Here is a 72,089-nt window from a genome sequence, read left to right on the forward strand (position 1 = left end):
GAAGGATAGGTGTGAACTCTTCTCTAAACATTTGGTAGAATTCACCTGTGAAGCCATCTGGTCCTGGACTTTTGTTTTATGGGGGAGCTTTTTTTTTTTTTATGGTACGTGGGCCTCTCACTGTTGTGGCCTCTCCTGTTGTGGAGCACAGGCTCCAGACGTGCAGGCCCAGCGGCCATGGATCACGGGCCCAGCTGCTCCGCGGCATGTGGGACCTTCCCGGACCGGGGCATGAACCCGTGTCCCCTGCATTGGCAGGTGGACTCTCAACCACTGTGCCACCAGGGAAGCCCAAAGGGGGGAGCTTTTTAATTACTGTTTCAGTTCTTATACAAGTGATCAGCCTGCTCAGATTTTCTGTTTCTTTATCATTCAGTCTTGGAAGGCTGTATGACTCTAAGAATTTGTCCATTTCTTCTAGGTTGTCCAATTTGTTGGCATGTAGGTGTTCATAATATTCTTTTAAAGAGCCTCTGTATTTCTGTGGTATCTATTGTTATTTTGCCTCTTTTGTTTCTGATTTTATTTATCAGAGTTTTCTCTCTTCTTAGTGAGTTTAGCTAAAGTTTTGTCAATTTTGTTTATCTTTTCAAAGAACCAACTCTTAGTTTCACTGATCTTTTCTATGGTTTGCTTGTTCATTTGTTTGTTTTTAGTCTCTATTTCATTTATTTCCACTCTGATCTTTATTGTTTTCTTTCTTCTACTGACTTTGAGCTTTGTGTGTTCTTCTTTGTATAGTTCCTTTAGGTGTAAAGTTAGATTGTTTATTTGAGTTTTTTGTTCATTTGTTTCTTGAGCTAAGCCTGTATTGCTACAAACTTCCCTCTTAGTACCATTTTTGCTTCAACCCATAGATTTTAATATTTGGCATTTTCATTTTCATTTGTTTTCAGGTAATTTTTGATTCCTCCTTAGATTTCTTCATTGACCCAATAGTTGTTGAGTACCATGTTGTTCAGTCGTTACATATTTGTGATTTTTTTTAAGCTTTCTTCTTGTAGTTGATTTCTAGTTCCATACCATTGTGATTGGGAAAGATGCTTGATATGATTTCAAACTTCTTAAACTTATTGAGACTTGCTTTCTGACTGAACATATAGTCTATCTTTGAGAAAGTCCTATGTGTCCTTGAGAAGAATGTGTATTCTGCTACATTAGGATGGAATGTTCTGTACAAATCTATAAATCCATCTGGTCTAATGTTTCATTTAAAACTGCTGTTTCCTTGTTGACTTTCTGTCTGGATGATCTGGCCACTGAAGTAGGGTGTTAACATTCTCTACTATTATTGTGCTGCTGTCAGTTTTTCCCTTTAGGTCTGTTAATAATTATTTTATATATTTTGGTGCTCCAACCTTTTTGGTGCTCCTACTTTTTTACTTTCTTGCTTTCTTTTTCTTACTTTTTTTTTTCCCATGTGCAGGATTTGTCATTTGCAAATACTTTTTTAACATCAGTTATGCTTAAACTATTCTCTTATCCAGAATTTGCACTGGCCTTCCCATATTTACTACTTTACTTACTTCTTCTTTTGCCCTTTCTCAAATTAGTCTTTGCTCTTTCAGTTGCTCCAGAACCTATTTTCTGACTAGGTAAATATACCCTCAGAGTTCAAACAACAGAATCTTGTAAAATAGTGGTAAATAAAGAGGAGCAGTAAATAAAATTTCTTGTCAACCCCACTGTCTCAGGCTCATATTTAGTTTGCCTGGAATTATTTTCATGGCTCCATCATTTTCAGTGTTAGAATAACAAGCTTCTTTAGTGTGTTTTGATTTTATTTGTCCCTCTAGTTTGTGTTCATGGTTCTTTCTCTCCCACCTTTAGTTGAGTGTTTAATTAATTGCTTTGCTTCTATTCTGTCATGTAGGACTAACGATTTGCTTCAAAGTAGGAATTTGGCACCACCTATTTTTTCCAAATAGATTAGTATTCATTATTGTTAACTCAGACTATAATAATTTGAGTAAGTAGTGATCTGAGAAGTGTTTCTTAATTTTAAAATATTTGGAAAGGGTTTAGTTTTGTTTTAAATTATACTATTTATTTCTGGTTTATTATCCTGCAGTCAGAGAATGTGGTTCATTTTTCAAGGCTTTTTGTGTATGCATATGAAAACGATTATATGACCAACTTTTGGAAATATTCCATTAACACCTGAGAAGTATTATAGTCTATTTTATTTACTGTATTATTATCAATTCATCCTCATAACTTACATTATTCAGATTCTGTACACACTTATTTTGGAGTAGGGGGCAGGAAGGAGGCTCTGGGAAGACTGAGAGATTAAATTATTGCTCCTGTCAATTTTTCCTCTCATTTGTAAAATTTCTTTCCATGTATCTTTCTCCATTGTTATTCAGCAATATAAATTTAATCTGGTTAATGATTTTGTTGTATAAAATATTGTTATCCCTGTTTCCTTTTTAGTTATATTTGTTGATAAACCTTGGCTATTGTTATTTTGTAGGTTAGTCAACTGAGTATCTAGAACACCTTTATCTAAGAGTCTTTAAATCAGTTTTATTTACTGATAAAATGAATGTGTTCAATCTTTTAAAATCTTGTTTGTGAATGCTTTTTATGCTTCCTTATTGTATCTTGGGTGTTTTGTTTTTACTGTATAATATATATTACCCCAAGGAGTAAGAGTTCCTCTCTGCTCTCCATGCCAAAAATTTTACTTGCTATGAAGAGTCCTGTCCCAAAATAGAGTGCCATGACCAGACAAGTAAATCTGCCCAGTTTTGAGGTTCAGTATCTTGTCCATTTGGCTCTCACCTTAAGTTATTGTAATGGGTCAAACTGTGTACCCCCAAAAGATATTTTGAAGTCCTATCCCTAAGTACCTGTGAATATGACCTCACATGGAAATAGGGTCTTTGTAGATGTAATCAAGTTGAGGTCATTAGGGTGGTCCCAAATCCAGTACAAGTGGTGTCTGTATAAGAAGGGTAAAGATACAGGGAGAAGACGGCCATGTGACAATGGAGGCAGAAATTGGAGCAATGCATCTACAAGCCAAGGAATGCCAAAGGTTGCTGGCAAACACCGGAAGCTAAAAGAGGCAAGGAAGGATTCGCCCATATGGGTTTCAGAGGTAGCATGGCGTGGCCAATAGCTTGATTTCAGACTTCTAACCTCAAGAACTGTGGGACAACACATTTCTGTTCTTTTAAGCCACTCAGTTTGTGATTCTTTGCTTCAGCAGCCTTACAGAACTAATACACTTATGTTCTACAATTTAGACTTTATCAGTAATAAAGGTAATTTTGGTGCCCTGCCCCTCACCCTCTGTTGTCTTATTTTTCAGTTGGTTCAGAACTTAGGTAGCCCCTGAAAATCTCAACATTTTGGTGCGATGGCTGGAAAATTTGGAAAACAAAACAAAAAAACCAGGAAAGGTGTTTAGTAGACCAAACTTCAAATTCAACAGAATCCTCCTGAATGGAGCCAAAGAGAGCAGAGGGAAAGAAAACCCTACAGGCTTGCCCTACATTGTAGAAAACAATGCAGCAGAAAGAAATGCCACATGTGGCCTGCAATATTCAAATGCAGAAGAAAGAGAGTATCTTGAGGCAGAAGTATATTTTTCCTCATCGGGACCCAGGGATAGAAGCTTCAGAAACATCAGCAGCAGCTGCAGTTCAGGAATTTGCTGAAAGGGACTGTCAGGCTGAAACAGACATGGGAACCGAGGAAGCAAATCTACATTTTCCAAGAAGAGTGTCTCAAATATCTCTCGCTGACAGAGGAACCGGTATGCAGGGTAGCTTTTCCCCAAGATCTGGTAAATACACAGATCAAAATCAACCTCTTTCTGGGAAATTTCTCTCAACTGATTTTAAGTTTTAGGTTATCATTCCAGACAATTAACATAAATTAATTGACCCATAAATAAAACCAAGATTTTCTTCTTCATTCTGATACCTTGAGCTTCTACTGTGGTCTTTGGCAACCCTAAGTACAGGAATGGTAGGAACATTGTTTTGCCTGGAATGACTGATTTGGGGTCTGTGAACTGCTTATTTTTATACATTCGTGTGAGGCCAGAACTGTGATGATCTCATGGATTGTTAACTATTTAGACTTGTGTTCAACAGTAACATGGGACAGTGGCCAAAACAGTGAAGAACCAGGACAACAGTTCCTGTTCACTCTTTCCTACCCACTGCCACCTTGGGTCCCTCTCAGGGATCCAGACACTTGGGGAGGAGACAGGAGAGGACTCAAGAGAAAGATATAGAGCTTTCTGCCAACACAGACTTGTGGGGACTCTATAACTGTATCTGCATTCCAAGCTGACATGTGGATAATATAATTTTGAAGTATTTGGAAAGCTTTCCTTAATAACTAACCCAAATCCCTTCTGCTGCTAGATAAGCATATTTGATGGCTAATTTCTTTTTCTTTCATTTTGAGGAAATGGGCATAATATACATCCCTATCAATACAACCCTTACATCCATATTAAACTTTTGAATGAAAGTCACAACAAGTGACACTCAAACTGCTTTGCTTGACTGGTACATTTTACAAAATAAATAAGCACATTTGAATGGCTTTAGTCATGGACCACATTCTCCAGGCCAACCATATACCCCATTGCCCTTATTGTTACAATGAGCCTGATTTACACTTTTGTGTTGTCTGCTGGCCCCTGTAGACTTGTGAGTTTGCCAGCTATGTTTAACAGTTTTCAAAGTCATTTCACCTATATTGTTTACCTTGCTCTTCACACAGGAGGGTTACACTAGCTACTGTCATTCTCCCTTTTCAGATGAAGAAATGCAGGCTCTAAGGGGTTAACTGACTTGCTGAAAGTTACCACACAATTACTTAATGGTAGATCTAGAGTAAGCAGTTTTTTTGTTTTTTTTTTACCATAAAGCACTGCCTTTCTAAGCAAATAGAGAATAAATGTATTCCAATCACCTTGTTCTCCGTTGCGTTTTCACACGTAGTTGTTAGAATATTAAAAGGTATAATAAATGAGTGAACAGTTGTGAGAGGAAAAAGGCATTATTACAATTGTTTGCTTAATGTTTTCAATGAAGTAAAATCACATGCTGTGACTATTTACAATAGCCAAGACATGGAAATAACCTAAATATCCATCGACAGATAAATGGATAAAGAAGATGTGATATATATATATACACACACACACACACACAATGGAATACTACTCAGCCATAAAAAAGAATGAAATAATGCCATTTGCAGCAATATGGATGGGCCTAGAGATTAGCATACTAAGTGAAGTAAATCAGAAAGAGAGAGACAAATACCATATGATATCACTTATATGTGGAATCTAAAATATGATGCAAATGAATTTATCTATGAAACAGAAACAGATTCACAGACATAGAGAACAGACTTGTGGTTGCCAAGGGGAGAGGGTCAGGGAGGGATGCATTGGGAGTTGGGGTTAGCAGGTATAAACTAGCATATATAGAATGGATGAACAATAAGATCCTACTGTATAGCACAGGGAACTGTATTCAATATCCTGTGATAAACCATAATGGAAAAAAATATGAAAAAGAACATGTATATATATATACACGTTCTTTTTCTTATTCTTATACATATGTATGTATAACTGAATCACTCGGCTGTACAGTAGAAATTAACACAACATTGTAAATCAACTATACTTCAATAAAATAAATTTTAAAATGAAATAAAATAAAATCACGTGCTGTGAATAATTTGTGGTGATGTCCTAGGCAAACACATTATGAGAACTATAAAAATGATGTATTGCTATCTTAATTACTCAAGCATTGTTCTTTGTGGAGAGAGTCCCAATTCTAGTCAGCTACCTTAGTTTACCTTTAGTTGCCAAGTAGAGCCACCTACATTTACAGTAAGGTAGTTAGAGAAGAGAAGATCTGGTCAGGGATCAGGAAAGATGCTGGAAAGTCTTTAGAAATTTTGAGGGCTCAGTTACCCTTCTAAAGGCCTCACCAGAACAGCCCTCAGCTTTTTGAGCCCAGAATTATAGTAAATGGATCTTCTTTATCATCACCAAATGAGGACAAAACTGCTCCCTTTCTTGAGATGACTTAACTCTGAAACTGAAGATCTGCTGAGAGTCTGCAAAATTCTTTTCGTAAAGTGTTAGTGCTTTGAAATACTTAACATCTGTAAAATAATGAGGAATTTAGCTTGAAAAAGTTGTGATCCAAAGAACTGGGTGATGTGGATGGACCTAGAGTCTGTCATACAGACTGAAGTAAGCCAGAAAGAGAAAAATATCGTATATTAATGCATATATGTGGAATCTTGAAAAACTGGTACAGATGAATCTATTTGCAGGGCAGGAATAGAGACATAGATGTAGAGAACAGACATGTGGACTCAGGTGGGGAGGGGAGGGTGGGACGAATTGGGAGATTAGGTTTGACATCAATACACTACCATGTGTAAAATAGATACCTAGTGGGAACCTGCTGTATAACACAGGGAGCTCAGCTCAGTGCTCTGTGATGACCTAGAGGGGGTGGGATGTGGGGGAGGCTGGGAGGGAGGCCCAAGAGGGAGGGGATATATGTATACATATAGCTGATTCACTTCATTGTACAGCAGAAACTAACACAATATTTTAAAGCAATTATACTCCAATAAAAAGAAGTTTTAAAAAAATTAATAAATAAAAAGAGAAGACTCTGAAGCAGTACACCCCAGTGGGGAAGAGTCACTGATCACTGATATTGTTTAGAAATGCTGGCCTGTGGTTGTAATAAAAACAGACCGGCATTTAGTTGGCTTTAAGTTTCTTCACAGACATTGCAGCCTCTTACTGCCTGAACCCAAGGTGAACTCCTTCCACCCACCCACCCCCAGGCACTCCACTGCAAAAGAAGAACGATACTTTGATTAAATTCTAGACACTACAAATGGTGCCTTGGGTTCTCTATAGTAATGATGACAAATACCAATGGAAATACAGATCTTGTGGAACTTATAATAAAAGTTTAATTTAATTTTCTCCCAGCTTTATTGAGATATAATAAACATCTGGTTTAATTTTTAAATTAATCACTTAGTTATTAAATAAATGAGCTTCAAAAGAAAAAAGGTGAAATAGTCTAATCTATTTGATGGAAAAAAATATTAAATGCTTAAAATTTTTATATTACAGTCTATAAATGGAGGAGTTGAAAAACATGTAGTTCCTGCCTTTAAGGGACTTTAGGGGACATTTTGATGAAAGAGATGACAGTTAATATAAAAGAGCTTTCCTACACCACAAAAAATAAAGAATTTAAACATTTGAGAAAATCTGAAAAGTTCCTGTAAAAACACCAGAATGAACACCTCTTAATAGTACATACATAATTTATTACTAATACGATTAGGTTTAAATCATTTCCATTTCTGTTACTTGGACTAGGTGTGTATATATGTGGAAGGAAAGAGAGAGAGGAAAAAAGAGCATTTATACAAAAACTGAACTGCTTAAGCTGTATATGGATGTAATTAAATAGACAACAGTTCTTGGAGAAAGTAGCAGTTGAATCTCTTTAATTAACATTAGAAATAAATAAAAATGGACACTTTTTCCTGAATCAGACAGACCTATAATCACAGTTGTACCTAATAATTGAATTTAAAGGTTAAGCAAGATGGTTCTCTGTACAAACTTACCTTTATAATTGTACCACTCTTTCAAAAAGCATTTATAAAAATATGACTATTTAAACAATATAGAAAATACATATACTAATATCTTAACAGAGTTTACACTTTATCTCAGGTTAGAAACTCTTGTCATACTTAGAGATGTGGAAAGATTTGCCTTTAATAACTTGAATATGTGCCCCATGAATGAATGAAACAATAACCAGCAAGCAAAATCAGTAGAGGATATTTAACTTTCAGGGACCAAACACTATGCAAACCTAAACAAGAGAGAATTTTCACTTAGCTAGAAAGAGAATTTGATCAGCCCTGGGAAATCTTATAGCCTACCTCAGCATTGTTAATTGCTGGGTTTGCTATAATTCAATGTAAGAGCTTTTAGTTCCTTATAAATCCCACAGTTGCCTATTGCAATGATCTTTAGGGTGGGTTGGGCATACCAGTAGTTTTATAGCAATAAAGGACTGTCTTGAAATCTGCTGGTTCCTTACTTGCTTTTTTACTGCTGGCCAACACTGACTCAAATTTACAAGCGTTCCCTTAGACCTTTCTTAAACCTGTTTGGGAAAAGATTAACTTCAAACACAGACATTGTAGTATATGTGTAATACACAAATCCACTCCTAGCCTTTCTGTGTATTTCTCACAGGGATGGAGGCATCACATTTCTATCATGAGGAAGGAAACAAATTTAAATGTGCTAAAAATTCTTCAGGTATTTGTAAAATAAATTTGGAAAAAGGCTGTGGAATATGACTGCTTAATAGTACTAGGCTATGTGCTGAAATTATGATTATATGTTCCCCAAAAATAGTATTTACCTTTTGTGAAGGAAAAAATAGAAATAAAATGAGTAACACATCATTTTAATAATTAATCTCTATTATCATTATTTTAAAAAGCAAAAAATATATATCCTTCTAACTCCAGAAGAGATCACATTTAAACTGTTCAAAATAGAATAAATTTTCTTCAAGAAACATTATTTGAACATCTAGTATACAATAGCACTCAGCTGGATGCCATAAAGCAGTACTTCTCAAAGTGCACCTGAACTCCTAACAGCAGAATAGAGAGAACTACCTCCATGAAACTGGAGAGGACAGATCTATTGTCTCAGACAGGATAGGCTAGATTGTGCTGCTGTAACAAACATCCTCAACATTTGCCTAAAACAGAGAAGGGTTCTTCTCACTCCCAATTTATATTCATTACAAGCTGACTGAGGAATCCGTTTAGTGTCATTTTCCTTTCAAGATCCAAGCTTGAAGAAGTTGCTATCTGAAATATTGAAAATCACTTTATCAAAAAGAAAAGAAAGCTCTGGAAAGCTTCACACAATTAAATGATCTGCTCACAAATATTAGACAGAACCAGGCATTCAGCTTTAGGTTTCAAGAAGGATAATCCATCCATGGGCCCAGAAAGAAAGGCGAGCCAGATCTCAGTGAGTGCCACACATTTCCCTAATTATTTTCTCTTAAAATAATTCAAATTTTACATTCTGCTTCATGCTAAATCCATTACTATAAAAATAAGGTTTTTAATTACCACTAGGTAAAATTGACAACCGAAATAAATTTTTATTCTGTGGCACTGGGATATACAGTGGTCAGATCATGAAGGACATGTTCAATCACACAAAGAGCTTTGCACTTTATCCTGAGGGCAATGAAATCCGTATTTAAAAGGGGCTGTAAAATGATCAGAATTTTCATTTGAAAAGGTTACTCTGTTTTCCAGTGTGGAATGTGTTTAGATACAGCGCACCCCTTCAGACTGAAGGCAGGGAGACCAATTAGGAGGCTTATAGAAATCCAGAGATGATGGTGACACTGAACAAAGATTGTATAATCAGATTGGATAGAAGTGGACAGATTTGAGAAATATCAAAAAGTCCAACAGAAAAGACTTGGTGATTGGTTATGGAGGCTACAAAAAAAGCGAAAGTCTAGGGTATTCCCAAATTTGGCCAACTAGGCAGGAGTTGACAACCATTCTCTGAGAAGAGAACAGAGATGGAAGAGCTAATTTAAGAAGAAGAGTTGAAGACTTCTGTTTTGGACTTGTTGGGTTAGAGGCATGTAGTAGATATACACATGCTTAGATACCTAACAATTCTTGGGAAACAACCCTGCCCCTTCTTAAATCTATACAGCTCAAGTGGCATTGACCACACCCTTTAGTGACAGGGACTGGCCAGAGTAATACATCCCCCTGGTTCAGGAGAGGACATATGACCTCAGTGACCCTGGGTTACTTTTTTGTCCCACATTCTTTTAAGAAAGAGGTTTGGACTTTTCACTACAATCCCTAGTTGAAAGCATGATATAAGCCTATCATTGCCACAACACGAGAAGAGAATGCTTGATATTGAACCCACACAGAGGAAAGAGGAGACAAGATAATTCATGTAAGTCTATTAATTCCTGTGTTCAGCTATGTCTACCCACTTACACAGAGCAATAGATTCCTATTTTTATTTAAGCTACACTGACTCAGCTTTCTGTCACTTGCAACTGAGAACACCTGACTAATCCTTGATGAGAGTGGGACACCCAAAAGGAGTCACTGGAAAGTCATTTGAAGTACTGGAAGCCATCTTGAGCAACTAACAGGGATTAGAAAGGAAATTATCTATTGGAAGGATATTCAACTCAATCTCTGAGGTTCCTCCTGTTTCTAAGATTCTATGAGAGTATTTTAACGTCCCCCTAGAAAAATTCTTCCCCCCTCCCTTCTCCTTCACAGTGAAAATGTCAACACTTTAACACCACTCTTTCATTATTTCTCCTCCTGATTAATGATTATTTCTAAACAGCTACTTGGTAGCTTTATGACTGGGATAGGGACAAACAGGGAAGAGAGGAGTTAGGAAGATATTGTTCAGAATAGAAAGCACACTAAGTTAGCACTAATCCTAAAAAATGAAAAAGGTTTAAGTCGTTATGGAACTTGTTTCCCCCTACTCTTCATATTTTCCATCAGGTCCAGTTAACTTGGATAATATCAGTCCAGCCTGGGCAGATTAATGAAGTGTGATGTTTGCATGAATGTTTGGAATCAAAAGATCTGAAAAGATATTGCTAGGACCAGAGGAACTAGCAGCCACAATTCCAGCCTTAGGGTCCCAGTTTGAAAACGAGATTTCCTATCACACTTAGCTTACATAAGAGACTAAGCACTTTCCACCCTTGTAATATGTGTATGTGATGCCACATACTCCAGCCCTATGAGGGCTGAGCCTCTGTTATAGTCATCTTGATATCTCTTTCCTCTTCTCTTCCAATAACCTCCCTCCCCAGTGTCTAGTACAGAGCTTTGCACACAATCAGGACTAAATAAATATCTACTGAGGGTATTAAAATGTAAAAAGCAGAATCTTCTGGAATACCCACAATCAAACGTACTTATCAGAAAAAGAAATCACACAGATGTTTTCGTAATAAGCAGAACCCAAATTAGTCATTCATGATTTCTGCTGATCATATTAGAATCACCTCGACTTAAAAAAATAATGCACACACACTCAAAATGTCACTGGCTTTTTTCCATATAAGCAATATTTAAACATGAAACAAGCTGGGAAGGGGAATAAAAGCCTTTAGCTGCACATGATCCTTAATCACAAACCATTTCCTTTGTGCGAGTAGTCCTGCTGGCATTCCCTGGAAATTAACCTTTGTTTCTGCTTGTTACCTGATGCGTTGCATGAATAAAAAGTATGCGTGAGAGAACCTTATGTAGTCACCCGGCCCAAAGGAAGCGTGAGCATACAGCACCCTCTGACTCAGCAAAGAGAGGTGCTGGGTCACCCATCTAATACAGAGAGACACACTAGCTGATTCAGAAAACCCATGCTCACCACAAGAAAAAGAAGGAATTCAGCACCAAGTGAGCCGGGCCTCCCGGAAATTAATCATTTTCTTTTTAAATTTAAATTTGCATGTATTTGAGTCACAGGCCTATGATAATATGAGTTTCAGAGACTTTGAGATCTTTAGAAGAAAGATACATTGTAAATATGAATGGTGATAAAGCAAAGTGTGGGAATGTTAGGGCAGTTGAAAGGATCTCGGGGTTCACGCGTTATTCCTTTCCATATGTTCAGGTCAACCTCTGCAACCAGGGCAATATTCTCCTTTCATGTTCCTCCAGTCTTTTGTGGGGGAGTGGTTAAAGAAGAAGATGAAGAAAGATGAAGACAAAGACAAACACGAAGAAGAAGCAGAACTGGAAGAGAAGAATGAAAAGAAGGAGAAATTAATATCCTTTGCAGTCACCAAAATAAAGGATTTTTTGTAAAGCTCTCTGTGTTGTTAATGTATGTTTATATTCCATGTATAGACATACACTTATGCCCATTTTAATATTTTAATTTTTATTGCATAAAATATAACTCCAAGTGTAGCCCATCTGCAAATAAACTACAGAAGCTGTCTAAATGCAATATGAATACTAAGACCATGGGAGCTATTCAGTGTGGTAGTTAAGAAATCTGGCTTTAGAACAGACACTCTGAGGTGGCTTCAAATAGAATTTCCACCACTTACTAGACATTTGAATTTAGACATGTTATTTAAACCTTAAAACGCTCAGTTTCCTCCTTTGTTTATCAGAAATAATAATACCTATCTTACTGGGTTTCATTAAAGGTCAAATGAGATAATGTCTATAAAAAGATTAGCTGGGATCCTAACATTTGGTTATCAATAAATGATAGTCATTGTTATTAATTGTAGGAGTATTGACCCTGACTTCAGGTAATCAAGATTAGTGAAATTCTGTACACTTAGAAATAGATCATTCTTTCTTTCCTTTTGCTTCTCTAACTCATCATAGCCAAGTTCTAGAAACCTGAATGGCCTGCAAGTTCTAGTTAGTGGGTATAATTGCTCTCTTTATTGTAATTATTCACAGTACTGCTAGCTTCACATTTGCATTGCTAATAAACCTTTCAAAGTGTGCTGACATTTAGGTTAGTTTCAAATGATCAAAACTTTACAAGTGTCCATAATGAGCCCCAAATATTCAGAAATCATAAATTACTTTAAAAAAATTATAGAGAAGTACAAACTGGTATCCTGAAAACAAAAGAACTTTCTCTGTCACAACACTAACATTCATTCAGAAATGTTCCCTTAGATCAGGAAACTACTTAAAGTAAAGAAACCAGCAGATAACTGGTGTTTAGAGACAATCATCATGGGGTGTGGCCAAGACCCCCCCCAACCCCTATGGAGACCTTGGAATAATAATATCTATTTGAGCCCTTACTATTCACGCATCCCTAGTCTAAAAGCTTTGCATGTGTTAACTCATTTTATTTTCATAACCATCCCACGAGGTACTATTTTTATTCCCATTTTATGAGTAAGAAAACTGAGGCACTGAGAGATTAATTTGCTTGGTCAAGATCATGGTTAGCAAGTAGGCAGTCAGTATTCAAATACAGACAGTGTTAAACACTATTTCCCTGGGATGTGTTTTCCTCTATAGCCACTGGTGAAAGTTATAAATGTTAAGCATAGCTTGAATTTACTGTACTGTATTGTTAAAAATTTACTTTTGCTATGAACTGCTAGACAAAAATAGGTTAATATTGGGAGGAAAATTTTTTCTTTACTGACTTGGGTCTTGTGCCTGGGTGCCTGCAAATTAACTGACAGATTAACAGGAGAGAAGACAAGATTTATTTACACATATGTGTGGGAGTTGCTTAGCGATGAGTAAGGTTTATATATATCAACTTAACAAAGGTAGGGGCTGGTTTAGGACTTCAGTGGGAAAGCATGGAAGGTTCTGTTGGGCTTTTCGATGCTTGTGGGAATGGGTGGTCAGTCTCCACAGCAACTGAATTTTCTGGAAACTCCTTTGAGGGGTTAATGTTAGGTGTACCCTCAGGAGGTTCCACTTTAGTCAGATAAAGCAAAGTTCAGAGAAGATTTCCTGCTGTATCTTCTGTAGCTCAAATATTTTCATTTAAAAATGATCTTTATACCAACTCTGAGGGTCCAAATATGTCCCTACACTAATATCATCATCTCTCAGGTGGGGAACAAGGATAGCAGAAATAGATTGTATTCAAAGTTAATTCAGATTAGCTTTGTATAATCTGCATCAGTAATTAGTTCTAGTTACTGTGTTTGAAAGTCAAGCATTCTCTATATCTACAAGTAATATATAGTAACATAATATTCATTAGTGCTTGGACCACAGGAGGTGTCAACTAAATATTTATTGAATGAATAAAAGAATCATTGTAAATATTAAATTGTCTTACACCAATCTAAATACATAGTAGGTTTCCATATACTTGAAATATAGTTGCTATCACTTACTTGAAATATCATTTTATTTATAAATAAACATGACAAATATTTGTGAGAATTACCACTTGAACTTAGGGAAAATCCATTGTCTTTTACATTGAGTAGATATCGGCCAGTCACTTTTCAGACACTCGGAGTTTAAAGCTCACTGGCGTGTTGAGTGATGAGATATCACGAAGATGGTCCCTCTACGTCAGGCCTCGGCCAAGTGTCAGAGGAGGTAAACTCAACTAATCCATGTTCATTCATGGACCAGTTTCCTCAAGCCCTCCACTCAAAGACTTCTCTGCCACCTGCCTTGATATCCTTCATTTATTCAGTGAACAGCAGGAGTTGAAACTGGTACCTCCCCCAGAAGCATACATTTTAGCAGACCTCAAAGGTGTAACCTAGAAGGAAGAAGCATGCCCAGAAGTATTTTATTCATACTTTCACCAATTCAACAAATATTTATTCGGTACACACCATGGCCCAGAAACTATTCCAGCTGCTGGGAATACATTGCATGGAACGAAACTGACCAAAATAAATAAATAAATAAATTCCTGCCTGCCCTCACAGAGTTTACATTCTAGTGAGCATTTCAGGCAATTGTCAGTCATCCAAAAAACTCTTCAAAGTACAATCAAAAGAAACATTAAAATGTCCAGAAACAATTGAAAATGATGAATCCTCAGAGCACCAACGAGACAGAGTAAACATGGTCTTTGGAGGCTGACTGAGCTGGGTTCAAGTCCTGCCCCTACCATCTACCTGCTGTGTGATTGTTGCAGACAAGCTGCTGGTTTTCTCACCAGTGAAAATGCAACATAACAACATCTTTAGTGTACAGCTCTTGAAAGTATTAGACAAAATAATGTAGGTATACTTGGGAGGGCTCAATTTCAGCCCCCCAAGGTTGAATTACAGTCTGTGCTCCTACTCTGAATAAAAATAATCACTTGAAGTTGTAGTATGATTTACTTTTTATATTTATTGTAATTTTTGTTGGAATGTCTAATCCAATATTTTGAAGTCTCCTGTAGCCTCAGAAAATGACCAGTCTTTTCATTCATTTGATTCACTAGCAAAAATTAACTGAGCCCTTACCACGTGGACTAGGCACTAGGTACACAGGATTAAATAGAACAGAAATAGTACTTGTCCTCATGGGCTGACTCGCTAATTGGTGACAAGGACAATAAACAAGTAAACAATTAAAGTTATAGTTGCAAAATGTAATGTGTTGGGGGCTTCCCTGGTGGCGCAGTGGTTGAGAATCTGCCTGCCAATGCAGGGGACACGGGTTCGAGCCCTGGTCTGGGAAAATCCCACATGCCGCGGAGCAACTAGCCCCGTGAGCCACAATTACTGAGCCTGTGCGTCTGGAGCCTGTGCTCCGCAACGGGAGAGGCCGCGATAGTGAGATGCGCACACCGCAATGAGGAGTGGCCCCCACTAGTCGCAACAAGAGAAAGCCCTGGCACAGAAACGAAGAGCCAACACAGCCATAAATAAATAAATAAAATTTAAAAAAAAAAAAAAATGTAATGTGGTCATCAAGTTCAAAAACAGGCCCTCCTCATCTGCCCTTGTCATCCTTTCTGGTCTTTTGGGGGGCCTTCCCTCTAACAATATCTCCTCTATTTCTTTCTTTTTTTTTTTTGCAGTACGCAGGCCTCTCACTGTTGTGACCTCTCCCGTTACGGAGCACAGGCTCCAGAAGCACAGGCTCAGCGGCCATGGCTCACAGGCCCAGCCGCCCCGCGGCATGTGGGATCCTCCCGGACCGGGGCACGAACCCGTGTCCCCTGCATCGGCAGGCGGACTCTCAACCACTGGGCCACCAGGGAAGCCCTCCTCTATTTCTTGAACCTGTCTATTTCTGCGTAATCTTTTCCCTCAACTTAAAAGCAGACACAAGTCTCTCTCATTCTTAAACAAAACCAATGACATCACACCAGGATCACGTGCCCCTTTCTGATGGATGCTTTATTTCCTCCTTACCTTTTGCAACCAAGCTCTGCAGTCTGTTCCTACTTCTTCATATCTTAGGCAGTCTTCTACTCTTTGAGGATAAGGACGTCTCCAGCCACACAGAGCCCTCCACCACCACTACTCCCACACACATCCCACGGTGCTCCAAGTCACCAAGTGACCTCTCCATGACCAAATCTACCATTCCTGGCCTTGTACTGCACTTCCCTCTGTGGGTCATTCTCTCACATTCAAATTCCTCTTTTGGCTTCAATGACCCTGTGCTCTTCTAACCTTGACCTTTCTCATTCTGCCTAGATGATTCTTTTTTTTCTCCCTGTCTTCTCATTTCTCAGGAGTCTTTCCTTGGCTATTTCTCTGCTCCTCTACATAAATCTTCTCTAGAAATCTGCATCTATTCTTAGAGTTTCGCTTCCTTTAACATGTCTTTATTGTGATGGTCCCTCCACTGTGCTGATACATACTCAGACCTTCCTCAGATAACTACTGTGCTAGTCAAAACTAGTTCAAGGTTGGTGTCTTCCAGAAAAGTCGTAAGTCTGCATTAGATGTCCTTTACCCCAAATGCTGTAACATTCTGGGCATTCCCTAGTCTCTTTCACCTTAAAAACCAGCAACAAACACACTCTTTTTAAAAAAAAAAAAATATTTATTTACTTATTTTTTGGCTGCATCAGGTCTTAGTTGCGGCACGCGGGATCTTTTGTTCCAGCACACAGGCTCTTCATTGCGGTGCCCGGGCTTCTCTCTAGTTGTGGAGCGTGGGCTCCAGAGTGGGTGGGCTCAGTAGTTGCGGCGTGCAGGCTTAGTTGTCCCATAGCATGTGGGATCTTAGTTCCCCATCAGGGGATCAAACTGGCTCCCCTGCATTGCAAGACGGGTTCTTAACCATTAGACCTCAGGGAAGTCCCCAAACACACTCATTTAACCTTATACCTCCCTCCAGCTACAGCCCCATGTCTTTGGTTCTTATTATAGCTAAGGTGACTATATGTAACAGTTTCCCTGCTTTATGCCTGCTGTTCTGGTATACCATCTGGTTTAACATTTGTCCCAGAATTTTTCTTTTTAATAATGAGGTAATATTACTAATAGTTGATTCAAAATAAGTTGGAATGGGTGTGATAGACCTCTTACTTTGTACTCCCAGCATCTGTCTTGGTTCCAGCTCAGAGTATGTGAGTCACATACCAGTGAGTGGAGTTCTCACTTTAACACTTGGTTAAATCTGAAAGACAGCAGTGGTAACACATCACTTCTTCCCTGACACTTTTGTGATACAGCATAACTACATCCTTGCTCTCAGGAGCAACATGCTATTTGCTAGCTGGTAGAACAAAGATGCTCAGACACAAGCAGCTGGGGAAAACTAACTCCTTCTGGACCCAGGTGGGGTACAACAGCCTGCCGATCTGTGGCCCATGCCATGAACTAAGAGAAGCACAAGGCACAAATGACAGTGTCAGTGAGGAATGTGAGGACTCATAGGTTAGATGTAAGAAAAATACACAAAAGAATGGAGGCTGAGTAGTCCTACCTTAAAGCATATAATCTATTTATGTGCCTTTAAATTACTTATTTATTGTTCGTTTGATAAAACATTTCTATTTTTCAATAAACTCTTTTGGTAGCAACAAACTCAAAACATGAAAATGCAAGTTCAAAATTAAGTTCTGAATTTCCATTTCTCAGGAAACAGTTGGTGAAGAACTTTTGTTGACATTAACACAATGTTAATTGCATAGAATGTGTGTTGACATTAATATCCACCACAGGGGCCAAAACCAGAAGATACACATGTTGCAAAAACATCAACATCTGTTAAAAAACTTAGTAGCAAGTTTAAAAGAACTATGCCCAAAGATGATCATTCCACAAGTGTAGCTACAGAAGATGCATGTGCATACCATTCTACAAGGCATGACTTTTCATTTAGATCCAATGACTGTTCTTGTTAATTAATTTTCCCCATTTTTATTCCAAGTTCTCTTTTACATGTACAAAAAGGAAGTGATGGCTATCAATATGTTGATTTCATTAGCAGAAGACACTTGCAAACATTAAAATTATGCCTGTTTTGTATTTGTAATATTAGATACTCCAAACAAAATATCAATTAAGTTAATTCTAAAGAAGTTTTGATTATTTAACTCATTTCATGTACTATAATAAAGTTTTGGGGGGACTTCCCTGTTGGCACAGTCGTTAAGAGTCCGCCTGCCAATGCAGGGAACATGGGTTCAAGCCCTGGGCCAGGAAGATCCCACATGCCATGGAAAAACTAAGCCCGTGCACCACAACTACTGAGCCTGCGCTTTAGAGCCCGCAAGCCACAACTACTGAAGCCCATGTGCCACAACTACTGAAGCTCACACGCATAGCCTGTGCTCTGCAACAAGAGAAGCCACTGCAATGAGAAGCCCACGCACTGCAACAAAGAGTAACCTCTGCTCACCGCAGCTAAAAAAAGCCCGTACACAGCAACGAAGACCCAATGCAGCCAAAAATAAATAAATAAATTTATTAAAAAATAATAATAGTAAAATTTTTGGAAGTTCATTCTGTAAATGTTGAAACATTTGGCCTTATTGTAATATTATTATAAATCTACTTTAAATTCAACACTGAAGATAATTTGTGTGTGAAGGGTGATAATACAGAAACGAATGTTGGTAGAGCACAGAATCATTATTAAACACAGTTTTGCTACTAAGTGAACAAACTTTGGAGCACATATGTTCTAGGAATTGATTCTTATGCTCCCAGAGTTCATAACGGCATACAAAAGTTTGTGGTAATGCACTGATCATATTAGAAACATTTTTAATATTTACACAAAGTAACTAGATTACTAAATAATTGAATATAAACATCATTTCAGCATAGCAGTAAATTCTTTCTCTCTTTACTGCCTGACATCAGTTGGAGTTTAGAAGTGTCTTTTTGAAATATTTCTTTGTGATGCAACCAAACCATCCTATAATGGTAACATGCTTTCTGTAAACAAGTTCTCTAAATTTTGGTTGTATTTTGTTTAGAATCAGCTTGAAATCTTTAATCAAAGCAGTCAACACATGGAACACCAAAAAAGCCTTCAAATTGTGAGGCTCTTCACAAATTGAAATGATTGGAAATAAAGCTTACAAATATGAGGGCATGGAAATTGATCCCTACAAAAGCAAAAAGGAACTGAATATATTAGGTGATGAGAGCTCACTCTTTATGCAAGATTTCATTGTGAAACTCTATAATTGTGTTTTAGAATATTTTAATTTGTGGGGAGCATATTTTGATATAGCGCCTTTTGTTACTGGAAAAAATTCATATTTCATACAGAAGTGAAAAGAAATTGAGAAGGCTTATAATTTTATAGCTTCAAAATTTGTACAATAATCAAAAGAATTATAAATGGAGATGAGTATATTAGAGACTTTTGTCTTACAAAAGTATTTTAAAACAAAGATGATTTGAATGAAGGGGAAAAGACAATAACTTTTTAAAAAATTAGCTCAAATATTTAACAGTATATTATCTCCTGACACTGCTGGAAAAAAAAGAAAGAGAGAGAGAGAGAATTGAGAACGTCCTCAATTAACAGAATTTGCTCTGAGCTTACCATGTATCCCAGCACCAGTAGAGAGAGGGTATTCTTTATTTAAAATACTGTGTTTTACAAGGAAGAGTAAATAAAGTGTCACATTTTCAAATTTTAAGTCATAAAATGAAACACTGAAGAAGATTGCAGGCAGCTTTATGGAAAAAAATTCCAGATAATAAAACCACATTAGAAACAATACATTCTTTAGAAAAATAATGGGGAGAGATATGATAAAGGACCCCTTTCAAATTTGTGAACATATGCCAAGAATAATTATTTTGTTTATATTGTTTTTATTGTTCAGAAAAGTCAATATAGTGAGAAATAAATTTTTTTCATTACTACATATATAATTAATATTTCATTTCCAGAGAGAATTTTATTTTTGATTTTTGATGGCTATTGTAAAAATTTTTTATAGATCCCACAGATATGCTAAAATCAGTTTGTTAACAAATACTTACTTCAAAATGATATAATTTTACCCATCAAATTATTATACCCATTCACCTTAAAGGGTGAATTTTATAGTCTATAAATTATGCTTCAATAATCTGATTTTTTTTAATTACAAAATTTATTTATTCTTAGCACACCCCTCCCTCTTCACTCTCTAAAGTGTCCTAGCTTGGATAGTAAATTATATGTTCATCTGTTCATAATAAAAATCTTAAAAGAGTTGCCTAAACTTCCTGCCCACACCTCCCCATGTCCCATTCACTCTTCAATTCACTTCAGTTGGATTTTTCAACTCCATCACTCCAACGAAGACATTTTTTTCAAGACACCGTTGATAAGCATTTTGCCAGGTTAGTGTTCTATTGTCATTTTACTCAACCTCTCTCCAGGATTCAACACAGTTGACCAATTCCATCTTCAAATATTGTCTTCTATTGTTCCATGACAACACATGATTCTGGTTTTCCTCTCAATCCACTGCCCATTTCTTTCTACTGTCTTTTGTTTGCTCCTCTTCCTGTACTGTAAATATTGGAAAGACCCAAAACTCTGTCCTCTATTGCCATTCGTTCCCTAGATGACCACATCTTGGCTCATGGCTTAAAACACCAGCTATATGTTGATGATGAGCAAACATGTACCTGGTCCAGATTTCCCCTTGAGCTTCAGATTTGCATATCTAACTTCCTACTGTTAACTCCCTAGTAACTCCCTACCTCTCCAACAGAGCCTTCTTATTGCAATAATAATAAAACACAAGCACAAAATTATTGACTAACAAGACCCTGCATGATCTGTCCATGCTTCTACCTCTCTGACCTCATCTTTTATGTTTACCTTTCTCCCTCTCACTCTGATTGCTCTATCCATTCTGGCCTTCTTCTCTTTCCTTGAGCCTACCAAGTTCATTGCTACCACAGGGCCTTTATGAATGCTACTCCCTCTTACTGGATCTCTTTGAATGGCTGGCTTCTTCTCATGATCCAAGTCTCAGCTCAGTTCTCCTCCTCAGAAAGGCTTTCTCCAACCACGTAAAGTAGCCTACCCATTTCCCACCCAGCCAAAATCCCTCTGAAAGTGGGATGAATCTGGAAGAGTCCCCGCTCCCTGCTCAAATATGTTCAAGTCCTAACCCCTGCAAACTGTGAAGATGACCTTAATTAGATAAAAGTTCTTTGCAGATGTAATTAAGGATCTCAAGATGAGCTCATCCTGGACTTAGAGTTGGTGCTAAATCCAATGGAAGGTATTTTTCCTTATAAGAAGAGAAAACACAGAGAAAAGATAATGGGAAGATGGAAGCAGAAATAGTAGTAATCTTCCTACAAGCCAAGGAATGCCAAGAGTTGCCAAAAACCATCAGATGCTAAAAGAGAAGCATGAAACCCGTATTCCCTCAGAGCCTCCAGAAGGACCAAAATTTTGATTTTACTTTTCTGTCCTCTAAAACTGTGAGAGAATACGTTTTTGTTGTTTTTAAGCCTCCCAATTTGTGTATTTTGTTACAGCAGCCCTAGAAAACTAATACATCCCCCTAAGATAATCCTGCCTTACTCCCTTTGCAGACCTTCTCAGTATTCGGTGTCATCCATTTGATTATTTTCATACTTGTTTATTTTCTGTCCCCCACACACGTAGCCTCCATGAAGAAACTTATTTGTCGTATTTATCACCGGATATTCATACCTAACTCAGAACTGAATCTACACACAGTAGAAACCCAGTAAATACTTGTCAAATGAATGAATGTTGATTCAACAGTTACCTCTTCTTGAAACAATTACAGGTCTTTCTCCTTGATGTGACTTAAGCTCTTTGTTAGATGAACATCGGGTCTGTTTTATTCACCACTTTACCCACACTCCCAACACAACCAAATAATATAAGGCCCTCCGTACACATGCATTAAATATGTTTGGGACATCCGATGTCTCTTAAGCATCGTCATATGCAATGCTCTAAACACAGTTATCTCATTTACTTCTCAGAATAATACCTCAATTTATATACTATTGTCTTCATTATATAACTGAAGAACATGAAGTTAAGAACAGTTAAGTAAATTGAGAAGATCACCAAGTTAATAAGTGATGGAATCAGGATTTAAACCAAAGACTCTCTGATCTCACATGCCAAGCCTGTCCCACTAACTTAGCCTTCTTAGCAGTAACAATTCCTGTGCAAAATAAAAATAAAAAATAAAATATTAAATTAATATGTTAAGGATTTAACATTTTTTTAATTTGTGTTTATTTTTTTAATTAATTTTTATTGGAGTATAGTTTTTTTACAATGTTGTGTTAGTTTCTACTGTACAGAAAAATGAATCAGCCATACATATACATATATCCCCTCCCTTTTGGACTTCCTTCCCATTCAGGTCACATTAAGTAGAGTTCCCCGTGCTATACAGTATGTTCTCATTAGTTATCTATTTTATCTATTTTATCTATCTATTTTATCTATTTTTTTATCTATTTTATATACAGTATCAATAGTGTATATGTATCCATTCCAATCTCCCAATTCCTCCTGCCTCCCTCCTTTCCCCCTTGGTGTCCATACATTTGTTCTCCACATCTGTGTCTCTATTTCTGCTTTGCAAATAGGATCATCTATACCATTTTTCCAGATTCCACATATATGCGTTAATATACGATATTTGTTTTTCTCTTTCTGACTTACTTCACTCTGCATGACAGTCTTTAGGTCCATCCATGTCTCTACAAATGACCCAATTTCATTCCTTTTTATGGCTGAGTAATATTCCATTGTATATATGTGCCACATCTTCTTTATCCATTCCTCTGTTGATGGACATGTAGGTTGCTTCCATTTTAAAATTACCTCCCTCACTCAACTCCAAATGCCCAATATTCCAGAAAGAGACCATTCTTTCTCTGTCTTAAAACAAGCAGAAGCTTTTCCAGTATCACTGATGAACATTCCTACTAAATCACACCTGTCATCTACACGTCAGAAGAGCGTATTTGTTAGGTAGAAGAAGAACAGAACTTTGGGAGGCTAGATCGGTTATTAGCTTAGTGGTTTTCAAAGCCCTATGTGTAGAAGATCATGGGGGTGGTGGTGGGAAAATGCAGTTAAAAATGCAGATTCCTGGGTTGCACTCACAGATACTCTGATTCAGTAGGACCAGCTTGGCACCAAGGAATCTGATTCCTTAACAATCAATGGCATGTGTACTACTCAAAGAGGAGCCATGTGAGCAATATTGAAAAAGAAAAGGGGTACATTAAAGAGAAGGCCAGAGATGCCAAAGTCAACCTCCGCCGGCTTCCCAGCTGTGCCAAAGGCTGACCCTGGTGGGGAGGCATAATTAGTGTGGGTAAAAGGATTTTGTATCTTTGGGTGGAAAATCATCTAAGCATGCCAAATATCAATATTGTCTTTCATCTGAGCTTCTCTGTTCACTTTCTCCTGCCACACCTTTCAAACTGTGGTGATGGGAACAATAATAAGCCTGTGTTATTTGGTTCCATCAGAGCTCTTTCTTATAAATCTCCTAAAAATCGTATTTATTGTCATACAAAGTTAAATGTATTACAGGATGTGAGTGGAAAAAGCAGTGGTAGATATTTACTCTTTGGCCTTTCTTCATGATTGTCTTTTTTTTTTTTTTAACCCCCAAAAACATGTAAGATGACAAATTTCTGCTAAGTAACTTAAAGTGCTTCATGTTTGGATCTAACTCTCAACATTAAATTCCATAATAGTTCCAGGTGGAAGTTGGAAATATTTTCATTAGCATGACATCTTCATTTTACAAGTAACCAAGGTGAATCAGAAAAGGAAGAGATTAAGCTTGTCTCTGTATCCAGGACAATCCCTTTATTTATCGAAAACAAGTGATGAAACAAAGTAGAAGGGGAGTGAGGGAAAGGACTAAATCCTGATTATGCCTCTAACTGGTTGTTGGCCTCATAAACCACTTGCACTCTGAGCTTTTCACTTGTGTGAAATGGCAGTTGGGTCAGATGAATACTAACAAACTAACTTGGATAAGTCTGTGCGATCAAATCATCCCCTTAAAGGAAATTCAACGATACACAGGGAAATAGAAACACAGCCAATTCTTTTTTTTTTTATTGAGGTATAGTTGATTTAGAATGTTGTGTTAATTTCTGCTGTACAGCAAAGTGATTCAATTATACACATATATACGTTCTTTTTTATGTTCTTTTCCATTATGGTTTATCCCAGGATATTGGCTATAGTTCCCTGTGCTATACAGTAGGACCTTGTTGTTTATCCATTCTATGCAATAGTTTACATCAGCTACCCAGTCCTTCCCTCTTCTTGATTATCTCTTCTTAGAGGAAAGTATTTCTTCAAACCATCCAAAAGCTATGTCTACCTGCCTTTCAGTTTAGTAAGGGTTAATGAAACTACAATCGACAAATCCAATACAGAAAGATCTGAGAACCTGCTCAATCTTTCCATCATTCAAAATATTAGGCTGGGCTCTATGGTTTGCTTTTTATAGCTCATAACTAATCAGGAGGAAAGCGGGTAGAGAAATAAGCGACACTTTAGCTTTGGAAAATCTTTCCTGTTAGCTGAATTGAGAGTAGAGAGCCTCAAGCCTCTTTTTAATTTTCTACTGGATTAGATTGAGCTAACAGATAATCAAGCAAGAAATGGACAAATACAGTATTTATGGAGCAGCTACAAAGGGACCAGAATTGAAATAAGCACCATAGGGAATTCCAAAGAATAACATACAGTGTGCCCCAGCCTCATAGAATTTATACTTTATTTGCTGAGGGAAAACACTGACACATCTAAGATCTACAAAGAAAAATTGTTATAAATAATTTTTGACACAAATAAGAACAATTCTGGATGGAGGAAAGGAAATAATCTCCATAAAGAGAATCTGCCTCTGCAAGCTATACGGTGAACTGAGATAAAAGATGTAACTAAAACCTCCAAATTGAGCGCACTGACCATCTCTCACCTCCAAGGTCACACTACTTGAAAGCTAGGTCAAGCTACCCTTGATAGGAAGACAGTATAATGCTATTCAAGATTAAATTTCAGAGGCAGCTCAGAAGAACGTTTTTAAAAATCTGATTTCTAAGTTTCCATGGGGAGTCAACTTTTTAAGAAGAATCCTTTAACATGTTTTGGAAATCTTTTGTAACCTCTAAAGAAATGTTTTTTAATCGGACTGGACAAGGCATAGCGATTATTAATGGCAGTTTTGCATCGTGCCTGAAAATTAGTTAGGAAAATGGACAATTCCTATGGGGTTTGTGTTCTTAGAGATTTTTTTTTTCCATAAACAAAAGAGAAGGTCCTTATAATGGAAAACTAGTTCCAAGATATACAACTTAAGTGAAATATGGGAAAGGAATTATTTTTCTCCAAAATACTTTCCTTCCTTCTTGTTCTAAATGGTTATTGCAGTGTTGTGTTTTTTTTTTCGATAGAACAATAGCTCTTATTTCCACAAAATAAATGGTCTAAGCAATCAAAAAAATATTTCCCTAATGGAAGACAGATAAGGGAGAGAGAGAGAGAGAGAGAGAGAGAGAGGGAGAGAGAGAACCCACTCTACAAAAAAAAAAAAAACAAAGAAAATCTCCAGCACTGTGGTTCGTATTCAAACGGAAGAAAATAAAATGAGCTTTTAACATAATGATTTTACTGTTTAGTGTACAATCCCCATTTTCACATTTCGAAATATGTGCCAAACAACTCAGAGGTATGGGAGGATGCGTGAAGAAGATCAGAGTACCTCTTGGCATCCCAGCAAACTGAGCCACAGAAACAGAAGATTATGAAATTAAAAAATTGTTCCTCAAGTGGAAAGGTGTGTCTGTTTGTCCCTTGAATACCGAGACTTCTATCTGAGTTTTGTTTTCAACTAGATGATCAGGAAGTCTAATTGCAGATTTTGCTGTAGGTAAAATGGTGAAATAATAGGTCATAGTTCTATGTAGCGAGTGCCTACTGTATGCCAGGCACTTTGCACACTATACACTTCAGTATATAGTAGAAACTGAGGCTAAATAATTAACCTGTGATCACACAATTTATAAATGGATGCAAGATTTGAATTCAGTTATTTTTGGCTCAAAAGCTTTCATTCATCCTCCCTTTCCTCACCACCATCACCTCTCCGCCACCCCAAAATGTACCACTTTGGCATTTTGGTTATTTTGAGTTAAAGGCACTAGAGAAACAGCAGATGAGGAAGGGTTCTCTGACCTCCCTGTCTCTACCTAAAAGCAGGTGATAAGATTTCCTATGAGAAAGGTATCTTTATTGCGCCAGGAAGAACATTCTTATTGTTCAGACTGGGAGTCAATGCCAAAATGCACTTGTACAAACCAGCCTACTAAAATAACTCTTATCGGGAATTCCCTGGCAGTCCAGTAGTTAGGACACCGCGCTTTCACTGCCAAGGGCCCGGGTTCAATCCCTGGTCAGGGAACTAAGGTCTCACAAGCCGTGTGGCTCGGGGAAAAAAAAAAATTAAGTAAAATAAAATAACCCTTCTCTTCCATTAGTTTACCCTATATATTTCTTAGTCACTGTCCCACAATTTACAGCCCCTAGCCCAAGCCCCATTGTCTTGTTGCATCCACACAATTTGTCATTCTTTGGTTTAAAAAGTATATAAGCTTTGGGGCTTAATGGCTTCTTTGGGTTTTCATTTTCCTTTTGAAGACTCCTGCATCAACATAAAAATATTGAATAAAATTTGCATATTTTTTCCTGTTAGTCAGTCTTATGTTAGCTTAATTCTCAAGCCCCACCATAGAACATAACAGGGTAGAAGGAAGTTTTTCCTTCCCTACACCATCTACCCAGTGCTCTCATACTTCTTTCTCTAGCGTTTTCCTGTCATGGAGGAAAAAAAAGCAATTCACATAACTTGTTAATAATTTAATGTGTTATCGGTCCAAGAACAATACAGGAGAGAATAATATTTAAACGTGGGTCCCCAGTGGCAACCTTTCAAAGCATCTGGAGAAGAAGGATGTTTTAAGGTTCAGGTGAAACTTGGTCACACCTTTCAAACCTCCCCACATAGGGCCACTACGTTGCCCAACTCCGGGTTCAGGTACATGGGAATCTAAGAGAATCGTGGCCCGCAGAGTCACATAGGGCACTGCCGTCATGGCTGTGTGGCCTTGGGGGACAAGACCCCATGTAATTGTCAATGGTCAGCAACTAAGGAGGCTTTATTGATTATCTCCATCCAGCATCTGTTTATTTTACAGAAGAGAAAATTGAACCCTAAGAGGTTAAGTAGCTGCCCTATTAATATCAAAGTTAGAATTAGGGAGAGGGCAGAAGTGGTGGGAGGGTGGGGGAATGGGGGATAGGTGCAGGGGGAGGGAAAGGAAACCAGGGGATGAAAGAGACAAGTTTGCTGGACTTCCAACTGGGTCCCACAGTTGACGCTTGAAAATTATTAACTCATCAACTCTCCCCACCCCAACTTTGTAATTAATTTGGCAACTCAAAAAGATAAGGATTGACCCAGTAAATCAAGTGAAGTCTATCTCAAAGACGTGGAACAAAATCACAACGCAGGTACAAGTTTTCCTTCTCAGAAAAAGGTCATGGATATTTCAACCCCAAACCCACCAGCTCTAAAATCCAAGCTTCACGGGTTCAATGATTCCTCTAGATTAGGGAAGATTCGTAACTTTTGGAAGGAAAGTGAACAGTTTTGGAAATTCCGTTCAGTCTCCTAATTACAAAGTTCTAGTTAGCAAGCTCGAGCTTTGCTTTGGCGGCTTTCAAACTGTGATTGGCTGGGTTTCCAGGGAATTGCTTCAAGAATTCTCGAAAACACATGATTTGCTGATTACCAGATTACCCACGTCAGGACAGAGAGGATTAACCACCAGGAGAGCTAACATAATGGAAAAGGACTTGGGAGCTGTTTGCCCTACCTGCTTATCATTAATTTCTTGGGCTCCTCCACCCGAACAATGACCCAAATCTAAGATTTTCCTTGTAAGTAGGGCTCCACTGCTTTAGAAAAAGTTTGTTGAATATCAAGTTATGCGGAGAGTTCTGTAGCCCCCTAAAGCTACAGAAATCTCCCTGGGAGAAGTTTCAGCATTGGAGATGTTTCTGTTTAGCGGACTGCTCAGGACAGCAATCATAGTCATCATGGCTGTGAATACCCAATCTAAAACTGCTGTGCATATTTACAATAGCCAAGACATGGAAGCAAACTAAATGTCCATCAACAGATGAATGGATAACGATGTGGCATATATACACAATGGAATATTACTCAGCCATTAAAAAAGAATGAAATAATGTCATTTGCAGCAACATGGATGGACCTAGAGATTATCATACTAAGTGAAGTAAGCCAGAGAAAGACAACTATCATACGATATCATTTATAGGTAGAATCTAAAAATAGGATACAAATGAACTTATTTACAAAACAGAAATAGACCCACAGACATAGAAAAAAAAACTCATGGTTACCAAAGGGGAGGGGAGGAGAGGGATACGTTAGCAGTTTGGGTTAAAAACACACACACTACTACATCTAAAATAGATAACTAACAAGGACCTACTGTATAGCACAGGGAACTATAGTCAGTATCTTGTAATACCCTATAATGGAAGAGAAAGTAAAAAAAAAAGAATATATATGTTTGTGTGTGTGTGTATATATATATATATATATATATGTATATATATATATATATATCTGAATCACTTTGCTGTACACCTGAAACTAACACAACATTGTAAATCAACTATATTTCAATTAACATTTTTTAAATGTAAAATAAAATTGCTGTGCAAAACATGGACAATGGAGAAATAGGCATTTCATCAAAACAATGTTATTCTGTTAAGGAATGAAACAGATGCTGGTGTGAGCACTGCTAAGTGCAAAGCTTACTAGCTGAAGCTGAGGGAACTAGATTTAGACGAAGGATGTGCATTTCATTTTTAAAGCATTATCATTTTCCTGGGGATCCACTGACTAATATTCTTCCCTCCACAGCACTGAGTCATGGAAGGTCCTTATTACTGATTGGACTGTAGAACCACTTTTAATCCTATTTGTTATGCTTTGTCTATGGGATATCAGCACCAACTTTCTCACTGAAAGAAAAAAGGCAAGAATGAACAAGACTTTAGAAAGCTAGAAGGATGTTCTATCTCTCCACCTTAAAAAGTGGCATATAGGAGCCTGCATGTTCTACTCAAGCATTTCTCAACAATGGGTCACAATTCCTTGGGGATTGGAGAAGGGTTTCAAGAGCGTGTTCAAACTGAGATTTTCAGAAAGCTTCCATCTTTGTCCTGGGCACCAGCACTGCCTGAAAGAACAGTATGAAGAGCAGGAAGAAAAGGTGCCCATGGAAAGTGTGTGTGTTCAACCAGAAAGGGAAATTACAAGACAAGAGAAATGTCCACCCTTCCACACAGCTCCACACCCTTTTGCCACAAAACTATTGTGTTGAGAAAGTTTGATTACCACCACAGCCTGACTTCTGCCTGGTCCTTAAGTCTATGCTTATGAGGTGGACATAGAGAGTTGACAGAATCTATAAGGTCAGAAATGTTTACCTGCACTGGAAAGAAACTTGAGGTAAACCTCATGAAGTCTCCCTCCAGCATTCTTGAGCAGCACCAAAGATAACAGTGGTATAGTTGCACCAATGACCGCTCCACCCTGGACTCTCCCATAAAGGAAGAAGTCATCTTAGGACGTAGAAGGTACCACTATCATCTGTGACATCTCTAGAAAAAAGAAAACCTTCTACAGGCAATACAGTTTGTTGCTGAGCTATTAAAAGATTTCAAATTCTTCACACAAGTCCTGCTGAGAATACCTGCCGCTCCATTTGAATATAGTGCCCTAGTATTAGACAACCCCTTCCTATAATTTTGAAACTGAATCCATCCAAATTTCCTATAATTTTGTTATAGGAAAGATTTCTCTAGTTAATGTTTTTCAATTCAACAGTCATTTATTGAGACCCACAATGTGTCAACACGTAAGGAATATGTCACCTGCTCCAGAAGGGAAACTAAAGTTGTCAATAAACACACTGAACTGTGTGAGAAGTGTTATGAGGAAAGTAAAGCTAGGGTGTTAAAGGTGAGGTGGGGACACAGCTGCTGAGCGAATTTTTTAAACCAGTTTTCTAAGTAAAATTCCTTTCCTAAAAGAATTCTCTTTTAGCTATTTGATATCAGTTACTAATGGAATTCCTGACTAGGATTCTGATTTCCTACATAAGCCCCCTCATTTACTTCTAAATTATAAATCAGTACATCATTCAGTCATTCAACAGTTACTTGAGCACCTACACATGTGCAAGTAAAGAAGAATCTTTTGATTTCTAGATCATGAATCAATGGTTTAAAGAGCCTCAAGCTATCCAGAAAATTTCAATCCTTGAGCAGAAATATCAGGTCTTTTGCTTGTTATTCTTTGGTTAGCTCTCTGGAAAGAATTTGACAAGAGTCCGGGTGAGACATCTAAAATAAAAATAAAAACCACCTTACCGATCCAGGGAACTTTTTACATCAGCATATCAAATTATATCCAAATAGCCAATATGAAAATTGCTCTCCAGATTTCATAGCATAATCAAACAATAACAAGAAAAAAAAAGGTCCTTCCAAATATGATCTAGGTAAGATAACCAGCAATGTTTATCTTTCCCTGAGCTATTGTGATGATTAATAAGATAATGTTCACAAAGGACTTTGAAGGAGTAATGTAATGTACTTTGAAGCATTATCATTTTTTTATTAATGAGTTTTGATTCAGACAACTGCCAATTGCACTACAGCCATGGTAAACTCTTGGTCATCTCCGCAGAGGAAGGGACACATGATCCAAAGGAGCAAATAGCGTATGGTGGCAGCTAATATTTGCTCCAGGAAAAAGCCAAGTCCTGCTAGAGACAGAAGCTACCAGGTAAAGCAACTAGAAAACAATCGGGAGGGACAGGTTAGGATGTTAGGATGGGACCAAAGCTAGTATAGAAAGAAACGCACTCTAAATGTACATAGAGAAAATTTAAAGAGATAACTTAGAGTTCCCACACCAAGGCAAAGTTAATTGCATTTCATTCATTCATTCATTCACTTGTACTCATACCAAATATTAATTACCTCTATGTACCAGGCAATGTTCTAAGTGCTCAGGATATAAAAACAAATAAAACAGCCCCCGTTTTCTAGGGACTTACACTTTATTGGGGGGGCAGAGAGGAGAGGAAGTAGAGAAGCATATAGACAAATAGTTACTATTGAATTATAGACTATATGAAAGAAATCCATACAGGGAGAGGGGACACAGAGGAAGAAGAGCTCCTAGTAATTCCCTTCCCATACAAAGAAGGGAAGTACTGGGAGAAACTCAAGAAAGATTGTGTATTAAAAGAACAGAGGGAGGAAAGGCATTTCAAGTAGAGGGAACATTGGTCATAGAGATCGTCTGTGAACAGTGTCCCCTAGAGTCGTACCAGTGACCACTCCAAACTCAGTGACCCTGGTTATGAGTAGAGGTTTAAGGGGCCCAAAGTGGAAAGCAAAGTTTGGTCAGAAGTTAAGGACCAGCTCTAGGAATTATGATTTATCCTAAAGGCATTGAGAACCCTCTAGAATTTTTTTAAACAGGTAAGTAACATAGTCATATTTGTGGTTTGGGGAGATTTCTGTAATATCAGTATGAAATGTAGATTGGAGAGAAGGTCTGGATGGAGAGCTTGTTGTCACTGTCCTTGTGAACAATTCCAAGGGATGAAGAGGAAGGGAAAAATTTACATGTGAAGGAGGTAACATCAGACTTGGATATTGATAAGAGGAGAAGTGGGGGGAAGGAAGTATGAAAGTCATCCCCAGGGTCATGACTTGGGTGGCAGAGTCAGTAACCCAAAGAGGAAAAGGGAAGAAGAAAAAAGCCAGTGGGCAGAAAGTTCACGTATTCCTTCTCTTGGTCACCAGCCTCACCACTCATCCTGTCCCCAAGATACCTGTGCACCTCAAATTACTCTTGTGAGACAGGAAGAGAAGAAATGCCAGATGGAACAGGGGCTCCAGAAATAATTCTCTCCCCTAACTCTCTCTGGGGTTTATTGCATCCTAATGCTGCCTGGGACATGCATTCAAAGGGTTAAAGTGGTTAAAGTTGTTTTAGAGGCAAATTTCAAACAATGTTTCTGTCACTCCCCTTTCAGATTCCTTAATGGCACCTAAATGAAAATAAAGGTTCAAATTAAGTTCAGAAAACTTTAAAGCACTTTTTAATGGTGGAACTTCAGCATTAAGGGTTTCTTTATTTCTTACTTTGTTTCATGTGTTAAATATTAACTTGAATTTTGTAAGAATTCAAAGTTTTAACAAGTAGTTTTTATACTTGCCAATTAAAAATGTGTCTACAGTAATAAATATCTCAAACATCCTTCAAATGACAAATATATTTCCATGGCATAGACTTTAGAACATGAAGTAATATCCTAATATAATTAATGTGCCATAATTATATAAATATTCTACTTTTAAGCAAGTCATATGTCTACACTTAAACAATTTTTAAACCAAAAATTTGTAGTGTCATTATATAAGAATTTGTCATATCATTTCTATTTTTTAAAAATAGCATTTTCAAGGAACTCACAATGTGATTTGCTAAAATTTGTTTTAGTATTTTCTAAAGTGAAAAAAAAAAGATGTGAGGAAATCATAGTAAACTTAAAACTGACAAGTTCTATTGTGTTAAAATATGATTTAAAATGTTTAGGGCAAATTTTAAAGTTGTGTAAGAAGTGGGAGGCAAGTTGCAAAATGCTAAAAGAGATAAGCCAGTAAACTTCAAATAAAATAAAATATGTAGCACAGTTACTCTGTGAATACGCTGAATCCTCCATAAATGTTAGCTTCTTACCTATCTTCCCTACCCATCTAGATATGCAAATATGTTGACTAGTTAATGAGATAGGAGAATGGCCAATGACACGCCCACAAGAGCCAGGCATCTTAGAGTAAGACCACCATGGGCAACTGAGCTTCTCCTTAATTTTTCCTTGTGTACAATTTTGCAATAGAGTAAAAAGACAGAGTGTTTCAAGCCCGTGATAAGAAACTTTTCCTCTTCTTGCAAAAAGAGACACAGGAAAAAAAGAGAGAGGAGGAGACACAAGAGACAGAGTTAAAGATATCCTCACTCAGATAATACTAAGAAAGTTAGAGAAGCAATGAATGCCTTCTCTAGTAAGCTCTGTGCTCCTAATTAAAATGTTTAACAACCAAAGCAAAAACACTATACAGTCTCTAAGCAAGAACAGCCTAATAAGTTTCTGCTTTAGGAAAAAATTCAAGGCAGTTGAAGGATGTTTTCTATTTAGCCCAGGTTAGAAAGAAGGCATTAAACAGTCATTGAAAATAGTATAGTGACAAAGGTATCAATCCATATCAAAGTTGGTTATGTCTTATTGGTTTCATAAACAGTCTCACATCATTAGGGGTATACATGTAAAGCATTATTTCCTCCACTCTGTTGGCTGCTGTATTAGTTTCCTGGGGCGGCTATCACAAAGTACCACAAACTGGGTTGGCTTAACACCACAAAATTTATTCTCTCACATTTCTGGAGGCTAGAAGTCCAAAATCAAGGTGTCAGCAGCGCTATGTTCCCTCTGAGACTCTGGATAGAAACCTTCCTTGTCTCTTACTAGCTTGTAATGGTGGCTGTCAATCCTTGACTTTTTTTTTGCTTGCACCTAAGTCATTCTAGTCTCTGCCTCTGTCTTAACATGGCATTCCCCCTGTGCTTCTCCGGGTCCAATTTTCCCTCTTCTTGTAAGGATCCCAGCCATATTGGACCAGGGTTCACCTTAATTCAGTATGACTTTAAACTTAATTGCATCTGCAAAGACTCCATTTCCAAATAAGGTGACATTCACAGGTACTGAGGGTTAAGACTTAACTTTTTTTGCGGGGAGACACTATTCAAACCATAACAGCTGCCATTGCTATAATTTGTCAAATCTTCCTCTCCCACTGAGTAGTAGTTCCCTTACAATATCTCAGCCTGATTCTAGGTTATCAGGTACTCATATTTATCAATACCATTTCATTTATGTTTGTAAGATTCAGTCCAGTTCATGTCATCAGATGCAATCCAAAGCTCATTCTCCTTCCCGGTTGGAGTCTCTTCTGCAGCTTCCACAGTCTAGGGGTGAAGAATGTATTCCGTTTTCTCTCACACCCTCTCCTTTTCGCAGAGCTTACCCCTCTGGAGTTGGGTTAAAATGGAGGGAAAGGAAATGTCCACTGACTTCCCATATACTGCATATGACACCATGATGGTCTTGAATCATCAAGCCTATGAATGGGCTTTTTCCACATGGGCTCCAGGTGGACATGAGGTGGCCATTCCCCTAGGTGGAGGATGGCCTCTCTTGAGATTGAGTTACACTTCTAGATGATGCTTGGTTGGCAAGAGCATTCATAGCCCCCAGCTGGCATGTCTCCTTTCTCAGTGCAACCTGGAGTCCCATTCTCATCAACCTTCTACAGAACCCACCTCTGGGACAGTGAGCAAAGGAAAGATTCATTCTATGTATATCTTGGAAATAAGGAATTAGAAGTGGAAAGCATTTGTCCCCTGAGGCGGACAAAGTGAGTTGTCTACATGATGCCTATTTCCCACTTCTTCCATAAAAGAACCCCAATTTTGTGTGATGTAGCAATGTAGTGAATGAAATACCTTTCTTCCCAGCCTTTCTGGCAGCTCAGGGTGCCATTTGACATAATTTTGGCCAGTGAGAAATAAACAGACATAGGGATTCTGAGATAGCTTCTGATGTCCTGATAAAAGGAAGCACTTTCAGCTGGTTCTGCCCTTTGCTGTTTTCCTACCTCAGAAGCAATCATGAAGAATCACAAAGCGCCAGCCCCCATATCATACATCTGTTGAATCAAAGCTGGTAGCAGCTTACCTACAGGAGCCTGATCAGTTGAGGAAAATGAACTCTTATTTGTTTAATCCACTATTAATTGGGTTCTCTGTGATTTGAAGTCAAAGTGTCCCTAGACTGATTTTACCAAGGCTGGTTTAGCAGATGTTCTTCTCCCCACTGGAATGGCTCTGCCAGATCAAGAAGAGCTGTGTCTGCAAACACATGAACCAAGGAAACAAATGATCAGTCTCCCTTCTTGCAAGTTGGAAAGTTGTCACATCTAGTAAACCAAGAACACTTTTGGTCCCTGAATTTCATTTTCATCTCCATATTCCCCTGTCAGTCCGACTCTCCAAACCTACCTTCAATGATCTGGTACCATATTTTCCTGAGAAGTTTCATGACTGTTTTTGTTGCTTGTAGCTGTTTAATGATAATAATAATCCAGGTCTTCTTCTATCTTTATTATAGTGCAGGCTCCCAAAGAACACTCCCTTGGCCTGTCTGAACAGGAAATTAAATTGTATAGACAGGATGATCATGTCCATATAAAAGGTCAAATTAAATGAGTTAACAAACAAAAAACCATGGAAGAGAAATCTATAAGAATATTAAGCATAGTTATCATTGGGCAGTGGAATTTTTTTTTACTTCTCTGTTTTTCTTGAGCTATCTGTGTTGTTCATGCTTTTTCACAATTCACAGAAAGAAAATTTAAGTCTTTTTAAGCTAAGAAAATTAATAATTAAAATTATAGAGATTTTCTTTACATCTCAACTATAAAGAGGTACAAAATTTGTACATTGGTGCTACAAGTCTGAGAGAGAGTGTTCCACCATATGCTAGCAATTTACTGCTCCAACTGATTCTGTGGGATTCTGGGGGGGATCTGGGGGTCACAAAAGCACTTACAAAATTTCTTCCCGCACCCACTGGAGCTCTAATGCTGATTCCCAACCATTCTAGGTTCTTCTGGAGTTAAATCTTCTTATCTTCATCTTTCTTGATGATATCATAAAAAATCTTTGAAAGAGCATTTTTTGAAATTCATGTATTTCAAAACTTTCTGATTTGTAAAACAAGGAACCCAAAAACAATATTGCATCCCCTGAATTTCCACCACTCTATTTTAAAAGCGAGTTCTTTGAAAAGTGTTTTTCAAATTTTATTTCGTAAAAACACCACAGTGCTTCCATATTTTTATTTTAATTTATATTTGGAGATACATATTTATGAATAAAACTCACGAAATAGTACAAGAAAAATTTGAAGTGTAAGTCTGTCTTTCACTTCAGGTCCCCCAACCCACGTCCCAGAAGTATATTGTATCAATAGTTTGCTGTGAAATTTTTCATACAGATGAGTGCACACAGATATGTATCACTTTTATCACTCATACACAAAAAGAGGATTTTATACACTACTGTTCTTTATCTTGTCCTGATCGCTTAATGAGATATCTTGGAAACATTTCCAATCAATACCTACAAATATATTCACTATTTTAATCAGCTACATATTAAAGTATATGCATATTGTAAATTATTTTTACATCCCCACAGTTTGAGACACTTAGAGAGTTTCTAATTTTTGTGAGTACATACAGTGTTATAATTAAAACCATTTTACATATATATTTTTGTACGTGTTTGGGAAAAGTCCCAAGAAATGTATTAAAACTGCCAAATTTCTCTCCAGAATTTCTACAAATGTATGTTCTCATAAACAATACAAGTCAGTGCTGATTTCCCCATGTCCTTGCCAAAACTTGATTTCAACTTTTATCATATTTGCCAATCTGAGAAGTGAGAAATGAGATTTTATTCTTTTAAGTTGTATTTCCTTTAGATACTTTTAAACTATAATAAAAATGAATACACACTAAAAAATGCTAAATGTTAAATTTCAACACATTCAACATCTCTGACATGTTCATTTAACCTGCACAAACTTACAAATGAAGCTTTCCCTAACATTTGTGCATGTATTTGAACTTGGACAGGTATGTATCACTCATTTTACTGTTCATTTTTATAATTTGTACTTTCACATACCCATTCATGTACAAACATGGTTCCATAGCTGTTATGTTCCTGGATCAATCATGCTGGACAGGTGTCAGGGGTGTCACCCGTCATCCCCTGTGCTCAACTCGGCATCATATTCCACGGTGTACCATGTCATGTAAACATCTTAGTACAAAAGGTTTTAGCTCCTATGGTAAGTTTGAATTGTTTTAATTTATCTGCCTTAGATTTATGATAGGCTTATACACTGCACACTGCTTCTATTACTTGCTTTATGAATTTGAGTTGCCTATGAGATTTCTTTCATTTTTTTAAATAGCATTCTTAGAGTATATGATAGTAAAAATATGAAAACAACCTTAAATCCATCAGTAGAGAACCAATTAAATTAATTTGATTTATCCACTATATCTTTTATTATGTGACATTAAAAATAATAAGATCAATCTAAATAGGAGATAATAAATACCTCCCTAACATCTATTGTTTAGTGATGAAGTGCAGAGCAGTTTTATAGTATTCTTCCATTTGTGTTTTTTAAGTCATATATGTGTATATATATATATATATATATACACATATATGTGTACACACATATATAACTTAAAAGCTTATATAAGATTGGAAGCTTATATAAGATTGTCAAAACAGTGGTTGGCTCTGATAAGGAAGATGGGGGCTAGGAAATAGAAATGGAAGAAAGACTTTCTTTTGTGTAGTTTTTTCCCTTATATATCTGTAATTTAAAAAGAAACTCACTGTGTACAATTTTTTTAAACATATTTATGAATAATAAGTGGAGAAATAGGTCTCTGAGAAACAAGCAGCTGTACACAAAGCCCATGCACTTGTAAGAGAGATAGGGTTATATTCAGATGTCCACCACAAACATTATTACTTAAGATGGAGGATTAGAAACTATATAGATCTATAACATCCAGAAATAAGAACTGACAACACTAAGAAGAAACAGAAATTATACTTTAGAAACTAAGAGAACTACAAAAATATATCAGTAGAGGATTGTTAACTCTATGCACATTGTTGTGTAACAGATCTGTAGAACTTCATTTCGCATAACTGAATTCTAACCCACTGAACAGGAATGCACCATTTCTCCTTCTCCTAGGCCCTGACAATCACCATTCTACTTTGTGTTTCTAAGAATTTGATTACTTCTAATACCTCATATAAGTAAAATTGTGCAATATTTGTCTTTTTGCAATTTGCTAATTTCATTTAGTATAATGTCTTCAAGTTTCATCCATGCTGTAGCATATGCCAGAATTTCCTTCTTTTTTAAGGCAGAAAAATGTACCATTGGGCATATATATATATATATATATATATATATATGCCACAATTTCTGTATCCATTCATCCATTGATGCATTGTTGGACATTTAGGTTGCTTCTATACCTTGCTTATTGTGAATAATGCTGCAATGAATATGGGTGTGCAAATATCTCTTTGAGATCCTGTTTTCAATTCTTTTGGATATATAACCAGACGTAGGATTGCTAGATCATGTGGTAACACTATTTTTAATTTTTTTAGTAACCTCCATACATTTTCCATAAAGGCTGCACTGTTTTACAATCCCACCAACAATGTGCAAGGGTTCCAATTTCTTCACATCCTCAACACTTGGTATTTCTGGTTTTCTGAGAGGCCATCCTAACAGGTGTGAGGTAATATCTCATTCTGGTTTGATTTGGATTTCCCTGATAATTAATGATGCTGAATATCTTTTCATATGCATATTGGCCATTTGTATATGTTCTCTGGATAAATGTCTATTCAAGTCTTTTGCCCATTTTTTAATTGGGTTATTTGTTTTTATTACTGATTGAAGTAGTTCTTCACACATTATGGATATTAACCCCTTATCCAATATAAGATACGCAGATATTTTCTCCCATTTCATAGGTTGCCTTTTAATTCTGTTTATTGTTTTCTTTGTTAAGCAGAAGTTTTTAAGTTTGATATAGTCTCATTTGTCTATTTTTATTTTTGTTGACTGTACTTTTGGTGTCATATCCAAGAAATCATTGCCCATTCCAACATCATGAATATTTTCTCCTATGTTTTTTGCTAGGAGTTTTCTAGTTTCGGTTCTTATGTTTAGGTCTTTCTTTAATCATTTTCAGTTAATTTCTTTATATGGTGTAAGATGAGTTCATCTGTATGCCTTTGCATGGGGATGTCCAGTTTTCCCAACACCATTCACCATTGTGTAGTTCTGACACCCTTGTGGAAGATCATTTAACCATACACACTAGAGTTTATTTCTGGGTTTTTGACTCTGTTCCATTGGTCTCTATGTCTATCTTTTATTTTGTTTGTTTTTGTTTTAGGTAAAGAAACAAATTGTATTTTCTGAAGGAATTCTTTTTTAAAAAAACATACTTATCGGAGTATAATTGCTTTACAATGCTGTGTTAGTTTCTGCTGTATAACAAAGCTAATGAGCTATACGTATACATATGTCCCCATATCTCTTGCATCTCCCTCCACCCCACTCTCCCTATCCCACCCCTCTAGGTGGTCACAAAGCACAGAGCTGATCTCTATGTGCTATACGGCTGCTTCCCACTAGCTATCTATTTTACATTTGGTAGTGTACATATGTCCATGCTACTCTCTCACTTCATCCCAGCTTACCCTTCCCAACCCCCATGTCCTCAAGTTAATTCTCTACGTCTGCATCTGTATTCCTGTCCTTCCTATAAGCTCTTTAGAACCTTTTTTTTTTTTTTAGATTCTATATATATGTGTTAACATACGGTATTTGTATTTCTCTTTCTGACTTACTTCACTCTGTATGACAGACTCTAGGTCCATCTACCTCACTACAAATAACTCAACTTCATTTCTTTTTATGGCTGAGTAATATTCCATTGTGTATATGTGCCACATCTTCTTTATCCATTCATCTGTCGATGGACACTTAGGTTGCTTCCATGTCCTGGCTATTGTATATAGTGCTGCAATGAACATTATGGTACATGACTCTTTTTGAATTATGGTTTTCTCAGGGTATATGCCCAGTAGTAGGATTGTTGGCTTATATGGTAGTTCTATTTTTAGTTTTTTAAGGAATCTCCATACTGTTCTCCATAGTGGCTGTATCAATTTACATTCCCACCAACAGTTATGAGGGTTCCCTTTTCCCCACACCCTCTCCAGCATTTATTGTTTGTAGCTTTTTGTTGATGGCCATTCTGACAGGGGTGAGATGATATCACAGTGTAGATTTGATTTGCATTCTTCTAATGATTAATGACATTGAGCATTCTTTCATGTGTTTGTTGGCAACCTGTATATCTTCTTTGGAGAAATGTCTATGTAGGTCTTCAGCCCATTTTTGGATTGGGTTGTTTGTTTTTTTGACATTGAGCTGCATGAGCTGCTTGTAAATTTTGGAATTAATCCTTTGTCAGTTGCTTCATTTGCAAGTATTTTCTCCCATTCTGAGGGTTGTCTTTTTGTCTTCTTATGTTTTCCTTTGCTGGGCAAAAGCTTTTAAGTTTCATTAGCTTCCATTTGTTTATTTTTATTTCCATTTCTCTAGGAGGTGGGTCAAAAAGGATCTTGCTGTGATTTATGTCATAGAGTGTTCTGCCTATGTTTTCCTCTAAGAGTTTGATAGTGTCTGGGCTTACATTTAGGTCTTTGATCCATTTTGATTTTATTCTTGCGTATGGTGTTAGGGAGTGTTCTAATTTCATTCTTTTACCTGTTGCTGTCCAGTTTTCCTAGCACCACTTATTGAAGTAGCTGCCTTTTCTCCACTGTATATTCTTGCCTCCTTTAACAAAGACAAGGTGACCATGTGTGTGTGTGTTTATCTCTGGGCTTTCTATCCTGTTCCATTGATCTATATTTCTGTTTTTGTACCAGTACCATACTGTCTTGATTACTGTAGTTTTGTAGTATAGTCTGAAGTCAGGGAGCCTGATTCCTCCAGCTCCATTTTTCTTTCTTTTTTTTTTTTATGGTACACGGGCCTCTCACTGTTGTGGCCTCTCCCGTTGCAGGGCACAGGTTCCGGATGTGCAGGCTCAGTGGCCATGGCTCATGGGCCCAGCCGCTCCATGGCATGTGGGATCTTCCCAGACCGGGGCACGAACCCGTGTCCCCTGCTTCAGCAGGTGGATTCTCAACCACTGCGCCACCAGGGAAGCCCCCCAGCTCCATTTTTCTTTCTCAAGATTGCTTTGGCTATTCAGGATCTTTTGTATTTCCATACAAATTGTGAAAGTTTTTGTTCTAGTTCTGTGAAAAATGCCATTGGTAGTTTGATAGGGATTGCATTGAATCTGTAGATCGCTTTGGATAATGTAGTCATTTTCAAAATGTTGATTCTTCCAATCCAAGAACATGGTATATCTCTCCATCTATTTGTATCATCTTTAATTTCTTTCATCAGTGTCTTATAGATTTCTGCATACAGGTCTTTTGTCTCCTTAGGTACGTCTATTCCTAAGTATTTTATTCTTTTTGTTGCAATGGTAACTGGGAGTGTCTCCTTAATTTCCCTTTCAGATTTTTCATCATTACTGTATAGGAATGCAAGAGATTTCTATGCATAATTTTGTATCCTGCTGTTTTACCAAATTCATTGATTAGCTCTAGTAGTTTTCTGGTAGCATCTTTAGGATTCTCTATGTATAGTATCATGTCATCTGCAAACAGTGACAGGTTTAATTCTTCTTTTCCAATTTGGATTCCTTTTCTTTCTTTTCCTTCTCTGATTGCTGTGGCTAAAACTTCCAAAACTATGTTGAATAATAGCAGTGAGAGTGGGCAACCTTGTCTTGTTCCTGATCTTAGAGGAAATGGTTTCAGTTTTTCACCATTGAGCATGATGTTGGCTGTGGGTTTGTCATATATGGCCTTTATTATGTTGAAGTAAGTTCCCTCTATGTCTACTTTCTGGAGAGTTTTTATCATAAATGGGTGTTGAATTTTGTCAAAAGCTTTTTGTGCATCTATTGAGATGATCATATGGTTTTTATCTTTCAATTTGTTAATATGGTGTATCAGATTGATTGATTTGTGTATATTGAAGAATCCTTGCCTTCCTGGGATAAATGCCACTTGATCATAGTGTATGATGCTTTTAATGTGCTGTTGGATTCTGTTTGCTAGTATTTTGTTGAGTATTTTTGCATCTATGTTCATCAGTGATGTTGGCCTGTAGTTTCTTTCTTTGTGACATCTTTGTCTGGTTTTGGTTTCAGGGTGATTGTGGACTTGTAGAATGAGTTTGGGAGTGTTCCTCACTCTGTTACATTTTGGAAGAGTTTGAGAAGGATAGGTGTTAGCTCTTCTCTAAATGTTTGATAGAATTCGCCTATGAAGCCATCTGGTTCTGGACGTTTGTTTGTTGGAAGATTTTTAAACACAGTTTCAATTTCAGTGCTTGTGATTGGTCTGTTTATATTTTCTATTTCTTCCTGGTTCAGTCTTGGAAGGTTGTGCTTTCCTAACAATTTGTCCATGTCTTCCAGGTTATCCATTTTATTGGCATATAGTTACTTGTAGTAATCTCTCATGATCCTTTGTATTTGTGCAGTGTCAGTTGTTACTTCTGCTTTTTCATTTCTAATTCTGTTAATTTGAGTCTTCTCCCTTTTTTTCTTGATGAGTCTGGCTAATGGTTTATCAATTTTGTTTATCTTCTCAAAGAGCCAGCTTTTAGTTTTATTGATCTTTGCAATCATTTCATTCATTTCTTTTTCATTTATTTCTGATCTGATCTTTATGATTTCCTTCCTTCTGCTGACTTTGGGGTTTTTTTGTTCTTCTTTCTCTAATTGCTTTGGGTGTAAGGTTACATTGTTTATTTGAGATTTTTCTTGTTTCTTGAAATAGGATTGTATTGCTGTAAACTTCCCTCTGCTTTTGCTGCATCCCATAGGTTTTGGGTCATCGTGTTTTCATTGTCATTTGTTTGTAGGTATTTTTTGATTTCCTCTTTGGTTTCTTCAGTGATCTCTTGGTTATTTAGTCGTGTATTGTTTAGTCTCCATATGTTTGTATTTTTTTTACAGTTTTTTCCCTTTAACTGATATCTAGTCTAATAGCGCTGTGGTCAGAAAAGATACTTGATATGATTTCAATTTTCTTAAATTTACCAAGGCTTGATTTGTGACCCAAGATATGATCTATCCTGGAGAATGTTCCATGATCACTTGAGAAGAATGTGTATTCTGTTGTTTTTGGAGGGAATGTCCTATAAATATCAATCAAGTCCATCTTGTTTAATGTATCATTTAATGCTTGTGTTTCCTTATTTATTTTCATTTTGGATGATCTGTCCATTGGTGAAAGTAGGGTGTTAAAGTTCCCTATGATTGTGTTACTGTCGATTTCCCCTTTTACGGCTGTCAGTATTTGCCTTATGTATTGAGGTGTTCCTATGTTGGGTGCATAGATATTACAATTGTTATATCTTCTTCTTGGATTGATCCCTTGATCATTATGTAGTGTCCTTCTTTGTCTCTTGTAATAGTCTTTGTTTTAAAGTCTATTTTGTCTGATATGAGAATTGCTACTCCACCTTTCTTTTGGTTTCCATTTGCATGGAATATCTTTTGCCATCCCCTCACTTTCCATCTGTATGTGTCCCTAGGTCTGAAGTGGGTTTCTTGTAGACAGCATATATACAGGTCTTGTTTTGGTATCCATTCAGCCAATCTATGTCTTTCGGTTGGAGCATTTAATCCATTTACATTTAAGGTTATTATCAATATGTATGTTCCTATTACCATTTTCTTAATTGTTTTCGGTTTGTTTTTGTAGTTCTTTTCCTTCTCTTGTGTTTCCCACCTAGAGAAGTTCCTTTAGCATTTGTTGTAGAGCTGGTTTGGTGGTGCTGAATTCTCTTAGCTTTTTCTTGTCTTTAAAAGTTTTAATTTCTCTGTCGAATCTGAATGAGATCTTTGCTGGGGAGAATAATCTTGGCTGTAGGTTTTTCCCTTTCATCACTTTATATATGTCCTGCCACTCACTTCTGGCTTGCAGAGTTTTTGCTGAAAGATCAGCTGTTAACCTTATGGGGATTCCTTGTATGTTATTTGTTGCTTTCCCTTGCTGCTTTTAATATTTTTTCTTTCTATTTAATATTTTTCATTCATTCATTCATTCATTTTTGGCTGTGTTGGGTCTTCATTGCTGTGTGCAGGTTTTCTGTAGTTGCAGTGAGCAGGGGCTACTCTTCACTGCTGTGCACAGGGCTCTCATTGTGGTGGCTTCTCTTCTTGCAGAGCTCGGGCTCTAGGCACGAGGGCTTCAGTAGTTGCAGCATGTGTGCTCTAGGGTGCACAAGCTTCAGTAGTTGTGGCTCTCAGTCTCTAGAGCACAGGCTCAGGAGTTGTGGCACATGGGCTTAGTTGCTCCACCACATGTGGGATCTTCCTAGACCAGGGATTGAACCCGAGTCCCCTGCATTGGCAGGCAGATTCTCAACAACTGTGCCACCAAGGAAGTCCCTGTATTTAATTTTTGATAGTTTGATTAATATGTGTCTTGGCATTCTCCTCCTTGGATTTATCCTGTTGGGACTCTCTGTACTTCCTGGGCTTGATGGACTATTTCCTTTCCCATATTAGGGAAGTTTTCAACTATAATCTCTTCAAATACTTTCTCAGTCCCTTTCTTTGTCTCTCCTTCTTCTGGGACCTCTATAATTTGAATGTTGGTATGGAAATTTTATCCCAGAGATCTCTGAGACTGTCCTCAATTCTTTTCATTCTTTTTTCTTTATTCTGCTGTGTGGTAGTTATTTCCACTATTTTATCTTCCAGGTCACTTATCCATTCTTCTGCCTCAGTTATTCTGCTATTGATTCTTTCTAGAGAATTCTTAATTTCATTTATTGTGTTGTTCATGATTGTTTGTTTGCTCTTTAGTTCTTCTAGGTCTTTGTTAAACATTTCCTGTATTTTCTCTCTCCTATTTCCAAGATTTTGGATCATCTTTACTATCATTACTCTGAATTCTTTTTCAGGTAGATTGCATATTTCCTCTTCATTTCTTGGTCTGGTGGGTTTTTACTTTGCTCCTTCATCTGCTGCATATTTCTCTGTCTTCTCATTTTGCTTTACTTACTGTGTTTGGGGTCTCCTTTTTGCACGCTGTAGGTTCATAGTTCCTGTTGTTTTTGGTGTCTGCCCCAGTGGATAAGGTTTGTTCAGTGGGTTGTGTAGGCTTCCTGGTGGAGGGGACTAGTGCCTGTGTTCTGGTGGAGGATGGGTCTTGTCTTTCTGGTGGGAAGGTCCACGTCTGGTGGTGTGTTTTGGGGTGTCTGTGACCTTATTATGATTTTAGGCATCCTCTCTGCTAATGGGTGGGTTTGTGTTCCTGTCTTGCTAGTTGTTTGGCATGGGGTGTCCAGCACTGGAGCTTGCTGGTTTTTGAGTGGAGCTGGGTCTTATCTTTGAGATGGAGATCTCTGGGACAGCTCTTGCCAAAAAATATTACATGAGGCCAGGAGGTCTCTGGTGGTCCAGTGTCCTACACTTGGCTCTCCTGCCTCAGAGGCCCAGGCCTGACACCTGGCCAGAGCACAAAGACCCTGTCAGCCACACAGCGTAGCTTCCTTTTGCCTTACTATTCCTTGACAATGGTTTTATACCTCATACATACACCTAATATTCAGTCAGGTTTTGTTGTTGGCCTGGAGAGAATCCACTGCAGTGATGAAGTTCAGAAATGTAAATGCTAAACTTTCACTTCTGGATGGTATAAAAGACACACTCTTTCCCTCTCATGCCAAACCCCTTCACTAATCAAGGTCATTTGAAGACTTGCATGACCTCTAAGCAGCACATAACCTAACAATAAGATGTTTGCTTGCATTTTCCAGAAACTTGGAGTCTTCTATGTCTACATTTATGCCAGTACCATACTGTTTAGATTACTACAGCTTTGTTACATGTTCTGAAATCAAGAACTGTGAGGCCTTCAGCTTTGTTCTTCTCTCTCAATATTGTCTTGACTATTCCCAGTGCTTTGAGATTTTGAATTTTTGATTTTTCCCTATTTCTGCAAATAATGTCATTGGTAAGTGGTAAAAGTAGGCATCCTTGCCTTGTTCCTGACATTAGAGGAAAGCTTTCAGTTTTTCACCACTGAGTATAATGTTAGCATCACATGTGACCTTTATTCTATTGAGGTAATATCCTTCTATTCCTAGTTGGTTGAGTGTTTTATCATGAAAGAGTGCAGAATTTTATCAAATGCTTTCTCTGCAACAATTGAGATGATCATGTGATTTTGTCCTTCTTAATTCTCTTAATGTGGTGTATCACACTGATTCATTTTCACATTGAACCATCCTTGCATCCTAGGGATAAATCCACTTGGTCATCATGATAATTATTTTAATGTGCTGTTGAATTTTGTTTCTAGTATTCTGAGAGGATTTTTGTATCAGTGTATTAGTTTGTAGGTTATTTTCTTTGTTTTTTCTTGCAGTATCTTTGTCTGGAACAGTCAAATGATTTTTAATGTAAGGGAAAACATACTTCAGTCCATGATAGTATCAAGTTATTTTGAGAGTAATAAATGAAGTTTATAATGATGACGCTGAATTAGCAAAAAGAGGTTAAACTATGTTCAACTGCGTCTTTAAGAAGTCAGGAAAGTGCATTATTGCCTCTAACAATAATGGTTAACTTTTTTAAGGTTAGTATTTAAGGAATATTGGTCAATGACCCGAAAAGGTCTTTTTAATGTTAGTTTAATAAGATATAAGTATCTGTGCTTTTCAACATCATAGAAGTTCCCCCCTACAACACAACTATTATAGAAATCAAGAATGCCATGGAAACTAAGCTTATAGTGTGTGGTTTTCAGCCTAATTCATGTAAGATTAAGGAATCTACAAACCACAATATATCATCTTTCATTATAGAAACATTCACAGCTCCTAACCCAGTGTAGAGCAGTGGCAAACCTGTCCGAGAAAACCTACCTGTTCTGATCCCTGTCCCTTTGAAGTGAAGAGTGATTTTATATATTTTTTAGAAAGCATTAAACAGAAATTACCCATAAGTACTTCCCTCTAAAACTGCAAAATCAATTTTAGAATACAAAGAGAAGGAAATTTGTTTGGCGTCTGAAATGAATTCTTTTTTTCCCTCTTCATTTAATATTTGTTTTGATAATTCTTCTGTGTCTCTGTTGATGGTATTTACTGTTCAGTTGCTAATGTAGTTTTTGGTCTTTAAAGCTTTTAACCTTTCATCTTTGGTAATTCAAGTGGCTTTAAGAAATCTATTTCACTTTCCTCATGTCCAACAATTGATCTTCAATCAAATTTTCTTTCAAATGGCCCAAACACTTTATTACCTATGGTGTACTCCAACTCAAAGAGGCCTTTCTGAACCATGTGTTTAGTGACCTTTTAAAACGTCCTGGTTGGTGTTCTTTCTTTCTTTCTTCTTCTTCTTCTAGTTAGTGTTTTCTTCCCTCCTTCCTTCCTTCCTTCCTCCCTCCCTCCCTCCCTCATGCCACCCTCGCTCGCTCTCTCCCTCTCTCTTTCTTTATTCTTCTCCTTCTCCTTCTGTTTGAGGGGCTGTTAAGAGTAAGAAGGGCAGGGGATGCTGGATGGATACTGAATGTGTTACAGTCGTTGGAAAAAGACAGACCTCCTTAAGTCATATTCTTTGTTTTTTCTTTGTTTGGTTGGTTTATTGCTTTTTAAAGAATTCATTCACATCTAATTTTGCAAGCTTGAGATGCCTGGATTTTTTATTCATATTTCTGAATCACCACGGTAATCTTTGCTACAAATCATGGTAGAAATTTTAACTGTGAAGTTATTTCCTGTCATGGCAAACAACTTAATTGAGAAGCTTGATTATCCCCTTGGCCTTCAAAAAATCCCAGTGTACCAAGAGATTGAATCCAATTTAAATTCCTTTGTAGGGTAAATTCTTCAGTAATGTAATAATATCATCCCATTTCCACTGATATAGAAGGTGTGGAAACACTTTTTTACCATGCTTCCCCCTTTTTAAAAAAAATCCTTTCTCCAAAATTTTGCAGCACATTTAGTCAAATATAACATCCTTGGGTATTTCTTTGGGGTTTTAATTATATCAATCTTTTTATAAAAGGATTTTGAGGTAGAGCCTAGTGCATTCCATTCACACACTGCAGTGATTAATTCCTATTGCTGCTCAGTCACTTGTTACTTTATTTTTAGGGGCAAATTTATAGCAAGTCCTGGATCACATGTACAATGGTATTTGAAGTATCTGCAGCTGCTTACATAGCAGAAGTTCCAAGCTACATTCCTGTTGTGAATCATAGGTTTGTGAGGATGGTATCACAGTAGCAAGAAAAAGAACTAGACTTTTGGAAGTGTGCATGTACTCACACGTACATACACTAATCTCTAAATGATTCTTAGTGTGCAAAATTGAGAGCATCCTTTAAGTGTCTTATCAGGGAAATGTCACCTCCAAAGAATGTTATTCACATCTGATTGAGTATTTTCTTGAGTCAAGAATCTTTGATACTCCAGAATACATACATACGTATGTCTATATGTCATGTAGAAATGTGTGTGTGTATGTCATATAGATGACCTAATCAATTCCTCCCAGTTTTAAAACTCTGTGATATGTTACTCTCTACTGTATTTCATCTTGGAACTGCCATTGAGTAATTTATATTGAAGACGTCCCAGTGAGGTGCTGTGGCCTGTCATGTGGTAATAGGGAATGTATCGAGGCCTTTCTAGTCCAATTATCATAACCTGTTTACCTCCATATGGATTGATCTCACACAGAAATCATTTCAAGTCACAGTGTTCCTAATGAAAGTTAAGACTTCAGATCCTGAATTTAAATGGCCTGGGCTTGAATTTTGGCTCTACAGTGTTCTAACTGGGTAGACTTGGGCAAGTGCCTTCATCTAAGCCTCATTTTGGTCTTCTGCCTACCCCACAGGTCGGCTCTATGAATGAAATGGGATAATGCATGTAAATATGGTCAAGACAGTTTGGGCTCTTGATAAACCCTCACTACATACAAGCTATTTTTGCTGTCCTGAAGAAGCAGGATAGAGGGTCAGTGCTTTGGTGGTGCTCTTCACTGAGCTGAGTGGAGAGGAAGGCCACCATAGGAACAGGTGCACTGTGGAAATGAGCATGTGTCTCTTCAAGTAGTCTCTAGCAGAACGCTTAAAATTCCTTAGTGATGGCATGATCTTTGAGGATGAAGACCTCTTAAGCAAAGATGGGCTCATCTCAAGGCAAAAAGGATAATTGTCTCAGATGGAGATTGGCTAAAATAGGGAAGAAAGTACTTTTCTAGACTCATACGAGACAGACTCGATGCCTCCTGAATTCATAAGTTATGCAGGGAAAATTGTATGCCCCCAAACAAAAATTATTATGTGACTCAAAATGCACTTCTTCTGTTGATCTTGATGAGAAGGAAGGCTCACAGGAGAGAATCTCCTATGCTGGACTAAGCAGTCATCCTGGTTGAGAAGGATTATGGGAAAGAGGGACCATAAAAAATACCCTGATCAAAGTAGCATGTGGGAAAGGAAAGAAAAAGAAGCAGAGTGATGAAAGAAAATAAAAGCAACGTGATTAAAGCATGCAAAAAAATACACTTCTCTTTCTTTTCTAATTAGGCTCAGAATTCAATAAGAATTTGACTCTTGCTCATAAGAAGGGGAAAAGAGGAATAGGAAAGAGTTAGAAATATCTAAAGACTAAAAGGGGGTAATTTGGGATGGGTTTCCCTAGAGTTGAGGCAACAGAAAGCAATTTAGTCAATCCATGGCTACATCTTAATTACTCTCATAGACCTCTGTATAGATACTTGATTAAACTCAACTTTGTTATTCTTTGGGTGCATGGGGCGCATTTTCTTCTAAATAAACACTCATTTTGAAACCCTCAAATGTATCACAGGTGAACTGAAAAGAAAATGATGTGATATTTGTGCATCAGAAGAGAAAACACAAGGGCTATGCCCCCCAGAAACCAGGGGAAAAGATAAAACAGAGATTTAAAGTATGCAGAAAACACTGGATGTTTATTCACCACTTTTCTGAACAGCCAGTTCTATCCAAATGGGATGCTTCATTAAATAGAATCATAAGACATTTTTATCAGAGTAGAAAAGCGATATTCTAAAGAAAAAATGTACAAGGAATAAGTGGAAAAAATGAAATTCATAGGTTAACAGAGTGGTAGAATTTTTATTTCTCGGTGGGCAGAATTTAATAAATGAGATCTCATTAAAAGAATGACTCAGGTTGAGGGGTAAGAGCCAGGGTATATAATGTTTACTACTCTTTATCCTAAGAAGTAGTTTGCATTGCCAACCAGTCTCAAGAAGTTTGGGGATTTTATACTTTCCTGTCGGGTCAAGAAGTTTATGTCAATTTTGAGGTCATTTCAGTGTTTTTCGCAAAGGATTGGTCCATGAGAGATTAGGTCCTTTGGACAAAATAATGGATTTGCATGAAAATTTGTCTCTTTCAAGACAAGAATCACCCAGTCCTGGACCATGGCACTAACTACAAATGTCACAACATTGTCATTGTGTTGACACATTTTTTACTCCAGAGGCAGAAAAACCCTTTTCCAAGTTTCTCCCCAGGCCCTGGGGAGTAGCCAGCGATGCCTTTCCATGTTTTTGTGAAATCTGCAAGTAAAATACTTTAACTGCAATTGGGAAAGACTGTTGTCACCTTTCCACAGCAACTTCTGCTTTATCACAGTCCTCTCTTGCTAGATAGTGTTGGAACGGCCATAGGTATTTGGGGGAATCTATCCAAGGCATTGGTTCTCAATGATGACAGAAGTGGGAGTGATTTTGCTCTTAAGGGACATTTGGAAATGCCCAGAGACCTTTTTTGGTTGTCATCACTGGTTGCATATTATTAGCATCTGGGGAATAAAGGCCAAGGATACTGATAAACATCCTACAACGCACAGGACAGGCCCACACAACAAAGAATTACCCAGTCCAAAATGTCAATAGCGCCACGGTTGAGAAACTCTGGGCTAAGGGGGAATTGAATAGAGGTTATATTTAGTTTGGATTTGGTGGATATCTTTATTTGGTTTGCAGCCCTTTCCCTCTGTGTGGAAATAATGCCCCTAAGATCCATGGCACTTACTCACCCTGTGTTGTGATACAAAGGAGCGAGACCAAAGGTTGTTTTGCTCTACGAAAATGGGAATGTGTCCTAAGATGTTCTAAGTTTATGGGTAGTAGAGAAAGGGCAAGGTTTACAAGGAGCCAAAACTATTCTGTGAAATTCTTCTAGTCATCAGACATGTAAGATTATAAATGGAGGATTGGATTCTCAACAACATTGAGTTAAAAAGAGACAATTCTTGTCAGAATATACTCAAAGAAGGAGCAAGTATGATTATGCGCTCGCCATACATTTTTCCTTTATTTAAACCAATATTTTTTCTTTTTTTTTTGGCCACGCCACTCAACTTGTGGGATCTTAGTTCCCTGACCAGGGATTGAACCCAGGCCCTAGGCAGTGAGAGTGCGGAGTCTTAACCACTGGACCGCCAGGGAATTCCTTCATTTTTTCCTTTTTTTTTTTTTTTGATGAGAATTGCACAAGAGAACTTATCAGAATTCCTGTGTTTGTAGGGTATAGCTCTATAGCAGTAAAATTATAGATTTTATCCATTTCATCAATAACAAAAGACATGTTTGCATCCAGCATGCTAAAAGACTAGATTATCTTTCCAACTTCTGTCCAGAAAATAATATTCCAAAAATATTGTACTATGACAAGGTGATCAAAAACTATGAAGCCAAAAATATGTAGAAAAAAAAGCATTACAAAAGTGTGTCAGCAAAAATAAACTCAAAATGGATTAAAGACCTAAATGTAACACCAGACACTATAAAACTCTTAGAGGAAAACATAGGCAGAAGACTCTATGACATAAATCACAGCAAGATCCTTTTAGACCCACCTCCTAGAGAAATGGAAATAAAAACAAAAATAAACAAATGGGACCTAATGAAACTTAATGAAGCTTTTGCACATCAAAGGAAAACATAAACAAGACAAAAAGATAGCCCTCAGAATGGAAAAAATATTTGCAAATGAAGCAACTGACAAAGGATTAAGCTCCAAAATTTACAAGCAGCTTATGCAGCTCAATATCAAAAAAACAAACAACCCAATCCAAAAATGGGCAGAAGACCTACATAGACATTTCTCCAAAGAAGATATACAGATTGCCAACAAACACATAAAAGGATGCTCAACATCACTAATCATTAGAGAAATGCAAATCAAAACTACAGTGAGGTATCACCTCACTCCAGTCAGAATGGCCATCATCAAAAAATCTACAAACAATAAATGCTGGAGAGGGTGTGGAGAAAAGGGAACCCTCTTGCACTGTTGGTGGGAATGTAAATTGATACAGCCACTATGGAGAACAGTATGGAGGTTCCTTAAAAAACTAAAAATAGAACTACCATATGACCCAGCAATCCCACTACTGGGCATATACCCTGAGAAAACCATAATTCAACAAGAGTCATGTACTACAATGTTCATTGCAGCTCTATTTACAATAGCCAGGACATGGAAGCAACCTAAGTGTCCATCGACAGATGATTGGATAAAGAAGATGTGGCACATATATATAATGAATATTACTCAGCCATAAAAAGAAAGGAAATTGAGTTATTTGTAGTGAGGTGGATGGACCTAGAATCTGTCATACAGAGTGAAGTAAGTCAGAAAGAGAAAAACAAATACCATATGCTAACACATATATATGGAATCTAAAAAAAAAAAGGTTCTAAAGAGCTTAGAGACAGGACAGGAATAAAGACGCAGACGTAGAGAATTGACTTGAGGACACAGGGAGGGGGAAGGGGAAGCTGGGATGAAGTGAGAGAGTAGCATGGACATATGTACACTACCAAATGTAAAATAGATAGCTAGTGGGAAGCAGCCGTATAGCACATAGAGATCAGCTCTGTGCTTTGTGACCACCTAGAGGGGTGGGATAGGGAGGGTGGGAGGGAGACACAAGAGGGAGGAGATATGGGGATATATGTATATGTATAGCTGATTCACGTTGTTATGAAACAGAAAGTAACACACCATTGTAAAGCAATTATACTCCAATAAAGATGTTTAAAAAAAAGTGCCTGGCAGCTAGTTAATAAAAATAACGTTGTATATCTAAATTTTGTCATGTTTGTGATACTTGCCAAATTAAAAATTTTTTTCTCATTCACAGTAAGTATTCACCTTCCTAACCAATTTTCATGTTTTGAATTTTTCTCTTCTTAAAGAAGGAACCAGTAGTACATCAGCTTTAGACCCTAGAAAATCACTGTGGGCTATCTAGTTTGTGTTTCCAAAGAATTCATGTTTGTGAAAAAAATCCTGCATGTGTGTGTGTGTGTGTGTGTGTGTGTGTGTGTGTGTGTGTGTGTAAAACATATGTATCTAACATTTTCTTTTTTTTTCCACCAAGCTCACCCAGAGGAGGTCCTCATCAACTTTCAGACTCTTGTGGTAACCTCTGACTGGTCTTCCTGCCCCCAGTCTCCGCTCTGTCACATCCAGTCCATTATCACGCAATCCCAGTGCCTACTGTGAACACACCACACACCCATAAACAAAGAGAAACAGCTCTAGACCAGGAGATGGGGATGCCCCATTGGCAGCCGGCACACCCCTCTATCCTGGCCTTATCCACGTCACTTCCTTCGCCTCTAGTCTGTAGAGTCCTGGTAGGACACGAGATTGATCTTTGTCTTCAGTACCTACTACAGTGGCTGTCCCCAAGCTCTGGCCACAGTTTGGTGTATCTACATGCACTTTGTAGACATGGAAAACCTAACTGCTTGTGTACTTTTAAGCAATCAAATCTTGCTATGTATGGTGTCCTGCAACTTCATGGCTGCTCTTTCAAGTCAGCTACATTTTGCAATTCAGCCTTTTCCAGATACAGCTGGTTCAAGACTGGTATCTGGTGAAAGAGAAACACGGGGCCTCCTGCTGGCTGGCCATCCTGGGTGATTGTTTCTCTGTCAACCAACAGGATATCCCTAAAGCAGTTCTGTCCTCCCTGCTGGGGATGACCCCACCACTGCTCAACAGGCCACAGCTGTCCTGCCATTGGCTGTCACCCAGACGCGGCCCTTGTCAGGACACACGGGGCCAAGCTAGGAGGAAACTAGCTCCAGTGCGGGCAGATGAGCCACGTGGGGAAATGCCTGGGTGTTCAAGGTCATGTCAGAGAGAAGAGAAGGAAATGACTAAGAAGGAAGAAGGAAGAAGGCTTTTTAAATAAGGGTGGGAAAGCGACTCAGTCTATGCAAATATTGCAGGTAAAAGGAAAGCTGTGAACACAGTTCTTTTTCACAACTCTTTAAAAGGCTGAATTTCCCCATAGAGGTAATTATGTACATGTGTACATGTGTGCGTGTGCAAACACACACACACACACACTCATACAGTTGCTCTTGCAAGAAAGAAACTTTGCTGGGGCCAAATCTGAACAGCTGTAACATGAAAGAGCAATTAGCACATCCATGAATTCTTATATTTACCTTTTAATTCCAAAGGCTGCTCCTTTGTTTTTCTAATAGGTCCACACCTTGATTACAGGTTATTGATGGACAACAATAGTTGCCTAGATTTTACGAGTATGTTTAAATTTCACAAGACTTGAGTGTTAGTTGAGGAAATTGAGGCAGCCAATGCTTTCATATACTAACACTTCCAGTAAAGGCCTGAGGCTTTACTTAGATGAACCAACAACAATTAGCAATTAGAATTCAAGGATAGATGGAAAGTGAGGTCATTAATTTGTTAATTGTGCTGCTAACTACAGATATTCATTTATTTCAAACATACTTCTAAGAGAGGCTTGTTTTTTTGTTGTTGTTGTTGTTGGTTTTTTTTGGCTGTGTTGCGTCTTCGTTGCTGTGTGCAGGCTTTCTCTAGTTGCAGCAAGAGGGGCTTCTCATTGCGGTGGCTTCTCTTGCTGTGGAGCATGGGCTCTAGGCATGCGGGTTTCAGTAGTTGTGACTCGCAGTCTAGAGTGCAGGCTCAGTAGTTGTGGCACACGGGCTTAGTTGTTCCGCGGCATGTGGGATCTTCCCAGACCAGGGACCGAACCCATGTCTCCGGCATTGGCAGGCAGATTCTTAACCACCGCGCCACCAGGGAAGTCCCAAGAGACTTGATTTTAAAAGTTTGGAAATCCTCAAAGATCTGTGGGAAAACACAAGCCCGGCATTTTTTTTTCCTCCCAGAAAGAGCCAGCTCTTAAACTTGCCAGCAAAATCCTCTTTTTCGTGACACTGCTTTTCATAACATTGATTCTCTTCAAATCTTCTTGAGTTTCTGAAATTTATAGCAACGTGCATTTATTATCCAGGATCAATGAGACCGATAAAAAATTGCAATAACTGGAGAGAATATAGTTTACACTGTTTGAACTTTATTGTTGCTGTGCTTGCCCCTCTTTCAATTTGACATTTTAACAACTGTGAGAAATATAGATTATAGAGGCTTGGCCGAGACAGCAAATGTTTTCTCAACTAATCCCCTGAGAATTAAGCCATTTAATTTTAGTGTACAGAAAAAGTGATAAATGACTTGGGATTATACCTCAAAGGTGTAAACCCTATGCAGATGGGTTGCAAAATGATTGTGAGAGAGTAAATCTGAACTGCAAATATGAAAGATTGTTTGGGCGTTGACCGTTCTTACAGGCTAGGCAGCCACATATGCCTAAATGCCGATTTCAAACCTTGAGTTGGAGCCAGTGAATCAATTCACGTTAAAGCAGGATGAAATCTGACTTTAAAAATCAAATTATTTCAGTGATTTGGTCAAAGGTTACTAGTCAGATACATTGAATACTTGTGTTAAATATTATTCATCTCATGATAGGAAACAACTTTAATCTCTGTTTACTATACATGAGCTATTGTAGCCAAGGACCAAAGGCATAAAAATCCCAAGGCCAAGAGCACATCTAATGAACAGGCATGGTTAGCTATTTCTTTAATAGACTTGGTAGCCAAATACAATAAAACTCCAATATCCATTTGCATTCAACTCACACCATGCGGCTCTCAGGACCATCAGGGAAAATTCTATGGGTGGGACGAATGTTTAATGTTTTGTAATCCTCAACAAAATATACAGCATGCATTACTGCCTTTCGTAAGTCCACTCTAAAGCCTATGTTAATATCATCTTATTGCAATATATAGGTTTTTTAAAGAAGGAAACCCACCCAATTTCAGCTGTGCTCAGGGCTGAGTCTGGAGCAGGTTTCGAGATTCTGCTCACATAGAAAGAGTCACAAGTCTTCTCCATGTAAATATTTCATCAGCTCTCCCACCTCTATGCCATGCCAGCCCATAACATTTGTTGTTTCTTTAAAAGATTATTCTTACAGAATGTAAAATATAATTCACTTAAAGCTAATTGCGCAATCAAAATCTTTCCTTCTAAGGACGCCCTGACCAGTTTTTAAAATGCTGAGAACTCATTATAGGTTTCACGTTCACAGAACGTGACATTAAACTACAAACTCTCCTTTTATCTCCCTCATAACACACAGTCTGATAAATTTTTGAATTCGTTAAGCCACTCTATTCCTTTCATTTTCCCACAATTAAGTTGTAAAATAATTGCCAGGATCATTAAACATCCATATAAGGCTTTCTACATTCAAAGGGTTTTGCAATCATTTATTTTACAAAGTACATTGTTCTGTAAATCAAGTTTTATCATGTTCAATGTTAGTCTAAGAAGCATGTTCTACATGATCAGATTAACAGGTGGTATATCAGTTTTAGAGGCAAAGGTTGCTCTTTATTTGATATGTGTACCCGTTATTTATGTGTGTCCTTTTGACCATTGTGCAGCCTAAGCTATGTGTTGTCTTTATTTTATCTGGTGCCAGAAGAATCCTAGCATAGACCAAAAGAGGTGTGCTAGGCGCCAAGCAGACAGCGCGTGAAGCACCCTCGTAGGGTCTGAGATCCATAGGTATTCAGGACACTCAAGTTTCAATATCTGCCACCCTTGCTCCTCTCTGTTAGAGACTAGTCACTTTTTATAAAGCATGAACTAAACCCCGGTGACTACAGATGTGCTCTGTCCTGGACAAGCATCCACAGGGGAGATACTGATATTTCCAGGTGACATGTATTATACATGAAAATGTCAAAACTTCTTCCTTTTTGGTCCCAAAGGTATGGCTCACTAATTCTTTCCGCAGAAAAGGGGTGCAGGATCAATGAGTTCATTCTTACTGTCTCATACCTAGAGCGTCTTCTTAGCCATTGTTGCCACATGGGTCTCTAAACTTTCTTTCTCTTAGGACTGACAGCCATTCTCCATCAGCTCCCCCAAAGAGAGTAAGGCAGATCCAGCCCTCACCTTTCCCAGACCTTGGCTAGCCTGGTAAGAATGTAGCGGCTGTAGGGTCGAGTCCATCTTGAAACCACAGTAAATTGTAGGAGGAATAAAAGCAAGAATGCCATCTAATGTCCTTGCTGCCTTGAACCACAGAAGGCCCTACTAGACTTCAGTCTTTGCAACAAGAGTGTCCTCTGAAAATACTCTCTTCCTCCAGGACAGTCGCTTGAGATTTCACCTCCCCTCCCCATTGTAGCTCATTCCTCAAGTTTATCAGGGCCACCACCCAACCCCACTCTAATCCCTCCCTTGGGAAATGCAACACTCCTCCCTCCATCGGGAAGAGGGTGCTCTGCTCCTCAGTCTTTCCTGCATCCAGCAAAATCGAGCATCACCTCCAGCCCTGGCTGAAACATCAGCGAGGTCTCTTTGGTTAGATAGGGGTGAGGGTGGGGTAGAGATGGACCTTCCTACTGTGAGCAGAAATGAATGTGGAGTCTTTATATCCGATTCAGTCTTTGCACCAGAGAGAGCGGCAACTGATTTCCATACCAGAAAGAAGAGGTCAGCATACCTCACCCAGGGGAATGATAATATTTTTCTTGGAAAAAGCACAGTCTAATGTCACATTGAGGTAAGGCTATCTCTCCTATTAATCTGGCTTTGGTCTTTCCCTTTGCAGTAAAATGAACCTGCATTGTTAAGAAGTACTTAATCTCAAAAAAAAAAAGTACTTAGGCACTTTCCTATCTCCTTCATGCCCCCAGATAGTTTATTATGCCAGATATATAAGTAGGCTGGTAAGTAGGTGGGCAGGTAGTAGACAGACAAACGGATCCTTTCTTTCTGCCTTTCTGGGAAACCATTCCTTCCCTGTTCTCCATCCGTGGATTTTGTTGGGTAGACCAGTTGGATTAGTCTTTCTTAACACAGTGATTGACCCAGTGCTTTCTTTCACCCTTCCCTTCTCTTCCCTCTTTGCTTCCCTCCCTTCCCCTCTCCTCACCTCCCTCCCCCCTCCTTTCCCTCCCCCTCTCCACCTCTCTACTTCCCCCCTCTTCTCTCTCTCTCTCTCTCTCTCTCTTCTACTGACATTTCAGGCACAAAGGATCATATAAGTCTGAGCTGCCAGGGTCCTTCTTTCCAGAATAAGCAGAAAGTCAGCCTGGGAATGAAGCCAGCACAGATGACAGTACAAACGAAAGTCAGAGAGAAAGGGACAGATAGGTAAACAGTTAATAATTGCTTGAATCTCTGGATCCAGCTGTTGAGAAGTCACAAATTCCCTTTACTGTGATGCCTAATTTGAGTTTGAGTTCTGACACTTGAAAGACTTATTCCTGGAAATGCTAACAGTGGCAATGGTGAGTTTTGTGTTTTCTGCTTCATCGGTATTTCCTTCCTTCCTTCTTTCCTTCCTTCCTTTTCTTTTATTTTCTCTTCTTTCTTCCTCTTTTTTACAATGACTATCTTTTATTTGTGTGTTAAAACCAAATTATATACAAAGTGATTGAGTAGAACCAGGAAGAATATAGAAACAAGTGATTCAATGAAATATCCACCCTTCTGAATCCACAGCACTTCCCAAATTTGATTCCAGCAGCTGGGTACTTACCTGCCTTATCTCTAGACAGCAGGTTCCATGAGACACAGCCAGGTCTTGTTCAATGTTGCAATCCCTGAACCCAGCACCATACCAAACACAACAGTTGTCACCCGTTATGGGTTTGTTGACTCTACAACTTAAAGTTACACAAGACATTTATAATTTCATGGGAAAAACAAGAAGCATGTGGAGAAGGGTGTGTGCACCTTTCAAAACAACATAGCATCCTTGTCCAAATTGACAATTTTAGAAGAAACAGAGTGAAGGAGAAAATCTAGTGAGAATTGCCCCTAGACCTTTCCAATGCTGTCAAGACCAGCCCCATCCAATAGAAATATAATTCGAAACACCCATGTATTTTTAATTTTTATTTTATTTTATTTATTTATTTTTTTGGGGGGGGTACGCGGGCCTCTCACTATTGTGGCCTCTCCCGTTGTGGAGCACAGGCTCCATATGTACAGGCTCAGTGGCCATGGCTCACGGGCTTAGCTGCTCTGCGGCATGTGGGATCTTCCCAGACCAGGGAACGAAACCATGTCCCCTGCATCGGCAGGCGGACTCTCAACCACTGCGCCACCAGGGAAGCCCCCCTCCATGTATATTTAAATGTTCTAGTAGCCATGTTAAGAAAAGTAAAAGGAAATAGGTGAAATTACATTTAGTAGGATAATATTATTTAACTCAGTATATCGAAGATACCGTCATTTCAGCATATAATCAATGAAAAATATCATTGAGCTACTTTACGTTCTTTATTTGTACAAAGTCTTCAAAATCATGGCATGTAATTTTACAATCCTGAGTATACTGGGTCAGACTAGCTCCATTTCAAGGGCTTGGTAGTCATCTGGGGCTGGAGAGCACGGGTCTAGACAGTTCAAACTCCCAGAATATGTGTAGTGGAGGAACCTATCCTTTGATGGCCCAGTGTGAATGGCCCTGAGTGTCTGATGGCATCCTGGAGGCCCACCTCCAACATGCTTGCTGGTTCTCTCAGGTGGAGATCTGGAGTTACAGGGTGAGCAATGAGATCTAGCTGCTGTCCCCAGCTTCCAGGAGTCCAGAGTGAGGGCTCAGGACACTTCAGCTCAATGTTGCACCACTATTCTCTTTTCTTTCCCAAAGAACCTGGTCTCTTCCAACTACCTAGAGTTTTCCACCCTTTACTATCATTTTTCAAGAGGAAATTCTAAGAAATATAAACAAACAAGGAATTTCTGGAGCCCAAGTGAAATGAAAAATCAAAACTACAAAGATGCAACCACAAGGTCCTACTGTATAGCACAGGGAACTATGCCCTGTGATAAACCATAATGGAAAAGAATATTTTTTAAAAAAGAATGTGTATATATATATATATATATATATATAAAACTGAATCACTTTGCAGTACAGCAGAAATTAACACAACATTGTAAATCAACTATACTTCAATAAAAAAAAATAAATAACCAACTAGAAAGATGTACCTTCAGTGAACCTTGACTGTCTCGTCCCCAAACCATTTGAAAACTAGACTTAGGAGACAACATTCCTTTCAGGTGGAGAAACAAGATTTCACAGTCAAACGGAAGAATGTGGTTCTCTTGTCAGAAATCCCTTTATTTCCACGTAGTGTCACAGGTTCAAATAAAGAGAGGGGATAAATGTTCCTGGCCTCTATATACAATGGCTGGTATTGGGGGTCCAAAGCCAGTGACAGTCAGAGAAATTTTAAATGCCTTTAAAAGAATCTTCAGCCAAGATTAGAGTCCCCACTTGGAAGATTTTCAGAAAAACATGTATCCAAAAAAACATTCACGTCATTAACGGCCTCAATTTTTTCCAGGTGCAAAGATCGAGGCAGCCCTGCCATCTGATTTCCTCCGGAGGGTACCGTCATCAGAGCAGGTAGAAACAGAGACCTGCCAGGGCCTCAGATAAGGGCTGGACCTTGTTCTGGTGACTAAGCCCAAACCCAGATCTCTATTCCAGGTAAGAGGAGACTTCCGTGAAGGGACAAGATGCAGAAATCTTACTGTGAATTTATCAGTCGCAGGTGGAGTTAAACCTGGTGGATCAGGAAGTGGGAGAAGAGAGGGGCGAGAAGATGAAAGTCATGTTTCCCATCACAGAATGAGAGCTCCGAGCTCTGGAAGGAATCCTGAGCGCTCAGCTTCTCTCTCCCCCTGGCCACACGCGAGACCATATTTAAATCATTGCAAATTGATGAGAATGTGTTATTTTCTTTTAAAGACCTCTAGAGAAGGAGATAACATTCCTCAGTAAATTATTCCCTGATTCAACAACCCTCAAGAAGACGGTCCTTAACTCCGAGTGATTTAAATCCCTACCACTGCTGTTTCCAGCCCTTCTGTGCTTTTAACCCACGGTCACTGGGTTCTTATTAAGTGCAAGGCCCACGTGGAGGGGACGCAAAGACGAAAGAGGCAGGTTCTGGGATCCACACGCTTGCAGTTCTGCAGGGCGGATAAGCCTCCTACGTAAATAACCGCAATCCAAGGCAGAAAGTGCTAAGTGCAATAAGATGATGTGCTGGGCCATCAGAGGACAGAACTCGTTGTCCCTGGGAAGAATGGAGAACAACAGCTGGCCGCCGTCCTTCTTGTTTGCCCTGGGTACTCTCTCTCTTCCTCACTTCTTATTTGCTCTTTTACATCATTTCTTCAGGTTGTCAATATTTTGAGACAGATGGAAGACACTGTGTGAGGTGGGAACACGTCCGATCTGATAGTGGAATGTTCTCTTTAGGGGTGAGTGTGGCTACTGGACACTGGCCAGCTGCCCAGGTGGCCACACCCTGTCCCCCCCCGACCCTGTGCCAGAACTTTCCTTTCTCTCTCTTGCCAATTTTGTGTCCCACCTGCTATATTCTAACTGAGATCGGAGATCAAAACAAGTATTAAACAGTGTGGTTTTGAGCTCATTTGATGTTAAATAACCTCTCTCTCCTCTCCTACCATCTCTGGCCTTGTAGGGGCACCACAGAGGGTCATTTGTCACGTAGGACACCAATGTTCTCACACTATCTGGTGCACTTGTCTGGCCTCCCTAGTGGGTTACAGACCTTGAGCGCAGACTTAATCGTTTCTTATCCTTTTCTTTCTTGCTGCCATACTATGTAGCTCTTAATAAAAAAATTTTTTTTTAATTTTTTAAAGCTGCTTTTGTCAGAAGAAATCAGAAATAAGGTTCTGAGAAATTAAGTGACGTCGCAGTTTACGCGATGACTAGTGATGGAATGCGGATGTGGACTCAGCTTTTCTACATTCCCTCTTCTTTCCTCCAGGTGGTGTTTCCTAGTGGGCTCATCTGGATCACTCCCACAACACTGTGTGCTCCTGAGGGCAGAGACCATGGCTGATTTAGCCCAGGAAATGGATGTAATTCTTGTTAAGTGGTTGATTGGACTGCTCTGATGTAGATTTCTGGAGACTAGTTTTTATATCATTTTACTGACCCCGCCATGTCCTTCTCCCTCTGGTTGAGTGTGGGAGCGTGTGGGCACACGCACATGCGTGTGTGCATATGTGTGTGCTTTAATCTGTGTGGAGAACAAAATCAAACAGGTATGGGAGGGGGAGATGGTGGGGAGAAAAACGGAAAGGTGAAGCCAGTGCAAACACCTGCGCCACGTATGAACCCAGAACTACTTACTGTCGTGTCCTAAACACAGGAATGTTACTTGCTACTTCTCCTGAAAGAATACAATAGAGAACTAGAGAGTTTCACTGTTTCAGCAAGAATCAGCACAGGTGACGGGAGTGTTAGCACACCAAACCGCCAAACACTCAGGAGAGGAAAAGCCCACCAGGTCCGCAATCCTCCCCAACCCCGGCCTAGACCCTCCAGGTTAGAACAGGCCTGCACACAAGGACAGGCCACAGAAATCACTGGAACAAATTCAGGACCCGGTGTCAAAGTTCATGAGGAGTAGGGAAGATTGGGGATCATTTGTGGTTTGTAATTTCTGGGAGTACAGGACAGTGCTGGCCAAGGTGGGTAAAGCTGACTGCCCTGACATGCTTTAAGTGCTTGAAGCAGACATAAAGGGGTTTTACCTTATATAAAAAATTCAAGAAAAGGAAAAGATAGCCCATAAAAGAAAGAGTAGTGACCAACAGAGCTGGTAAAACTTACAGCTAAGTCTAAACAACTGTTGATAATGAAATGTTGAAACTGGACACTTTTGTTCAAAAAGATGAGGGGTGTGGTTCCTGAAATTGAATGTATGTACTATAATATAAAAGAATAATAATCTGGAACTAAAACTCCAGATTATTTCAACAATTTCTGGGAATTGGAAAATGTGTTAAATTTCTCATTTAGCCTAGGGAGAATGTACACTTTTTCATTATTGATGTTGATAGACAACTAGGTTTATATATATATATATATATATATATATATGGCTGTGTGTGTTATATATATCTATATCTATCTATACATATAAAACCTATATATGGCTGTGTGTGTGTTATATAACCTATATATAGGTGCTATATAACCTGTATATCTATATATAAGTTGATCCTAACCATAAAAATAGAAATAGAATGAATAACTTTGAGGGGAAAAAAGGAACAAAGTTTAATGCAACAGCGGGGTAAAATTTTTTGAAATAATGCGTGTTAATTTTTGTATGGGTAGAACCATTCGATTATCTTCACTTGTATTATATTTGACAACCTATATAGCTTTCATAATTTTTCATGAGATCTTTTGATGTAAGATAAATTATAATCTTAAAAAAATTTTTTAATAAAATGAGATAAGACATTGAAAATAACGAGACTACCAAAAAGTTACTCCAGAGAGGGTATGGCTTCCTCTGGTTTAAATTCATTTAATTGGGGAGGAGGGAGGAGGGATGTGTGCCAGAGGGGATTGACAACAGGTTGCCAAAATTCCTCACGAGGAAAAAAAAGTCTTGGTTGGGAAGATGCCAAGATGAAACATTAAATGTAAGTTAAGACCCTGAAGAGATGCCCCAGTAAATGGCAAGACTTAATAAGATTTAACCTCTCAGTATAAGAAATAACAAGACTTGAAAGGATGGAGTAGAGACCAGAGGGAAGATGGAAAGTGAAGAGAAGATTACAAACCAGGCAGCCTGCTGAAAATGTAGAGTATAAAGTTCCTAAGGACCAAAGATTTTTGAGAACTGCAATATTATGTATTTAATTTTAAGGATACTATAATTCTAAATGCTTTTCATGAAGCAACTCCATTGCCCTGAACTTCAGGGAACGTCTGCTATACACAGCCTTGGAATGTGGAAGAGGAGGACCTGGGCTGTGTCCTGTGTGGGCTAGAGTGTAAAAAAGGGGGCAGCACACAGAGGTGGGTAAGCCATGAGCTGAGCTCGTCAGCAGAAGCAGGCACCCAAGGCCAGAAAGGGTCAGAAGAAATGGAAGCACCCTATCCCCTCAATTCGCTAAGACATTTGGAAGGACTGAGTCTCCCATTGCACATAGGACAAAAGATTGGGGTCAAATCTTCAAGGACAGGTTGACCTGGAGTGACATTTTGGATACAGAATGTATACTCTCTCATCAGGAAAACTTGAGGTCAAAACTCAGAAGTTCAAAATTTGGACTTTTTCTGTAACAATAGTAAAATTAAGGGTACCAAATAAAACATAATGGTCCAAAACATTTTTTCAATGAAAAAGGAAGTGATAATAAATGTTTATATGACTTTATATAACAAAATAAGTTGATAGAAAAAGAGTTATAGATTTCTAAATAGATAACTATAAAATACTGAGTCCTCAAAAATACTGAGTTATGATATGAATTAAAAGGTTTTACTAATAAATAGATAAAATACCATCTTCTATTGGAAATAGATTTAAAACAAGCATTGCAAATCTAAAACATAGCTGAGAGCTTAAGCTCTTTCACCTTAAAGGTCAGATGAAAAGAAAACAGAAAATCATATAAGGATTAGACCTGATAATGTAGTGGTTCATCTTGATATTTCCTGGTAAAGGAAATGAACGGGTCAAAAGAATAGGAATTTCTGGTTGGTGAGAGATCAGAGCTGAATGTGATCCAACCCCTAAAAACAGAAAAGAAAACATTGAGAAAAATGACACACAATAGATTCTGAAATCAGAGTAGGTCTTCGAGAAAGTCTTAAGCCACAATGTGATGAAGAGAAAGCAAAAAAGGAAGAAGGAAGAGAGAATAAGCAGAGTTCTTCCTTATGACTCAAGTAATGATTAGCACATACCTCAAGATTCCAAATCCTACTGAACCCTCTGGAATGGCTGAAGGGAGAAAATTCTCCCAAGTCCACAAACCAACAAATCCAAAGGATTTCCACTGGGTATGTAATAGCTCCACTGTCATCATGGGCAAAGACTTGACATGATTTCTATATGAATTCCATCCAACCTGTTAGCCCTAGAAGGCTGGAGAGAAGAGCTCTTTTCCTTTCTCTGAATGGTGAACATACCTTCATACCTTCATAGTATGTCCATCTGTGTTCAACCTTACTTACCATACCACTGAATGCCAACTTTGTATGTGTCAAATTTGCCTGTCAATGGAAGGTGTTCGGTCCAACGTTCAGTTCAATGTCAGCTCATGGTCAGTTCAGTGGAAGGTGTCATCCTTTTCTCTTCAGCACTGCATCAAGTTCAGGATTCAATATACTGTACATACCCAGTAAATACTAAGAGACAGCTTCTTAAATGTTCAAAATATTTTTAATAATTATTTCCTCCTACTTAAGATCAGAAAACCAAAAACATTTGCTTGTCAATTGTATCTCAATTAAAAAAACAAAAACAGAACAAAAAATACTGCCCTCCTGTAGCTTATATTCCAGTGAAGGGAGACAGACAATAAAATAACATGTATAAGTGAGAAAAAAACATTTGTCTGCTCTGGGTCCTACTTAGAGATTTCCACTCATCCCCTTTACCGTTCTGGGCCTCAATTCCCCATTTATATTATAAGGAAGTTTGATCTTTATTTTATCGGGTGGACAGGATGCTTTGGGAAAAAGGCCTTGCCTTCAACATAAATCAAAGTGGATAAGCTGCCTCTGTTTGTTTTTTTAAGATTTTTTTTTGATGTGGACCATTTTTTTAAAGTCTTTTACTGAATTTGTTACAATATTGCTTCTGTTTTATGTTTTGGATTTTTGGCCACCAGGCATGTGGGATCTTAGCTCACCGACCAGGGATCAAACCTGCACCCCCTGCACTGGAAGGCAAATCCTCAACCACTGGACTGCCAGGGAAGTCCCGTGTTGCCTCTGTTTTTGAAGATTCAGGACAATTTAACAGCAATGTTAAGCAACTCCACACTGAAGACATGGATGAAACTGAAAAGACTGAACAACACTGAATAAAGAACTTTATCGTTTATGAAATATTCTTGTTTATGTGAGAATGTCCCAGTGGGTTTGGTTTTTGGCCACGCAGCATGCGGGATCTTAGTTCCCTGATGAGGGATCGAACCCGTTCCCCCTGCAGTAGAAGCACGAAATCCTAACCATTGGACCACCAGGGAATTCCCCAGAGGATGTCCCAGTGGGTTTTAAAGGTAATCTTTTATATTGAACCTTTTTCAAATTAAAACTGTTACATATGGCAAAATAAATATCATGGCAGCCTTAGTTTTAAGGCCTGAGTTCTTTTTGAACCAGCTTGATGTGAAGCACATGATCCTTTTGAATTAAAGAAGGAGAGCTTCCCTGGTGGCGCAGTGGTTGAGAGTCCGCCTGCCGATGCAGGGGACATGGGTTCGTGCCCCGGTCTGGGAAGATCCCACATGCTGCAGAGCGGCTGGGCCCAAGATTATTTCTCATTAAAAAAAAAAAGTTACCTTCCACCCCTAGCATTCTGGGACTGCCTCCTCTTAAGCGTGCAATGGAATTTGCCTCAAGATATATTTCTTCAGCTTCCTACTTCCTGTCAGAAGCAAGAGAGGAGGAGTGGGGTCCGAGTGAGCAGCACACCAGGGAAATTGAACCTTGAAGAACGAGGATCCAGCCCAGTTCTGCATCTTTGCTTCCCCGATTCTTTCCTCCTGCTTTGCTCTTCTCTCTGAACTGGAGCTTTTTACATCAAGTTCTCACCTAGTCCCGCTTCTTCTCAGCCTTTGATTTATAGCTCCAATAGTCGCCTGAAACAGGCCATGGAAACGTTTACTCAAAGAGAAACGGATTCTCTTAGATGTTCAAGAAAGAATGGTTATTTTCTGAGCACTCCAGGCCAGGCCAAGGATCCCCCTGGAAAAAAACGCCTCCACGCTTGACCAGACCCCCTTCCACAGTATCTTAAGGAGACTGTCTTACTCAGTCCCTATTTAGCTGTCAGCGTCCATGAGTATTTCCTAAAGTCTGCCATTAAAGACATTGGAAACTTCCCCCAAATCTTCCCCCCCAACCCCGGCTTTGAGCAGATTGCCTGTGGACAGGGCAAAAGGGAGGGCGGATTAAAACTCAAGCCAGCCTACTATTATTATCTCCAGTAGCCTGGCTGTGACTCAGACTCTGGTTAGAAGAAACATAAAGCTTCACTTGAATGAAATGCTTGTGTTGTCTGTGCACTCAGTTTTCACCTTCGCACCCATCTTCCATCATCAAAGCATCTACTAAAGGCCCATTGGTGCTTAATCAGGAGTTAGACACTAAGGATTAACTAGAGATATTCCTAGTTAGCTTTGTGGCTCACACATTCATGAGATCTGAGGCTTGAAAATGACAGGACTGTAGGTGATACCAGAAGTGATACCACCAAGTGAATGCTATACTGTGCTAAGCTACCACCCTGTTGAATGGCAATTGAAACCGTTCCCAGAGGCCATTAGTTGATCCTAATGGGCGCCTATGAGCTTCTTAAAACAGAAGACTCTACTGAAACGGAAATAGGAACGTTGCTAATTACAGAGCTCATTTATGTAATGTGAGGTCTTTGGATTTTGGCTTACTGATTCTAACTCCTTCTCTGCCAGGTCTACTGAAAAGCTGTAAGAAGTAGACCTCCGTTACACATTATAAATTGACTTTGAGCTGATACTTGGGAACATTTTATTGTTTATCTCAGGCATGGGTATACATTTGGTGTTTCTGCTCTGTGAACATCTAATAAAATAATACCCAAAGACACAGGAATGTCAGCACAACAGATGTTTGTTTCTCAGATATATCGGATGGTCTATAAATATGATCATTTCCTTTCAAAATGAAACAATAATTGCCTCAAAAGAATATCATTTTTTTCAATGTCAATCTGCTATGCAGCATCACCCTGCCTAGTAAGACTTTATCTCCAACAGGAGAGAATTTTAAGGTCGGTTGTGACAGTGAAACAAAGAACAAAAACTACTCTGAGAACTCCAAAGAGCCTTCTTTTAAAACTAATCAAACCAGATTGAGTGCTTAATTATTTCTACTGTACCTTTCAACTAAAGAACTGTCAGGGAGGTTTGTTTTGTTTTTGCCTATTTGCATTAGGATTTTGATGTATGGTCTTCTGTTCCTTTTAATAAAATCATGCTACTCCATTTCAGAAATGTTTGCCGTAAAATAAGTGTTTTATCATGCTTTTGTTTTCTAAAATCTTAAAGGTCTACTCCATGATTCCCATTATTCATACCCTTGGAATAAATTACTCCTATCAGACCACATAGGGAGAAAAGTTCGCTCCTGATTACAAAAGGAATCAGTCCAAGAGGTAAAGTATTAATCAATGTTACTTCTTAACAATCCCATTTTCCTCATTATAATGCAAATTCCCATCAGGCCAAGCTCAAACAGCATTTGCATCAGTCACTTGCTTCTTTATTATTTGGTTTCTGCTGAAATTTAGGGTCTCCAGTGGTAAATGTGAATAGCTAACATTACACACATCTCCAGTGTCCCCTTGATAGCTTTATCTAGCTATCATAATTTGTCATTGTCAAGCCATTAGGCCTTTGGCTTTGGTCTTATTTTTCCTTCAGGTGTCAAAAATGCAAAACCACAATTTATAAAACACAAGATGACAGAATCCCATTTGCGCTGGTTTTGAAATGCCAAAAGGTAACTTTATTGAAAATATCACAACCTTCTCTCCAAACTAGTTGCATGAGTTCCAGGGTGGTCTGAAGAGTTGATTCAAAAAATAAATGCCACCACAGCAACTTACAATTCTTAAGGCCAAACATCCAGATGTGTCAATAATCTGCGTAAATTAGAAACAGATGTAAGCCCTTGTTGAAAAATAAATATAATAGAATTATTTCCTTTTTCCTCCTTATGCTTTCACACACTTGAATTTATTCCTTCCACATTTTTTTTGAGCTGGTTCAGATTTAAAAACAAAAATCATTTCTATTTTTCACACAGGGGTGTAGCTATGTATAAAGTTCTCTAGAAAAAGGAAATAACAGTCAATTTGGTGCCTTGTTTCATGCCCAGTGGAGCTAATCCAAGCACAGAGGCTCCCTGGACTTAGCTGATGATCTACAATCCAGCCAAATCTTCTGGGATATATTCTAGATTACTATTGCCATGTAAAGTAATTGCCAACATGAAACCCACTCTTTGTTCCCATAAGGTTACCCCAGTTATAAGACAAAATAAACATTTCAAACATGGTAGAACTACATTATCAACAACTTCTACTTACTTTTGTTTGATGTAATTGCAGAATTGTTATTAGAGTTAAGAAAAGATTTTTGTTGTTTTAACATTTTTTTAAGGAGTGAACTCACTAATCAGATCCCATCAGTATAAGCTGCGTGACAGTGATGTGGACCCACTGGAAGTTTTGTGAGAAGAGATAGACGGTTGTTAGTGCAAGATAGATATCAGAGGTTTGCATTTCCTCAGAGGATGAAAACCACAATCAACTGCACCAAGTTGTTTATTACACCTTTGAGATCAAGTAGAAAAGTTCTAGAGTCTACAGAGTTCTATTCTGGAACCCCTGGGGCCGTTTTGTCTCTATCATATGGGATCCAGGGAGGTAGATTCAGCTATTTACGAACTCTCCAAAAAATAATAATAGTAATAATAATAATAACAATCTTCTTTCAGGAAGTATAACCCTATAGAATTCTGTGATCAGTCAAGTATGAATAGTCAGTTTGAGATCTTCAGTGATTTGAGATCTTCAGTGATCTCAAATTTTCTGTAATTATTGACCCCAATAATTTAGCCATACCTGGCTGCAGTGAAATGTTATAGTATTGATTATATAGTGTCCAGGGCTAAACGGTATTAACAACAAAGCAACATTTGCATTTTGGCTTCTGAAAAATTTGACCCTGGCTAAAATAACAAAATAAACATGGTTTGCCTTCGGTGTTGTTAATCTATTGTGCTCCCTCCTACTCCAAAGGCAAAGCCTACTAGCTCCTACCCAATAGCCATTCTCCCCTATTCCTTATGAGCAGAAATACTGGAGAAGGGAGGAGCTGCCCAGTTCAGAAAACTACCTTTGTTAGGGTTTTTGCAGATAGGCATATTATTAAGCAGAGCTTTGGGGAAAGCTCTTTAAAGAGGACTGTCTCAACGAGCAGAGCCCCTTTGCTCATTCCGTTTCTCCTCTTTTTTCCTACCTGAGTCATGGTTGTGATTGCTGGAGCCCCAACAACCATTCTGTAAGCCTGAGGATGAGAGCAGAGGCCTGGTCTCTGATGACGTCAGAGAGCTGCCATGTAACAGACCAGCTTGCCTACCTCTGGACTTGTCACTAAATGAGATAAATATAAATCCTCATCTTGTGGAGGGCACCACGTCACAGTACCTGTTAGCAGCTGCAGAATGTAATTTCTGATGTACTCTTTGAGAAGTTTCTGCCATAAGGCCTGCCTGGGTCCCACCCAGCCTGTCACCCACCAAACAGTCTATCACTCACTTCTTTCAGGAAATTATTATATTTTCTCTCTGCGTCTCAGGTCTTGTCTCTGCCAAACTCTTCTCTAGTAAAGAAAAAGAAATTGTTTTCATCTTCTCAAAGATGACTTTGGTGCTTTCACTATTTTGTATTTATCTTGGAATATATTTATAAGCCACCTCCTTTTCAAAAGATTTACACAAAGCAGTTTATCACCTAGCTAATCTGATTACTTAATATGGGTTGTTGGGCTGATAGAAGACGTCATGGTAGAAAATAAATAAAAAGGAAAAGTATTGAGACTGTTGTCTTACGCCAATGATCGCTAAAGAGATATAAATAGAATTCCTTCCTATCCAAGTACCCTTATATAAACAAAAATAAGGAATTTTTCAGAGTTTTCAAAAAACATTTGGTGTGGATGATTTAACTAGAGTGGAATTAAATAAGCACAGCAAAATTTTAAAACCATCGATTTCTTCAAGGGCCAAAACACAGCAAAATAAACAAAGTCTACAATCCTTTTTCTCCAAAACATGTCTTTATTCTTCAGAAAACCGTTCCCTGCTGAAGTGGCTTCTTCATTTGCTCTGTTTACTGTCATTATACTGTCAATAAGTTGGACGAAAGGCACTACAAGCTTGTGAAATTGTTTGGGTTAAGCCTCCGCTGCTCGGGGCTGTTCACACTGACCCCATCTGAAAGGCTGGCTACTGAAGCAGCCCTCTCTCTGGGACTCTTCCACCATCTTCTTTTCAAAGACAATTTATACCTATCTTCTGCACCTGATCCTGCTGAGAAGGAAACAGAGACACTGCTTTTCTCCAACCTTCTTCCACAAAGCTATTCTCTGCTTATCCTCTTCGCCTGATTAAAGCCTAAACCAACTGGAGGACTGGACTCCAACGCTTCTTTTCTATCTCCCTTGCAACTCTGTAAACTGGGTTTCTGTTTTTAACAACCTGTACATTCACCCTTCTGCTTCCCCCATTGGGAACTGATAGCCCAGGGAGGAAATGGAAGAGAGAAGGGACAGTGGGAAAACGCAAGGAAGAAAACTGTGCCTGAAAAACAAATTTGTTGCTATAGAGTCAGAAGGATTGCCTCCAGAAAGCTGTGACTCTGCACTGAGTTATACTTACTGTCTTCCTAATAAGCAAAGGCAAGTGGCCAAATACACACTTACCCACAGGTTTGGAATTTAATCATTCTCA

At 38.3% G+C, this 72,089-nt stretch overlaps 1 long non-coding RNA gene across 1 annotated transcript; it reads right to left on the reverse strand.

The window, feature by feature from the left end:
* Positions 1-28,767: 28,767 nt before the first annotated feature.
* LOC125961900 (uncharacterized) lies at positions 28,768-53,647 on the reverse strand. The gene is made up of 3 exons (XR_007473004.1): positions 53,516-53,647; positions 35,327-35,468; positions 28,768-35,176 (listed from the first exon to the last, which is right to left on the reverse strand). It is a non-coding gene; the product is annotated as an uncharacterized LOC125961900 (long non-coding RNA).
* Between the last annotated feature and the right edge of the window lie 18,442 nt (positions 53,648-72,089).

This window comes from Orcinus orca, chromosome 18 (assembly GCF_937001465.1).
Source record: "Orcinus orca chromosome 18, mOrcOrc1.1, whole genome shotgun sequence".
Classification (NCBI taxonomy): domain Eukaryota; kingdom Metazoa; phylum Chordata; class Mammalia; order Artiodactyla; family Delphinidae; genus Orcinus; species Orcinus orca.